At 39.3% G+C, this 53,783-nt stretch overlaps 2 pseudogenes; one reads left to right on the forward strand and one right to left on the reverse strand.

The window, feature by feature from the left end:
• Window positions 1–15,515: 15,515 nt before the first annotated feature.
• LOC137048093 (zinc finger protein 658B-like) lies at window positions 15,516–30,562 on the reverse strand (annotated as a pseudogene).
• Window positions 30,563–32,042: 1,480 nt separating this feature from the next.
• Window positions 32,043–51,265, forward strand: LOC137090329 (serine-rich adhesin for platelets-like; annotated as a pseudogene).
• Window positions 51,266–53,783: the final 2,518 nt, after the last annotated feature.

The following is a 53,783-nucleotide window of genomic DNA, read 5'->3' on the forward strand; positions in this document are numbered from 1 at the left end:
ATGAGTTGTATTAGTGACACAAAGTGAGAAAATACAATTTCCAACAGATCGCCATAACTTTTGAATTAATTAAAAAAAAAAAAAGCCTGAGGAAATCTTCTGAAAACTAGAACATTTAATTCAAACGCAAGTAATTTTCATACCCAATGACAGATATTTGTTCTAGTTTTAAATTACTTTTGTTCAATTTCTCAGAAATCAAGACTTCATTTGTTCATCTGGCATGTCAAGTAAATGTTACATCACAATCAAGGAAAACTGAGGTAAAGACTGATGTGTGGATAAATGAGGTGTTTCACCCCATGCGTGTCAAAGATCGCAGACGGCCTCAGATTACTATTATTCAACATTCACTGCTCATTAAATCATCATACTCTTACTTTATGGACAAACTCAGTATCATCAGACAGATAAAGACTCCAGCTTCGATATTTGAACACTGTATAAGATAAAACTGGGTTGCAGTGAGATTAATTTCTTAATTTATGTCAGGAGTGCATTATAATCGATCCGTTATGAACGATATTTTGAATGTAATATCACACACACATTAATTCTCTCTCATCTGCACTGGCTCATTTGTGTTCACACAGATCGCAAAGAACAGCGTTCAGTTTAGCTCTTAGTTCAAAAGTGCTCATATTTGGAGACATATTGATGTATTATCACATGTTTGCAAAATATTTCGTCATACAGAACACCATTTCTATTCATTTCTCCCTGCATTATGCGATCTGAAAGAATTATGCAAATTATGAAAATTATGAAAACGAATTATGAAAGACATGCACATAGCTCTCTCCGTGTCTCCTCTTTATGATATGCGTCAGATACGAGTCATCAGGCGTTCATTTGCTCACTGAGCTGTCAATAATCGGACGTGCTCAATACTGTAGCAGGGGTTCAGACTATAACGGCAGCTGTCTGCAGTAAGTGAGTTCGGAACAGCCAGACGGTAGGCGGGACCTGCCGTTTGGTGACAGCCAATCAGTATCGACCAACGTGGCAGCAACCAATCATATTTAACTACGACAGCAGCCAAATGCCAGTAATGACGGCGATTGTTGAAGTGGTAAGTTCAAAAGTTAGCGCTCATAGTAATGTATAATTGTCGCTTTGCAAGTTTGATCATTTTAACTTTTATGTTAGTTAACTTTGCCTACATTAGTTTAATTGGTCAATTTAATCTAATTAGTTGTAGTACCATGTTACATTTATAATAAAAGTTTGTTTTTAGTATGGTAGGGGGCTACCATTAACTTCAATTGTTAACTTTACAATTAAATATTAAAGTGTGTTAACGTGTTAATATAATCTATTGAATATTATCAAATGAATGCTTTTTGACTGGAGAAGGTACACATGCAGCACTAACCATATCTTTTTGTTAAATTTTTCAGGGGATTTTCTAATATCCATTAATTCGATTTCTTACTAGGGGTGTAACTATTCATTTTAACAACGATTCGGCTGAAATAAAACGGTCACACTGATAGAAATTTTTGGCTAAAAGTCACTGAATCTTTTCGGATCATATCGTTCTAAATGAACCAATATCGTCCTTTAATCGTATCGACAACCTCAAATCGTGATACGAATCGAATCGTTACACCCCTATTTCTTACCCTTACAATTTTGACCAAACAGTTCTTTTACAAACTACTACTCTTTCTCTAACACCGTCTTCACATGTTGTGTACCTGGCTATCAGTTACGGCAGGTAAAAAGCATTACACTTTAAAAATCTTTCAAATTCATTTGAACAGAACATGCAGAAACCTATCCATGGAAAAATATTATTCCGCTTCTGAAATGTTTTACCTTTTATATGTGAATGTGTTTGTTGCCATGTTGAGGGATGTTATTTCCTCATATAATGCATGTGCAGGTGTACCACTTTTGGAATAGATGATGTCTATTCTGGGACAGGCAGTTGTCCCTACTGTACAGCTGGGGTGACCTCAAGTCCTGAAACCTTTCACACTAAGCATTTAAAGAATGCCATACATATATTTTGACGATAATGGCATCTGTAAGCATTGTACAAACCATTGCATTGTACAAACGTTACATGTTTGTTCATGTTGACTGCGTAGTACCTATGTAACGAAAGGGCAAGTAGTACACTTACAATTTTAAGTAAGATTTTAGAGAAGGTTACTTTTAAGCAAATTTTACATAATTATATATAATCTGCATGCACAATAAACTACAGTAACATTTATTTGAATCTCAACAGAAAGGTTTTTGCAGGTTTTAATAAATGTATTTAATAACAGTAGTCATAATGAGCATATTTCCAGTACGTGCCTCAGGCTTGCGTCGCCAACTCAATCAGACTCCTCTGTAATCCTCGGCAAACTTTGACTGCTGGTTGAACCGGATCTTTACGGCCTTTTTTAGTCAGACATGCTACTTTGGCTTATGCGTCTTCTGTCATCAAACCGGAAATAAAGATCAATTCATGAACATTTTACTTACTGAGAACCGGCTCAAAAGAACGAATCGTTTAAGAACCGAACATCACTAGTGTTGAGAAGCAGCTCAGGAAGTCTTTTTTCTCCATCTTTTACTTTATCTCAAATGTGTTGCACAATGCACATGGGAAAGAAAGTGCACGAGATGAGACTGCTACTATTAAGACCACTGATTAAGAACACATTAATACAGTTAACCAAATCAAAATGTATTTTCATATTGAGCCGTTCATATTCAAAATCCTATTGGTTTTCATATTCAGCATTAAATCTGTTAAAGTTCCAGTGAACCGGAAGTAGCGAGTGAGTTTTCTTCAGTACGGTGACACATTTCCAAGTGAAAGGGAATACTGAAGAGAGGGCAGGGTTTGACTTCAGCGCTCCTCTCCATCTCTCGCTCACAGCAGACCAGGGCCGGCCCAAGGCATAAGCGAACCAAGCGGCTGCTTAGGGCCCCCTTTGCCACCGGAGGGCCCCAAGAGCACTTGAAATTACTTCTTGCTGCAGCTATGTTCCTTTATGTTTGAAATCGCAAAATGGCCTTAAAACAATTACTAGGCTAAATAAACTGCAAAAGGTTACGTTTTCTAATATATGCACGGATTGATTCAGACAGCGCTGTTCGAGCTCGCGGTGCCATCGACTGGACTAAAGCGTGTTTGTCAGGGTTCAAAGTCCACAGTGCGAAAAAAAAAACGCCGCTGAAACGGCGCTACTCGTCAGTTGCCTGGTAACATATTTAATGAATGGATGGATTTGAGAATGCGCTTTGGTTTAGTGCAAATATCTTATTTGACATGCTGCATGTTTTGGACGGAGTACAGCATAGCTTCCAGTTTCTACAGAGAAGCATCTCTAAATGCTTCTCTGCAAGTGCTATAGTTTGAGTCGCTCAAAATTATCTTTTTTTTTTTTTTTGGAATGCAAATTCGATCTTCCCCAAAAAACCTTCTCAAATTCGTAAAGAGAATCATTTATATGTTGTTGTCAACAACAAATAGAAGTACTAATGTCTTTCTGCGTGAATTTCCGCCAAAATAAAAGCTCTGCTTAATATTTGAAAGAAATCCACTAACATTTCTTGTTTTAATAGAAGTCTCTTATGCTCACCAAAGGCTGCATTTATTTGATCAAAACTACAGTGAAAACAGTTATATTGTGAAATATTGCAATATAAAATAGCTGATCGTTATGATATATATGTATGATATTCATATTTGATATGAATGTGATATGTATCAAGTAAATTGTAATGTGTTCCTCTGATCAAAGCTGAATTTTCACCATCATTACACCAGTCTTCACTGTCACATGATGATTGGCTGCTCAAGAAACATTTATTTTTTATTGTCATTTTAAAAAACATTTGTGTAAACGTCTTTATGATTCTTTGAAAGCTTTCTATTTTAGATAAATCCATTTTACAATTAATTACAGAAAATTACAATTAAAAACTGTATAAGGGTAAAAACATGACAGACAGACATGATGTAAGCAACACAGCTACAACTAATAAAATGTATAATGGGTGTGCAATTATTATCAAGAATTGACAATAGTCAATCGGTACAGAGGGGCCCCCAAATAAAATCCTGCTTAGGGCCCCATGAAGGCTTGGGCCGGCTCTGCAGCAGACTAACGGCTGGAGGAGAGAGGTGAAGCTTCTTCAAACCTAAGCCGTCAAACTGCCGTTTCCATTTCCAGACCGGAAGTAACTTTATAGATTTTGATTAAATATTACCGCAACAATGTTCTGTGTATTCATTTGCACAGATTAATTCTTCACCCTAAAACCTTTAATATGTGTAAAGTATTAAAGTAAATAGGGTTATCTTGATTTCATGAGGACTTTAATAGTCAATGAGCTACAAGTGTATCTAAACTAATAAACTAATATTTTTAGATACATACTGTGTTTTGCAAATGTGTATGCCTATTATATGGGTCAAACATTTGAAAATAAAATAAATTACAATTATATCAATCTACGTGACCTATGATTACATTGTAAGGCGTGTTATAAGCCATTTAAATTTTTTAACAGGGAGTAGGGAGCAGAGGACAACGCGTAAAGGGACCCTGTCGAATTGAAGGCACCCCAAGTTCACTGCGTTTGGGGATCTCGCGTTCACGGTGCAGGCCAAACTGTCCCCTGGCCACCGCTCGAACGACCACCTCGATACATTCCTTGTCATTGATTTACAATCATGTGAGGATCGATCGCAGGCCGTCTGCTCGAAGTCCGCAGACCCAGAGATTCATCATCACTCCCCGCGCGAGCCGGAGAAACGCCGGAGCGCGCTTCGGAATCACGTGAGGGAACGTGTAGATTTGATGAGCGAGCGAAAGGCACGGACCCGTCTCTCGCTCGTCAGCTGAACCCATTCTGGAGCCCCGTAACGCGGCTGCCATATGAAAGTAGCCAAGACGAGCACGAAGCATTTTAACTGTAAAGCTAGGAACACACCAAGCCAACGCCGATCAACTAGTGGCGACGAAAGCAAACTGCTGAGTGACCGCATGCGCTTCCCCAAACACACACACACACGTGTGTATCTGTTCTGTCATCTGGAAGAGAACGTGGAGACACCGCGTTTACCCTGCAGCCTCATTCTCAGCTGATTAGATTTCTTTCAGCGCTTTTCACTGATGTTTCTTTGGAGCAGAGATGGAAAGAGAGAAATCTGCACACTGCCAGTTGAAAACTAACTCCTAACAAAGATCTCAAGTCGAGTTTTGAAAGATAGAGAGAGATTTTTCAGAGAGCGCTTATTTTGCGCTCCATCACAGTATCGGTCTGAGAACACAAAGACCTGAAGGCTCACAGCTGGAGCTCATCTATTTATAACCTCGTGCAGCAGGCGCGCGTGTGACGTCATCGACCGAGGCTATAATTGACGGGTTTTTCTCAACAACAAAAAGAAAAACGCTTTTTTTTTTTTTTGTATTGTCATTGAAGTTATTTAAATATTATTATTATAATTAAAGTATTATCTCTTCAGTCAGACTGAACTATAACTTTTTTTATAGTTTTAATCATTAAAAAATAAGTTGTATTGTAAGTATGATGTAAGTATCATTTGTAGTGTTGGAAAAAAAAGAAAAACTGCCATACTTTTATGCCGTGATTATATTCCATTACTCGTATAACACATTTAATACATGACTATATTAATACAGCAACACTCGGTATGAATATATAGCCCATTTCTGCCAAACCGTAAATCCATGAGCTGTGGAGTGAATGTCCTCTAACTGGATCAATGTTTCTCCTGTTAATCGTGTCAATATGTGGTTTCGTGCCAGTGCTTTCATCTGGCTCTAAATCACAGTCATATGTGGATTTATAGTTTGCCATTTGAGGTTTCTCATATCAAAGCAAATACTCAACGATGGTTATGATGTTGGCATTATTTGTGTAGATGAAGTGTTTCCACTGGAGTGATTTTCACATAAATCAGACCGACTGCTCTGAGTGATTTGATCTGCTCAGATGTTTATATCTCACTCAGTACTGTCTGATCATCACTGAGCTTTAACACGTTTATACATGCACTTCAAACATGATCAATCTTATACCATATAATATACCTCAAGCATTCTGTGCTTTATCGATCAGGTATATGTTCAGAAATGTATTGTTTTAACTCTTGTGTGAGGAATCTTTCTTCTGGTGTGTTTGATGAAGATCTGCTCTGGTGAGGTGTCGATGAGCTCAGATTCTCCGATGAAGTCAGAGAATCCACCTACGTCACTACTCAATAGAACGCCGCCATATTTACGACCGGGGGCCGCCCGAACTTCCCATTTGAATGAGAGAGACTGAGATACCTGGAGAAAATTTCTATTTCAGGTTCTGTTCCTTATTTGTCACCCCCAGTTTTCTTTTGTCCGTTATTAAATATATCTTGTACTTAACACCTCCGCATACACTGGGCATTGCTTGAAGGCTTTCAAGTAGGGGTGTAACGATTCGTTTTAACAACGATTCGTTTCGACTGAAATAAAATAGTCACACTGATTTAAATTTTTGGCTAAAAAGTCACTGAATCGCTTTCAAGTTACTGAATCTTTTCGGACAATATTGTTCTTAATGAACCAATATTGTCCTTAAAGGACAACTCCGGCGAATTTTTAAGTTTATCTTGATCGTTATATCTGTGTGAGTACAGTCTATAGAAAAAAAACAAACCGGATTGGTGCTTTCAACACGGAGTTATTACAGTTAATGCCCAGAGCCCCCCCTCAGCTAAAACGGCAGCTTTGGGGGCATAAACGTAACGGGTGTCTTTGTGCCTCTTAACAGACACAAAATGCAATTAAAATGTCTGTTCAACATGAACAGGTCCCTCACACGACAACGAGATGCGTTTAGCCACTTAGCCATTGTTTAAATTCACCTGTTTTAGCCGGCTAGCTGTGTCTCGCGCTGAAGTCCCGTGGGGACGCAGCGGTAGACGGAGAATAGGCAGTCCAGTACGTAAGAGCATGTGTGTGCAAGATTATTTTAAATTATTGCACATCTTTCCTCAAGCCGAGTGTGCCCAAATGGAAGGATAAATAAAGTTTACATTACCTCCACAGTGGCTGCACCCGTCTTTACCCACGGAATGGCATTTTTCTTCCACCGGCCCGGCTGTGTTGTGTCTGTGTAAGTTAGTCAAGTGCTCGCTGCAAATATTTACAATTCGGAAAGGGACAAACGCAAACAATTTCTTCTTCATTCATGAGCCCGATCGGTTTATCACTCTAGTGATGTCCGGTCACGAACGAATTGTTCTTTTGAACCGGATCTTTTTAGTGAACCGGGCGAACCAGTTCACCGAATCGGACTGAATCGTTCTAAACGGTTCGCCTCTCAAATCAGCGCTGATCGCACACGCTACTTTAGTTACTCACATTCTGACATGAGTGACAGTCCCTCCAAGTATAAATAAACTAATGTCTTGAATTATATGTTGTAACTCCAACCGTTCACTGAACTGAGTCATGTTTTGCTGAGAGATCTGATGAACTCACGAGCCGCTGATACTGAGCATGAGCGAGTAACTGAACGAGCAGCGGTCCTCAGGATCAGCCGTACAGAATCGAAAACTATTTCTCTCGGGCACGTTCAATACTGAGGACCGACGAGCCGATGAGCGAGCCTCTTCATAAACACGATGCTCTTCTCGACTTTCCGGCTACCGCTGCGTTCCCACGGGACTTCAGCGCGAGACACAGCTAGAATTTAAACAATGGCTAAGTGGCTAAACGCATCTCGTTGTCGTGTGAGGGACCTGTTCATGTTGGACAGACATTTTAATTGCATTTTGTGTCTGTTAAGAGGCACAAAGACACCCGTTACGTTTATGCCCCCAGAGCTGGCGTTTTAGCTGAGGGGGGCTCTGGGCATTAACTGTAATAACTCGCTTGTTGAAAGCACCAATCCGGTTCGTTTTTTTTCTATAGACTGTACTCACAAAGATACAACGATCAAGATAAACTTAAAAATTCGCCAGAGTTGTCCTTTAAATCGTATCGACAACCTCAAATCGTGATACGAATTGAATCGTTGTTAAAACGAATTGTTACACCCCTACTTTCAAGAGTAGGCTACCGATGCATATCATTATGCTGTGGCTTGCACCATTTGATCCCACTGAGATCACAGCAGGAAATTTTTCAGCTCATATTATTCTCTCATGCAGTTACAAATGCAGCGTTTTGACTGAACCTCTTCTACTTCTGCTGCATGAGATGAGAACACATTTTTATACATTTTAAATCTGGGTCTTAAAAGAGTGCGTTTGTGATACATGTCCTTATTTCGTGCTAAACCCTCGCTGGATGCATCAGCTGTACGTTTGCATTTTTGTCACCTATCACACATGAGCACTTCAATAAACCGACAGAAAGCAGGTTAATGCGTTTACATGCCGCGCAAAATCAGGGTAAGAGGCAAAAAACTCCCTGTGTCGATCGGTTTATGCTTACACCGTGTAACGGGGTTCATAGATGGGAAGGAAGGAGGTGGGAACCGGCAAACATTCAACGACTTTTAATCAAATAAAACTAAACGATAGTAACGCGGGCAGCCCCTCACGGACGACTGAATGCATACACATAATAAAACATAACATAAATCCGGTCCTCTCTCGTCTTCCACGGTCCCTCGCCTCACTGCTTGCCACACGCCGTTTATGACTTCTACTCCGATAAAAGAAAACGGGTTACTGCATTTACATGACCATGTTCATTGTCGGCTTATTAGGCATCATCGGAACGTGCATGTAAACGCACTCACTGTCAGTGTAGTTAAATTAGCGGGCTTTTATCTCTAACTCCCGAACCGAATTCATCAAAACCGAATCTCCCTGACTTTTCCTGACCTATTTTTGATTAATTGAAACATCAAAGATCAGATCATCTCAATAAAACACTTGACCTCATAAACGCACAGCAGTAAAATAATAGCTATGCTATGAAACGTGATTTATTATTTAACAGTTTGTTCTTCATAAAATAATAGAATACCAGTTCGGGGTTCCTCCTTCGGCTGCTATTGCAGCCAACAGCACAACATATTGCAGGCGCTACTGAGACCGTCGGTCGTAAAGATGGCGGCGCAAAGCTACAGTGAGTTCATGTGACCCGAACGAATATCACAGAAACTCATTTCTGACTGTGATCTCAATCTGAGAGGAGACGCGAGAGTCTTTCTCCATTATTATTGATACAAACTCTCAAGAGTATCTTCTCCAGAGGGAGATGTGGATCCTTTACTTATGTGGTCCTCAAGATAAGAGAAAATCAGACTGAAGGGCACAGAAAGCTTCTAAAGTCATTTCAGGTGAATGAATTAAAAATGATCACAATACATCTATGACAAAGGGTTCTTAAAAAAATAGCTTCTAATAAAATAAAAATGTTCCTGCGGCTCAATTTACCCCAGGTTAGGGGTAAATTAATCCGACTCAGTGGGTAAATTGCACAATCTGGCTGGATGACCATGCGGATCCACGGCAGTATTTCTGGAAAATACTATAGCACTCTCTCTTCTTCTCAACATGAATTACAGGATCATTGGCTTCTCTCAACAGTCTGTGTTGGCCAGTGATCAACTCTTTGCTCTTTTACAGACATAAAGACCCAAATCCATGAAGAATTCATTCTTGAACACATATCGCTTTGTGTCTTGTGTCTCGTCTTTCCTCATGTTCTTCTACTGTTGTCTTGATGTAATCTCTATGTAATCTAAGTTTGTAGCTAATATATGATAGCCTGGCTCTGCCCTCCTACGTACTTCCGCTCAATTTTTATTTTCCTTCAGTACTACGTCTGGGACTGCTGTGTAGTCTTAGGTTTTCTCCGAACAAATTTTTACCGGTCCAATCAGCGAACAGAGGGAGTGGCTGAGAACGATGACATTGATGTCAAGCGTTAGTTTGAGTTGTAGTTCAGTAATGTCGGCGGAGAATGATGCAAACTAAACCATTCATTGCATTGTGGCACCGCTGCCGAATATCCAGAAGTCAAAGCCGGAGCAATAACAGTCTTTGCTGGGGTTTGTTGGTGGTCATGATGTGGCCCTCCAACAGGGTAAACTCGGGAAAAGTTTGATTTTCCAGATCGCTTCGTTAGTGATGAAGGAGTTGGCTTAAGCTATTCGGACGGTAACTGTTTCTCGTGGGGTCGGAAGGTATTGCCATCATTTAAGTTACAGGGACTGGTCTGTTATTTTATTGTCGTCCGTCTCTCACCACCCGTGTAAAAATCCCCGGCCGAGTTACCGACTGCTTTTGACAAACGCAAGGGCGTGTTGATGTAACAGCTGTCCGAATCCACATCTCTTGAGTTTTCAACAATATATCACTTCAAAATTCACTGTTTGTAATCTTTTTTGACCCCTGCAGAACACCATACGGTTGCTTTGCTGTTATTAGGATGCATTTATAGACTTGTATTTCCTTAAAATGCTGGCAAGTATTTAGAAGAGCAATATATTTCATCACTGCTCAAACAAATTAAAATAAAAGGACTTAAACATTTGAATTGGTCCGTTATTTATAGCAGCATTTATTATCATACCAAGCATATGACATTTTATTTACAGCATACAATCATGTTACGGACCACGTGAGCGCCGCGTTCCCGATCACAAAGCTCTCCTGTCCACCGTGGCGTGAATAAATCACAATCCAAAAACGAGTTTTAGGTTTTATCCTATAGTTTTATCACTGAGGTGGCATGCACATGTGCACTTTTATTTTGTCGGATATCCATGAGTGAAACAGGCGAAGGGCGCATGACATACGTCACGACCAAACGTTAGCGATTGGTTATGGCAGATCCAGAGTGGCTCAGGGCAGATCCAATAGTTTTAAACCTCAACAGGGTGCCCGCCTTCGCGGAAATAAACCCTTGTCAATGGAGAGTGGCCAGACTCTATGTACAAATGAAATGTACGAGAGTCTGGTAAAACCAGGCTAAATATATGATACAGTTTATATAGATTTTATATAGAACATTCTCCGCCTCTTTGCAACTCTTGACCCCAATGATATGAGCTTTAAGTGTGAATTTAGAGGAGATGTGAAGACATCATCATAATAAATGAGGTGAAAACAGGAACTATTGAGATGAAATAAAGAGTCTTTTCAGCAGCTCTGTTAATATTGATGAGCCTCAGACTATCAACACTCATTCAACAAGACATTCAGGATCATCAGCAGATCATCTCACTTTATTCTGACTGTTTGCTCTTACAAACATAGTATTACACTCAGGATATATGACAAAAGACTATTATAGTATGACAAAACATAAAACAAAAACAATCTTCGTCAATCACCACAGATACATAACAATACTCTAATAAAAGTAGCGCTGTGCCCGATGAGAACAATACAGAAGAGTCAATACAATACTGTTGAGCCGCTCTTCTTCTGTATTGGCAGCTTGTATTCTTAAGCCGGTGCACACTGTGCGATTTTGCCCATAATTTGGCCGGCTGAGACAAATTTTGTAAATCCTAAAAGATTCCTCTGATCCTAGGCTCAAATCTGACGTCTTTGGTCGTTAGTTTGATATGTTCACCAGCAGCCGATTAATGAGCGCTGCGATCATATTTTCCCTCAGACGAAATTCTGGCAGTGTCAGAAGATTTGTCGCACAATCCTGCAGTGTGACTTCTCCTACGACGACAGTCAAATATCTCGGTTTTTCAAGACAAACTATGACCAAAACGAGAGCTAGAGATTTCTTTGTAACCAGCATTTCAGTCCCGCGTGTAATGCAGCTCAACGTGTCATTGATTGATGATATAAAACCCCGGTCAAGTTTTCTTGCATACGTCCGTTTTTAGAGCGCCTTAACTATCGTACTGTCTGACATTAATGACAACTAAAATCTTACAGTGTGACGTGGCTTACAGCGGCGATTATGTTCTGACAAGCAACATTCCCAAAGGATTTTAAAAAATCAGGGTGCAGGACCCGTTAGGGGTCACACACCGGACGCAAAGCTCAGCGCCAACTCAGGTATAGAAGCGCAAGCTCCATTTTGAATCGACTTCTGACAAGAGCTGCACGATGGGTGTCAGTATGTACATTGACGAATTGAGGGAAATATAATAGAAATTTTATTTACACACAATTCACATGCAGAATTAGCGCCATCTATCACGATCTCCGATTAGAGGTACCCAAACACACAAGAGATATTACAGCTGAGCTGACAGTCAATGAGTTAGAAGCGCTGTGTGTCACGTGACTGTGATCTATTTTCACTTTTGGCTCTGTTTCCAGCGTAGCTGAAGTCACTCGATCAGAGAACTAACTGATCTTAACCAACAATCACATATGACAGTGACATATTAAACCTCTGGTATATGTTTGACATAAAAGGCAAACAATGATCAACTATTGAAATATCATCATAGCAACATCAATGACTGGAGCATCGGATCTGCTCTACAATACTCGATTTGCATATAATAATAATAATAATAATAATAATTCATTACATTTATATAGCGCTTTTCTAGACACCCAAAGCGCATTACATATTGAAGGGGGGAATCTCCTCAACCACCACCAATGTGCAGCATCCACCTGGATGATGCGACGGCAGCCATATTGCGCCAGAACGCCCACCACACACCAGCTGATTGGTGGAGAGGAGACTGAGTGATGAAGCCAATCAGGATATGGGGATTATTAGGAGGCCATGATGGACAGAGGCCAATGGGCAAATTTGGCCAGGATGCCGGGGTTACACCCCTACTCTTTATCGAAGGACATCCTGGGATTTTTAACGACCACAGATACCCCTTTTCCACCAAGGCAGTGCTGGTGCTAAATCGGAGCCAGAGCCTAATTTCAAATCGGTTCTTTGTGTTTCCACAGCCAAAGCACCAGCTCCGAGCCAGGAAAAGTGGTTCTTAAGTAACACCAAAACATTGCTGGGCTAGAAGTAAGAACCGCTTGCGTCACCGGCTGGGGGCGGCATTACCGTGACCAACAAGATGAACACAAACCTGTGACCGCCATTTTTTCAATAGCAGCTAATCAAGTTAACAGCTGCTGGATTGTAATCTCCGTCTATACAAATCATGGAGAGCTGCACGAATGCGTTGGATTTGCGGCGTTTTAATGCTGATGTAGGATCATAAAGCCATGAGCCACTGAGGGAAGGCTTGTTCGAGATGCATCGGCGCGCGCTGTGCAGACTAATTGCGTATGACATCAAAGTAGAGCGAGCGCCAACGACTCATTATGCTTTTGAATCGCTCACGCGGTATTTTGATATCATACACGGATCGGTCTGCGCAGCGCAGATGCATCTCGAACAAGCCTGGTGTGTTTGTATTTCCCGCTGCCTCGCTAGCATTGCTAAAACGCTAGCGAGAAAGATGAGACGTAAACAGTGACGTAAGACCTAGCTCTGTGGTGGCTCTCTTACATGTGGAAAGCCAAACCGGTTCATAAAGGCTCTCAAGTCGAACCAACTTAGAACTGACACTAGCACGGGCTCTGAACTAGCACTCGGTTCATTCTGGTGGAAAAGGGGTAAGAGAGTCAGGACCTCGGTTTAACGTCTCATCCGAAGGACGGAGCTCTTTTTCAGTATAGTGTCCCCATCACTATACTGGGGCGTTAGGACACACACAGACCACAGGGTGAGCACCCCCTGCTGACCTCACTAACACCATCACTATACTGGGGCGTTAGGACCCACACAGACCACAGGGTGAGCACCCCCTGCTGACCTCACTAACACCATCACTATACTGGGGCGTTAGGACCCACACAGACCACAGGGTGAGCACCCCCTGCTGACCTCACTAACACCATCACTATACTGGGGCGTTAGGACCCACACAGACCACAGGGTGAGCACCCCCTGCTGGCCTCACTAACACCATCACTATACTGGGGTGTTAGGACCCACACAGACCACAGGGTGAGCACCCCCTGCTGGCCTCACTAACACCATCACTATACTGGGGCGTTAGGACCCACACAGACCACAGGGTGAGCACCCCCTGCTGGCCTCACTAACACCTCTACCAGCAGCAACCTAGTTTTTCCCAGTTGGTCTCCCATCCAGTATACTGACCAGGCTCAGCCCTGCTTAGCTTCAGTGGGAAACCAGTCTTGGTCTACAGGGTGATATGCAGCTGTAAGCGTACAGTGACATTACAATTTATTTCATTATTCATCTATTTACATTAGAAGCAACTTTTTCCAGATTAAAAAAAAAACATCTTTCAGTTAAACTCCTAAAGCTGTGTGATTGTTCAATAAATTTCTTACAAACTTTGAATTACTTTTGCTTGAGGAAAATAAACTATACTACACTTTTAATGTAAATAAGTATAAAATGGTATTCAGTATGAAATTTAGTGCAGTAAAAAGTATTCTTCTTTTAGGTGTTGTGAAGTAAATGTTTTCCATAGAAAAAACACTGATAAAGTGCAGACACTTGATAAAAGTCCTTCAGCAGAGTAAAAATACTCCAGACTGTCCACCTCTGACATTGACCCATGAGGAAGCAAGCTGATCGATCATGCACAATTAGGCTTTTTTATGTAAAAATGCAGGAAGTTGTGTGTGTGATGGGTGGGTTAAGGTAAAACATGGAAACACAACATTGAAACCCTCGTCAGCTGAGGCTGAAAGATGTTTAGTGCTCTTAGGAGACTGAAAACATATTTCTGTTTCCAAAAGTATTACAGGGTCCATTATTTCCCAACCCAAAATTATTTTCGCCAAGAAATAATTAATCGGTTTATTATCATCTTTACCATCAATTTCCATGCATGTGCTGTCAATTGGTCTATAATACAAGCAGCAACATGGATACTTTCCCTGTTTCCTTATTTGAATTATACGCCTTTATCCAGTTTTTGGAAACTTTCCCTCCATCCAAATCTTCTCATGTATAGGATCACTTCCCATGATTTTATTGACACATTTTGTGTAACTGATACAATCTTGTGAATTTTTCTCAGAAGACTCGATGCTGACTGAATGAGGGAAGCGGTAGACACGCCAAATACTGTTCACAACCACAAAACATCCATAAACATCACCATAATCACACAAGATTACATGCAGCTTCTCTTTACCCCAGCGGATCTCTTTCTGCCGGGTGTGTAAAGCTGTGGTGAGATGGAGCACAAACCGCGTGTTGATAATAATTGTTCTGACTTCATGAAGCCTCATGGTGTGAATGAACATCAAACTGACTAGAACAAACTCTTTGAAATGTAAATGTCATACTGGATATCAAGAGTGAAACTGTTAATAATGCAGACAGACAGCAATCTCATTCAATGTCAGTCATGTGTGCGGGGAAATATCATTTATTAGGCATTTAAAAACATGGAAAGCTCAAAAGTTAAAAATTATGAAATTATTCCTGATAAACTTGTATTAGATAAAAATAAAAATGGACAACAAAGATGAGCTGTTGATCAAATGAGTAATGAGATAATCATCATTGTACTGTGAGATCTCAGAGGTTGTGAGTGTCGACAAGAGCCAGTTCAGGTCTGTGTTCATGTTCTTTTATTGTCACATGTGAAAAAGTTCATTTTCTGATGTATACATATATAATTATGACAATGTAGTTTGAGCAGACACTAATGTCTTTCTGCTAGTGTCTCGCACGCCTCTCCCACAACTAGAGCCATGTTTGTCCACTGGATTTCTGTCTGAGAACCTTTCACAAATACTCCTATTGCTGTCGGCATATCCTTAAGGTAAGGCAAGGAATCAAGACTTTGTAAAAGGATGTATTTTCTTCATCATCTTGGATGGAAGGTAGAAGTCCAGGTACTGTTAAAAAGGTTGAACATTTCATCTGGAGTCACACAAGATCATCTGGCAGAAGAAGAATTAACACATCTTGAACATTGTGAATGATAGGATTTAGTCCGAGTTAGTGTTGTCAAAAGTACCGACCATGATACCAAATCGGTACTGAAATTTAAAAAATGTGATGCTTCAAGTGCTGTTGATCTGTAATCGTACACACCTCTGACTGGTCATTGTGCTCACACGCTCATCGGATGTGCCTGTAATCGGCTACAATGATCAACGCACGCAGCGGTTTAAAAGAACACGGAAGTGTTTGTAAGGGTTTTGAAAGCAGGAGCAGGAGTGTTTGAAAGCACAAGCAGGTGTTAACCAGGTTGGCTGATAGACACCTACATCCAAACGCTCTATGTGTATCTGTGCAAGCGCTCCGTGAAAACCGTCATTGATTAATTTCTACAACATGTTTGTGAAGCGCTGATCGTAGTAGCCAATCACAGTCATATTTGATGAGCACAATGGCCAGTCAGAGGTGTTAACGATTCCACTCAGCAGCGCTCAAAGCGTCACATTTTTAAAATTTTAGTACCGATTTGGTATCGTGGTCAGTAATAATGAGAATCATAATAACGGCTCCATGTCTCGTAATAATGAGAAACTTTCTTGTTATGATGAGAAACTTTTCAAGCAGTTAAAAAAAAAATTCTGTCACAAACTTACTTGTTGCTCAGCACATAAAGATGAAGATTCTTATTTCAGACTGTAGTGATGTGGTTTCTACACCGCATGGATCTTTATGTGTTTCTTCAGGTAACTTTTAGTAGAGAAACTCTTCCCGCACTGATCACACGTGTGGCTTCTCTCTGCTGTGGATCTTTTCATGTGATTTAAGATATGATGACCGACTTAATCTCTTGTCACACTGTGAACACTTGTAAGGTTTTTCTCCAGTGTGGATCCTCTGGTGCTGTTTTAAATGTGTTGCTGTAGTAAAAGTCTTCTCACACTCAAAGCACATGAACTCTCTCACACCAGTGTGTATTTTCTCATGTCTATCTATATAAATGCTGCAGCAGGGAAAAACTCTTTCCACACACAGAGCATGAATATGGCTTCTCCTTCGTATGAACTCTCAGGTGTGTCGTCAGGTGTAATGGCAAAGTAAATGTTTTCCCACATTGATCATATGTGAACGGCTTCTCTCCAGTGTGGATTCTCATGTGTTTCTTAAGGGTGTCTGATTCTGTTAAGCTCTTCCCACATTGATCACATGAGAACAGCTTCTTTCCAGTGTGGATTCTCACGTGACGCTCAAGATGATGTTTGGTTGCGAAACTCTTCCCACACTGATCACATGAGTACGTCTTCTCCCCGGTGTGGATTCTCATGTGAAGTTTAAGATGATGTTTGGTTGAGAGACTCTTTCCACACTGAGTGCAGGTTGTAGATTTCTTGGCTCTTCTTTTCTTTATAAATGTCTTTTTAGTCTTTAAGCGATTTAGAGGTTTTTCTCCAGGTTTGAATTGATGTTCCTCCTCCACTTCACTCAGTTCTTCCATCACGTCTGAAACCAAAGAAAAATTAATAATTAGCTCCTCAACACTCGGTCCTGCTCTGCTTAACACTACAGTAACATTAATAACCAATCACTCCAGCGGCCGTGCTCAGCTCCTCAACACTCGCTCCTGCTCTGCTTCACTACAGTAACGTTAATAACCAATCGCTCCAGCGGCCGTGCTCAGCTCCTCAACACTCGGTCCTGCTCTGCTTCACTACAGTAACGTTAATAACCAATCGCTCCAGCGGCCGTGCTCAGCTCCTCAACACTCGGTCCTGCTCTGCTTCACTACAGTAATGTTAATAACCAATCGCTCCAGCGGCCGTGCTCAGCTCCTCAACACTCGGTCCTGCTCTGCTTCACTACAGTAACGTTAATAACCAATCGCTCCAGCGGCCGTGCTCAGCTCCTCAACACTCGCTCCTGCTCTGCTTCACTACAGTAACGTTAATAACCAATCGCTCCAGCGGCCGTGCTCAGCTCCTCAACACTCGCTCCTGCTCTGCTTCACTACAGTAACGTTAATAACCAATCGCTCCAGCGGCCGTGCTCAGCTCCTCAACACTCGCTCCTGCTCTGCTTCACTACAGTAACGTTAATAACCAATCGCTCCAGCGGCCGTGCTCAGCTCCTCAACACTTGGCCCTGCTCTGCTTTACACTACAGTAATGTTAATAACCACATTCATGAACGTGAATTCTGCCGGAGTCCTATTTCCCACCGGCTGTGAGGTGAAGACCACATGTCCATAGATGCTGCGCTCAAACTTTGCGTCATCAAACTACGCCTTTGTTTTAAATATGCGCTCTCTAGCAGACGGAAAGTTGCATAGTGCACCTATTACTGTTGCTTTAATGATGTGTGAGCTCATTTGTGATGAAGCCTCTATAGTTCAGTCAGAATTAACCTATAATTCAAGTTATGAAAGCAAAAAAACATCCTTGCATGGGTTTTTGTTTCTATATTTGTAAGACGTGATGTAGTTCAGTAATATCACACGCAAGAGAAATATAATATTAAATTCATACAACAGTTCCTCTCATGTAATTGTGATATATGCTCTTAATGTCTCTATGCACTAGAGGGCGCTCTAGCGCACCTCTTGTATGTTGTACCGATGCTTGAAGAAGTCTGAGTTCCTCAGTAAAAGACAAGTTATAATGACACCTGTCTCTGCAAACTATTCATGTTATATAAAGAGATAAGAATATAATTATCATAATAGAAAAAAATCCAAAAAAATAGAGATATAATTTTCTCTCAATATCAAGCCCTAATGACACAGCGTGTGAAGCAGAATTAAGAGGACTTTTGACTGACATGTAACAACCAATCACAGTTTGTTTTGTTCAGCGTCATGATTAGGATCATGAAAATGTAAAGTTGATGTCCCTGCAATAACAGACCGGCGTGCATTTATAAATTATTCATTCAAGTACGTTAACATGCAAATTTCCTGCAACAATGGAGCCGCGAACCTCACATACTTGTGTTAATCCAGCGTTTAGTTGATCCTAGTACACGCTCATCATTGAACACACGACGACATTCTTCTCCCACGAGGGAGTTTGGACTTTAGCTTTAACTAGCTTTAAATGAACACATTTTAAGAAATGAACTGTGTCCTTCATGTTTCACTCAACCTGTGACATCATCAGGGCTCTTTCTGAAGCATGATGGGAAGACAATAATCTCAGTCACTCGTCTCAAACTGTACAGTGTTGATCACATTCATCAACCCTCTTACCAAAGTTACTGTGAGAAGAATAATCTCTATAACTGTGAATAATTTATGAGAAATAAAACTTTATCAGTAACTATACATCAGATTTTGCTTAAAACCTGCAAGCCATTCTGGAAAGTTCATTTGTAATAATTGAAAATCGCAATGCTGTAAACTATATTGATAAATGTCCAATATTTTGATGACATGGTTGCAAAGAAATTGTGAATCATATAAAATAAATGTAAAATAAAAGCTAAAATAAGATTTCGTTTGACCTGATGTTGATGATCAATATGAACGTTTATCAAAGTACCTACTTGATAGTGTAACTGTATCTCTAAATGTGCTGAAGTGCTGAGTCTTCCTATCATGAATGTTCTCCAGCATCATGAATGAATGAAGAATAAACACCAACCTCTTTGTTCTTCAGGATCTTCAGTGTGTTTCATTCTGCAGGTTCTGGATCACTCGTGTTCTCACTGTCCTCTTTAATAAACTCAGTCTTTGCAGATTTCAGCTCTTCCTGATGCTTTGCTGCTCGTCTTCACTTGTAGACTGATGGAATTATTCCAGCATTTATTGATCAGCTGATGTGGGAGGAGCTTCACTGATGATGTGACTGCTGTGGGAGGAGCTTCACTGATGATGTGATTTGTTTGGGAGGAGCTTAGTTGGCTGTGACCTGCAGTGGGCGGAGCTTCACTGACTGAACTGCAGATTAGTTAAAGGAGCTGACCTGCCAAAAGAAAAAAAATTAGTTAATTATTTTTCTAGGGTCAAAGACCAGATGTCAAATTTTTACATATGCATAAAAGTACATTTAAAGCGATTTTATATAGAACTCCAATTAAATGCAAGTGTCTATTTTAATGTTTCAAATAACTTCTATATCAAATAATGGATACATTTGTATTAAGTTTTGAATTATTAATAACTTCTTGCTGTCACTGTCTATACCTATCAGTCAATATATCTCATTTAAATTTAGCCTAAATATAACTAAACAAAGCGCACTATAAATCTCACGTATATCACTGCTATCACAAAATGTATCTCCTCTCACAAAACCCAAGAGGTGAAGATGGATTAACTTCACTTTTAAACTGTGGGGAATGAGGTTCATTCAGATGTGTGACTGTGTGGTTTGTTCCCGCCCCTTTTAATCAAAGCAGTTTTGACAGGCGGACCTGATTAAACACTTAAAGCTTCATTTAGCTGTAGCATAGACCATAAAAAAATATGGACGGCTCGACATCATCCGTTTCCACTTGCCAGAGTTAAAGCTTTCAGATGGCCTGCATGGCGCTGACATCTTGGGACCGAGTCTGCGCAGTAGTGATTTCGGGACCGGAGTTGCGCAGTAGAGGGCAGGAAGTAGAGCAGGAATTACAGTCGCGATAACAAAAGCCCGCCCACACTCTCACAGATGCAGAACAATTAATTATGTTGGTGTAAAATAAAAAGCTAAAGCTCCAATCTGCTCCCAAAAATTCAGAAAAAAGTCTGTTAGTGCCTCAGTGAGCTTTTCTCTGAGAAAAAACAAAAAAGCTACTGGGTGGATATGAGTGGCCAGTGCCACCCCTCGGGTCACCCCTGCTGCACAAGCTTTTTAACAGCTTTAACAGCAAATTTTTCTCTATTAAAAAGAACTGACACTTGTACACACTCCAGCTGAACCAAGATGCCACTTCACCTATCACTATTGGAAAAATAACAAGGTTTTTCCTGTGTGAGTTTTCTGGTGCTCTTCTTCATAATGAAGGCAGATGTGATTTCAGAATTGAGGAACGAGTGCAACCCTTGGGCGGCAGAGGTTCATGTGGATTGTCTACAAACCAGATGGTTGGTGGTTTGATCCTCAGTTCCACCTGACCAAGTTTTTAGGAGTCCATGAGCAAGACACCTAACCCCAGCTGCCCCTGATGAGCCTGACATCGCTGTTGGTGTATGCATGGGTGAATGTGAGGCAATATGTAAAGCACTTTGGATAACCATAAGGTCTGTTGTAAGTGCTATATAAATGCAGTCCAAACTCTTCCCACATTGATCATGTGTGTGCTGTGGATCCTCATGTGAATCTCCAGCATTGATTACATGTGAAGTGTATTTTTTACACTGAGGGCAGAGACAGATTCTTTGGGCTCTGTTTTTCTTTTCTTTATTACGTTTATCAGGTCTACAAGAAACATTAAATCAAGTGAAATTTCAATTGAGAGACAAAAAGGGAAGCTCTTAGTCAAGATCACTGAATAGTTCAATAGTCATTTTAATGCCGTCAAATCTGGTCAACAATCATTAAGATGACTTGTATTATAAATCACTAGTTTTGTAAATCTAGTGAGCATCAGTATGTTGTTCAGTCTCATGACGAATGAATGAGGAATGAAGAATAAACACCAACCTCTTTGTTCTTCAATCTCATGATGTTTCATTCTGGAGGTTCTGGATCACTGGCATTTCCTTGGTCCTCTCCTTCCATATGCTTTCTTGGAGTTCTGACCGAAACAAACAAGTTTAATTTACAACATGAACCAACACAATGTCCTGTCGCTCACCGTGCTTTACTATGTACTACTGTGGACCCAAAGTGCTTTACCATCACACCAGGTGTCTCTCCTCACCATCACCAGCTACAGGTGGAGAGAAGAGATTTGGCTGTGACTAATTTATGCAGAAGAGATTTGGGCTCAATCCCATTTCTACTTGTCTGGCTATCACCAGACTAAACTCAATTTAAAATTGAACATTGGTCTGGGGAGTCTGCTCTGTATTTTCTGCTGCACAAGGGGTGTAATCAACTGGCATTGTTTGAATAACTGTACGCAATTGGATAGTCCTCAACCAATCAGACCACAAGAGGCGTGGTCAACAGGCAACGACCCATCGTTTCTCTGTCTGTCATCATGTTAAACCCGCCAATAGCACGCCAGGTGGATAAGCCAGTCTGTGATTGTTTCCCAGAAGCAGTAGAAATTAATGTACAGTATTTTGTAATTAATGTAGCTATTATGCCAGCCGCAGTTGGAACCAGCTTCCTGATCAAATTGCCGGCAGATCAGGCTGGGTTTATCTACATTTCTACCCCCTTAGCTCTTCCCTTTCCCCTACCCCTTCATTTTGTGCATTCTCGTGAAGGGGTAGGGGTGCCTTGATTCTCTTGGCTGTAGAGGTAGGGGTAAGCGGAGGGCCAGATAGCCCTTCAAACAAAGATTTTTCTGGACCACTCCTATGAACAAAACGAATGAATTTCCCTGCATACACTGACTACCACACAGCTAGAATGCTTGTAGTGATGTTGCCACGGGATCAATCCCCCGGGATCAATCATTTATGTGTTGCCTGGATGCCAGTTTCTCCGTAGACAACCATTTGAGTGATGTAAACTAATAATTAAAAAATAATAATACAGTCAAACGAAATATCTGGTCATCCTTCATAACGCAGTTGTTATTTATATCACGCATTGTCTGTAAACTCTTGCGTTATCAAGGCAGCAAATGTCTCGTTTGTATTACACTGCAAAGAGCTCCGTTATCGCAGCACTACAGTAGAAAACGAAACCATATCCATAAAGGCTGGCTCGGATCGGCATGGAACGGTTAATAAACAAGGAGAACAGTCAGGCCCAATAGAAAAATGGCTTCACAAGTCTTGTATGTCCTGTATCATTTTGTATAGTCTTAGGAAACTCTTTAATAATGCTGTTAATACTGGTAAAGAAACAGAGTATGATGACGTGTAATGGTCTAGTAGTGGTGTCCCATTTCTTAGTGGACAATTTTCACCCCTATGCCTTGTCAATCTCTTTTTAAAGGAGAATGGGTAGGCCTGGGGGTATAAAATAGAATTGGGATTGGGCCTTAGTTGCTACTAAACAATGAACTATTGACCATGACTATGGTGATGTGGTTTCTCCACTGCATGGATCCTCATGTGTCTCTTCAGGTTACTTTTAATAGTGAAATTCATCCCGCACTGATCACATATGTGTGGCTTCTCTCCGGTGTGGATCGTCTCATGTGATTTTAGATTTGATGACACACTGAATCTCTTGTCACAGTGTGAACACTTGTAAGGTTTTTCTCCAGTGTGGATGCTCATGTGTTTTTTCAGAGTTGGTGACTGACTAAATCTCTTGTCACAGTGTAAACACTTGTAAGGTTTTTCTCCAGTGTGGATCCTCATGTGTTTTTTCAGATTTGATGACACACTGAATCTCTTGTCACAATGTGAACACTTGTAAGGTTTTCCTCCAGTGTGAATCCTCTGGTGCTGTTTTAAACTGCTCCCTGTAATAAAAGTCTTCTCACACTCAAAGCACATGTACTCTCTCACACCAGTGTGTATTTTCTCATGTGTGTGTAAATGTTGTAGCAGTGAAAAACTTTTTCCACACACAGAACATGAATGTGGCTTCTCCTTCGTATGAACTCTCAGGTGAGTCTTTAGTTTTGATGCCCTAAGAAATGTTTTGCTGCATTGATCACATGAGAACGGCTTCTCTCCGCTGTGGATCTTCAAGTGAATCTCAAGACTACATTTCCATGAGAAACACTTCCCACACTGATCACATGTATGTGGCTTCTCTCCGGTGTGGATCCTCATGTGACGCTCAAGATTACATTTGGTTGATAAAGTCTTCCCACACTGATCACATGTAAACGGCTTCTCTCCGGTGTGGATCCTCATGTGAATCTCCCGACATTTTTTGCTTGTGAAACTCTTCCCACACTGAGTGCAGGTTGTAGATTTATTGGCTCTTGATTTCTTTATAAACGTCTTTTTAGTCTTAGAGCGACTCAAAGGTTTTTCTCCAGGTTTGACATGATGTTCCTCCTCCACTTCACTCAGTCCTTCACTCTTCTCGTTCTCTTCCATCACATCTGGCATGAGAGAAAAAAAAGTATTATTGCATTTCCCTATTCCTACTGCAATCTCTTCTGTTGATTTCATTTTGCTCCAGTCACAGCATTTAAAGGGTTAGTTCACCCAAAAATGAAATGTCTGTCATTAACTCCTCACCCTAATGTTGTTCCACACCCATAAGACCTCCGTTCATCTTCACACACACTTTAAGATATTTTATATTTAGTCCGAGAGCGTATCCAATGTACACACTATACTGTCCATGTCCAGAAAGGTAATAAAAACATCATTAAATAGTCCATATGTGACATCAGTTGGTTTATTATTTCTTGAAGCATCGAAAATATATTTGGGTCCAAAAATAACAAACACTACGACTTTATTCAGCATTGTCTTCTCTTCCTTGTTTGTGTTCAATCCTCAAATTAAGATTAAAACCGTTGTGAATCAGCGTATGATTCGGATAGCGTGACCAGCCGTCCCGGGTAGCGCGTGCACGCACAGCGTTTGAAGCCAAATTCATGCATCCCGCAAATTGAGACCGTGTCATGCATAATTAATGCTTGCTCAAAAAAAAGTTGGTCGCTCTATATCCTCGTGCCTCAGGAAGCCAACCCAACATTACTTGACAGTTCAGCACGCCACTGTTGCCACACCCACCCCTCAGTTGAACTGCTGTTGTCAACTTTTTCGATGTTGTCATGACAGCACACACACATGCATACTTTACACAACTTTCTAGATGCGCACTTTCCTATTCAAAAAATGGAGTCTGAGGCACCGCAATCATCAATTAAAAAGAGAAGGAGTGGGTACAAGAAGACTGGGAAAATGAATATTTGTGACTGAAAGATTTTTGAGGTGGATACCGAGAGAGCTTTTTGTGACCTTTGCAAAACATCTTTCTCAATCGGACATGGAGAGTAAAATAAGATGTCAAACGACAAATGCTTTTCTTACTTAGTATTTTTGTCTTGTTTCTTGCCAAAATATTTAAAAAAAATATCAAGCAAAGGTAATTGTCTTGTTTTGTGAACAAATAACTCAAAACTAAGAGAGTTTTTGCTTAAAATAAGACAAATAATCTGCCAATGGGGTAAGAAAAATAATCTTAATTCAAACAGAAAACAAGATTATTTTTCTTACCCCATCGGCATATTATTTTGCTTAATTTTGAGTTATTTTTTCCCAAAACAAGACAATCATTTTTACATGTCTAGTAAATGTTTCTTAAAGTAAGAATTTTTAGATATTTAGACTTGAAACAAGACAAAAATACTAAGTAAGATTACATTTTTTTGCAGTACAGACTTTACTAACATGGAAGTTCTTGGGCTTATTAGCAGGTGGTCCCCCTAGATTCAGATCACGTGCCAAACTGCTGAAATCACGTGACATTGATTTGACACTGATTCATAACCATTTGAAGTTGTATAGTACATAAAGTTGTAGTTTTTGTAATTTTTGGACCACAATGTTTTTTTCGTCAAAACATTGGATCAAATTTTTTTCGATGATTCATGAGATTCTAATTAACCAACTGATGTCACATATGGACTACTTCGATTATGTTTTTATTCCCTTTCTGCACATGGACAGTATAGTGTGTACACATTGGATATGCTCTTGGACTAAATATAAAATATCTTAAACTGTGTTCTGAAGATGAACGGAGGTGTGGAATGACATTGGGGTGAGCCTTTAATGACATCAATTTCCTTTTTGGGTGAACTAAAAAAAAACTAACAAAAATTCATAAACATTGGGACTTTAAAAGATCTCCAACAAAAATTGAAAAATATGTTATCAATATTATTGGACATGGATCTACCTACTAAAAATCATATAGCATATATTTATGTAAAGGTAATGCAAGATCAATCTTATGACATTTCATATAAAAAGAAACTGTGAACTAGAGTTAAATACTGTAATAGAAGATGAGATGTGGATAAATATAGGTGCTGGCTGACATAAGGATATCAGCAGCGTGGAATGTGGAAGGAATTTGATTGGAAAATGAAAATTAGGTTCTTCAGGTTCCACTTCAGGTTGGTTGCCAAATTTGACAGTACTTTGCCATCATCACAATACTGGAGAGATTGTGGGATGGAGGATTATGTTCATATATTCTGGGAATGTCTTGCATGTATTGCATTTATTTGTATTGCATATATTGTTAATGGCAGCTAGGAAGATAATCACTGTGAACTGGATGAAGGTTCACAAACCCACTATGACAGAATGGACACAAGACTGAAACAGACATATATGTGAGAATATGACAGTGGGCTTGCAGTTAAAATCTGACATCGTTTGACAGAAGTGGAACAACATAAACACTTAATTGAGAAAAAGATCTTCCATCATGAACATGAAAAAGGCATAATATGGCATAAAGTACTATCAGAGGCTATTTACTTTAACTTTGTGTTTTTTCTTTTTTTTAGTTTTTTTGTTTATTTATACACTTTACATGATTAATATTCTATTTAAATGTTATGTAACAGTGCTCTGTTTATAAGCAATGTCTACATTACAAGACAAATGCTTCACCCTATTTGAGCATTTCCACCCCGACCTGAAACAGGGAGCCATAAGCGGTAACATCCGTTCCAATCGCATGCTTTAATATCTCTCAGGATTCTACCTATAGTAGGGGTGTAAAAAAATATTGATACACGTGAGAATTGCGATATTTTGTTTGGCGATAGTGTATCGATTCTCAAAAACACTGTATCGATATATATTTATTTACATCCAAGATTCGTGGCTTTGTGTTCGAATAAAAACCACAGACTGTATACATCCAAACCGCTAGATGAAATCCACTTGGATGATGCGACGGCAGCCACAGTACAACGGCGCCAGTGCGCTCTCCACACACCAGCGATAGGTGGAGAGGAGAGAGGGTGTTAGAGCCAACTCAGTGGATGGGGATTATTAGGAGGCCATGATTGGTAAGGGCCAATCGAGGGAATTTGGCCAGGACACCGGGGTTACACCCCTACTCTTTTACGAGAAGTGCCATGGGATTTTTAATGACCACAGAGAGTCAGGACCTCGGTTTAACGTCTCATCCGAAGGAAGGTGCTCTTTGTCAGTATAGTGTCCCCATCACTACACTGGGGTGTTAGGACCCACACAGACCACAGGGTGCGCGCCCCCTGCTGGCCTCACTAACACCTCTACCAGCAGCAACCTGGTTTTCCCAGTTGGTCTCCCATCCAGGTACTGACCAGGCTCAGCCCTGCTTAGCTTCAGTTGGAAACCAGTCTTGGGCTACAGGGTGATATGGCTGCTGGCAGAGTTATCTCAGAACGTATCTGACGCGCGGAGAAGGAGAAGCGCTAGGTGATTATGTGTGTGAGCATTACTTTTAGCAAACCTCACAAGACGATAGAATTAATCTGCTCCCGCGGTTAACAGAGCTGAAGTAGGCCCACAGGAAACATTGAATCTGAGAGCTTGCTTAACATCCTGCATTCTGAGAAGCGTTTCGATAGAATATAGCACATTTTCCTCTCAGTAAAAAAATAAAGACACACCAAAACTGACAGCGGTGGCAGCAGAACGAAAGCATCTGATGATCATAGCGACGTGGATATGGATATACCAGCTCTGCAGTTCAGTAACCTACTTGAAATGGCACTTTATACAATAGACTGCGTTATGCCTGGTTCAGACTACAAGATATTTTTGTCTGTTACGATAGTTACTGTGTCAGATTAGGTGATTTTTACTCCTAAATCTTGTTAATTAAATAAATAAATAAACATATAAAATTAAAATTAAGGAGAATTTGTTTTACATTTTTTTATATTTATTGTGAAGTAAAACTTTGTTTATTTAAGAAAAAAATCCTGAAAAGAAGTGCACTAAAGAGGAGAACATTTTTTTGTTAACATGCTACTTGAAAAGAGAATTTGTTTTTACATTTTTTATATTTGTGAAGTAATCATTTTGTAACTTTGTTTATTTAAATAAAACAGAAGTAACCAAAAGTTGTTTCTGAACAAAAGCTTTTGTAGTACTGATTAATAACCCAAAATGCAAAAAGATGCATCCACCTTAATTATTAAAAAGTTTCGGTATTGGTATTGGTATCGGCGATACTGGCCCTGTATTTACTTGGTATCAGATCGATACCAAATCTAGCGGTATCGCACACCTCTACCCATTTTCGGAAATAATCAATTCCCTACAAATAATTCTATGATAAAAAGAAGGCTTCAAACAGGTCGGTATCTGTGATCAGATCGGCAGATACTGCTTCATGTGTTCGGCTCCAAAAATCCTGATCAGAGCACCCTTATTATTTAGGAAGGATGGCATTGGCATACAGTAGCTTACATTCTTTGATTTTTTGGATCTGATGTAGTTCGTTCCTCAACTACATCAGATGTTCATAATAATAACAGAAAAAAAAACTTGCCATAGTTTTGTCCTTTGTGACAGCAGCCAGTTTTGGTGTAACAAGTTTTACAAATAGCTGCCAATTATTAAATGTAATCAGTGTTGTAAGAGGCTCCATCCCATTAAGCCTATCTGATGTGTGTTGGTCTGCCTAACCCCTCTGTTTGGAATCATTTTATTTTACTCTGCTTAATTTGGGAAAGATGGCCTACAGTAGCCTTAAGTTATCTCATTTTTAATAAATACTTGGTGGTTCTTCAAGATCTTGACTCTAGCCTATTTCTTATTTTTCTTTTTTTTTTTCTCAATACAGTTAATTTAGAGTTAGTTTCATTTCTACAAATGGTGCAAACTCAGCAAGATTATATGGAATGTTTGGAATTACTCAGACGACAATTGAAAATGAACTTACAAAATGGAGTTACGTTTGATAAAATCAGTTAATGAAACTGAGTTATCATAATATCACCAGAACAACGAGAATCACATCCAAACACCAGCCGAATGAGGAAAAAGCAACACTGCGTTCACGAACAGGTAAGCATCTGTACCTCGAGTGTGGGCGAGATTATGATAGCAAATCGATCTCGTGACAAATGCTTGCTTTCAGTTTCGTCGAGGGTTTAAGAACGAAAATACAAAGTGCAGCTTCACTCAAACTTCACTTAACCCTAATCTTTGTCTCCTCAACATCTGTCAGCCGGGCGCGTTCTCATCCGATAATATCATCATCCAAAAATATTATTGTTTCTCTCTCAGCATGAAAATGAGAAACAATACAAACACGACAACCATATACCAACTTGTGTGTGTTTGTGTGTGTGTGTACGTTCTGCACAATAACATGGCACGCTTCTGATTTCTTAGTGTTTTTTCCAGCTCGTCCTGCTTGAGCTTATAATGCTTTTGTTCTTTAGGCATATATTTTTCACACATACTGTTTAATGTTTTAAAAGTTAAACAGATATAACATAAGTGTGTTGTGTACTTTGCCTAATCATAAGCTTGTTCAGAGATGACATGTTGATAATTTTTTTTTAAAATGTATAATTTTCTCAAAATACCTAATTTAAATAAACGAATAATTCGATTTTTATGAGCCCAAATATTCAAATACAATATTTTGGGCCTAACTCACACACATAACTGAATCATGCACTAATCTAATGGGACTTCTTAAATTTATACTTATTTTGTGTGCAATATGCTGTTCGTACTGCTTACTGTGCAATACCTGTTAGCAATATTTATTATTCGCCTACCTGCACTGTTTTTGTGTGTATTGTTTTATATCATGTATGCCATATAAATGTTTTAGTTGCACTAAATATAGGTGATTGCACTGAATGGATTGCACTAAATTTCGCTGTACTTGATATAGTGACAATAAAAAAAAATTGAATCTTGAAATAGCAGATCATCTCACTTTATTTTGACTGTTTGCTCTTACAAACACACTATTCCAGTCAGGATGTATGACAAAAGACTATTAAAACTGCTTGACTGAAAGATAATATAGTAATATCTCCCAATATGACAAAACAACTAAAACACTAATCTTCCTCAATCTCTACAGATAAATAATAAAGTAAATATTCTAATAAAATGTTATTGTATGTGTAGAAAATGACAATCATAAAGCGTTTATAAAGAGCACCAGCAACATTTAATGTTTACACTTTATTCGGAATTATCTAGCTAATATTATTAATCTATAATAAAACGTGTATAAATGTTAAATGTCTCATGTAGCTCCTTATAGGTTCGATATATTTAGCAGTAGCCTATGTGTTTTAGATGTGATAAGAGTAGAAATAAAATGTCACCTCAACACTTGAGATGATTCCCATCAAGTCCCCTCACAGATCTCCAACTCTGCCTTATGACTTAATATTCAATATCAATTTTCCCTCAAACATCGAAACAATAACACACGCACACACACTCGCTCAGGTCTGAATGAACTCAAGATATGTTCCTCTCATGCTCGCTGCTGCTGCACTAAATGTTTATTTTAGGAGGAAGACGCCAGAAAAGACGCTTAAGTAGCGCTGTCTCTTCATCAAACTGTATTTTGTGTGTGATGGTGTGTGAATATGAGGAGAAATACCGCGAAGGCGCGAACTGCTCGACTCACCTCAGAGACGCTGAAGCTCAATGGGGGAGGGGCTGCGCAGGCGGTGACGTCATCGGTCACAACGCACGCGCTTATGGGACACCCCAGGATTGCAGATTCGCGTTTTTACTAGTAGCCTATGTTAATGTTTTACAACTTAACTACAGTTACTAAAGTGATTCTAAATTAAGGCCAAAATAGATCTAATAAAAAATAATGGTAAATTATAATTTCTGAAGTGGATCCTAAAGATTAAAGTCTCATGGTGTGAATGAACATTAAACTGACTAGAACAATCTTTTATTTTTTTTTATTTTTTATTATTTATTTTTTTATTAATGCCATAACCAGAACAATACAACAAGACGTATACATTCAAATCAAAATTACAGAGTGATAAAGTAAAATAGAAATAAAAAAACAGTGCCAGAGGACAAGAACAAAATTATAATAAACAAAAGGACAAGGGTGCTATTTTATACAATGTCATACTTGCCAAGTTATGAGTTCTGATTGCCTTTTTACTTGTGCAATTACACAAAATCGAACAATAAAGCTTGAATTCATTTTTAAAACAAGAAAAGTTAGGTTTGGAGTCCGACCATTTCATTTTATGAATGTGAAATTTTCCCATTAATATTAATAATTGTATGAAGTATGCCTTATCTTTCTCAATCCCATAATCATTTAAGTATATTAATATGTCAAATCCACTCAGCTGCAAATTAACATTCAATTTTTTTTTTTAATTAAACGCTCCACATCAATCCAAAATATTTTTGTATATATGCAATGGAAAAAAGAAAAGAAAAATTGTTTCCTTTTCACCATTACAGAGTCACCCACTATCAGAGTCCTTGGCTCGGCTGCGCTCTGAGCAGAGCGCCGCTGTCTGCTCGACCTTGAGCACTTGTTAGCATTAGTGTTATGTGGGCTGATTTAATCACATTCATCACGTTTGGGGATTCCTCACCAACATTCATTAATAGTTAAAATCTGTTTTCGAGATGTATAGATGGTGGTCGGAAACTAGTGTTTGCAATCCTTGTGTCTGGGGTAGAGCATGCAACGGCAGCAATATATGAAGCTCGTGACAATCTGATGTCTCGAGTGCGTTTGGGTCTTGCCCCCTGTTTGTGCCATCGATTAGTGTGTCGATCAGTTTCTTGTTTCTCTATCTGTTGAGTAGCACTAAATTTATGGGACTCACCGGCTGTGTGCAGAGGGCGTTCGTGATGAAGCTCTGCTGTGTGATTCGTCCGGTTTGGTGGTTCCGCAAATAACTTTGTTTCAAGAACTGCAATCCTTTGTAAAAGTCTGTGGCAGTTTGTGCAGCAAGAAGATTCCTTCGCTAGAAGAGGCATTTTCTTATCCTTTCGATAGTAGGCAGCTGTGTTTTCCCTTCTGGAATGTAAGCTGATGGCAGCGAGAGGCTGGTCAGATTAAATGCTTCGGTATCATAGAGTCAGCACTAAACACTGGTCAGATAGGAAGAGGCTCACAACCACAGGAGGAGCTGATGATGATAAAGGAAGAGCTGTGACTATATAAAGAACAGAAAGACTGACAGAAACAGAAAATGGCTGATAAGTGTGATCTGTGTCTGCTGGGACTGATCGTTCTCTCTTCTCTTCTCTCAGGTAAACACATCTGTTTATCTATAAGATATCATAAAGATCTGTATGATGTGAACATATTCAAAAACTGATTGTGGCAAGTGTTTGGTAAAGAGTTTAAACTGTTGCTGAAAGTCATGTCATGGCGTTTGGTTGTGTTTTATTCCTGAATGCACTGATATTTGTTATAATGTGTGTCATAGTGTCATTCAGATCTGATGTAAAGCTCTTCATTTATTATCAATCATTCATTTACTCACAGAGAGATGTTTCAGCTATTTATACCTGATAATTAAACATTATATGAATTATAGAAATAATCACGACTGTTTAAAGATTGTATTAATTTGAATGACTTCTTAAGCTCTAGAAATCACACTTTTAAAGTTCCTCATATATCCAGCTTTTCAGAGATTGTGGGAATCATCACTCTTAAAATGACAATCATTTATAGAACGAGGTAAAATAAGAAATATAATATCAGTTTACATCTTGAGCTGTTTTATGAAGCACATTTAGTCTTGTTTTAAATCATTGTAACGATGTTGAGGCAGAAGCGCTAGTTTATCCCACAGTTGAGTCAGAGATTAGCAACGGCACTGCTCAAATACAGTAGCCAGCAAAAGTTTGGACACATTACTATTTGTAATGTTTTTGAAAGAAGTTTCTTCTGCTCATCAATCCTGCATTTATTTAGTCAAAAATACAGCATTTTTTTAATATTGTGATATATTAAAATTTAAAATATTTGGTTTTCAATGTATTATACTTTAAATGATGATTTATTTCTGTGATCAGAGCTGAACACAGTCTTCAGTGATCATGATCCTTCAGAAATCATTCTCAGATGAGGATTCATTTTCAAAGTTGGAAACAGTTCTGCTGCACTTTCTGAGTTTTTACGGCGCCCCTTTCTGCTTTCTAATTTGCGCTTCGGGGCCCCTAGAGCTGGAATCCCGAGTCCCGGGTCGCCACGACCTTTTGTCTCTGAACGGGAGCGGCACGTAAAAATAGCGGGTAATCGGTCAAATAACGGTTCCGTGGGATGGGGGCGTGGCCTGGGAGCGGTCAGGGAGGGTCACCTGATCATTTGACCAATATAGCGGGTAATCTGTAAAATAATGGGTCCGCGGGATGGGGGCGTGGCTTAGGAGTGGTCAGCAAAGTCCGGAGCAAAGGGGTAATCGAGAAACGTCTGAACCCGAAGGTAGGTTTAGGGGTAGGGGCTGTGTAGGGGAATAGAATGTACAAAGATAGTGAACCAGACGTGTGTGTGTGTGTGTGTGTGTGTGTGTGTTTGCGTGTGTGTGCATGTGTGTGTGATGGGTAGGTTTAGGGGCAGGGGCAGTGTGTGTGTGTGTGTGTGTGTGTGATGGGTAGGTTTAGGGGCAGGGGCAGTGTGTGTGTGTGTGTGTGTATGATGGGTAGGTTTAGTGGCAGTGCTCTTGTGTGTGTGTGTGTGTGTGTGTGTGTGTGTGTGTGTGTGTGTGTGTGTGTGTGATGGGTAGGTTTAGGGGCAAGGGCAGTGTGTGTGTGTGTGTGGGGGGGGGGCAGTGTGTGTGTGTGTGAGTGAGCCTGTTTATGTGGTTAATGAGGACACAAATTTGACTACATGGGTATTACACTGGTATTACACAATAAATGTGGTTTATGAGGAAATTTCAAATGTCCTCATATTTCAAATAAATTTAAAAACATACTAATTTATTTTTTATTTTTATGAAAGTAAAAATGCAGAATGTTTCCTGTGATGAGTAGGTTCAGGAGTAGCGGCAGGATAATGTGGTTTGTACGGTATAAAAACCATTACGCCTATGGAGAGTCCCTGTAAACCACATAGACCAACGTGTGTGTGAGTGTGTGTGTGTGTAATGGGTAGGTTTAGCACTAAATGGAAAATAACCCTCTTATTTGATTAAATCATGAACATTTTCCCAGATTCTGAAAGCGGTTCTCACCGTTTCTCTTGCGTCTGTATATTTGTCTGTCTCTTTCTCAGAGTGGCTTGGACCAGATCTTCTTTATTTCTAGAACTGAACTCTATTCTGGAAACTGCTCAAATAGAGAAGAGAAACTAACAGTAGTGGTCTTGTGTTGAGGCAGTGTTCAGATCTCACACTGAAGATCATGCTCCTCAACCGCTGTCCTGTCAAAGTCTGTTCCTCTGAGGTTAGTGGTCAGGGTTAGACAGTCAAACATTCAACACAACACTTGTGTGAAAGTCAGTCTCTCTAGAGCAGGAGTTTTCAAACCTGGGGTCGAGACCCTCGGGTGGATCGCAAGACTTAAAACACTTTACAGTTTTGAATAATGTCTTACTCTTTAAGGCAATGAAAATGAGAATACAGGGAACCTATGAGTCATTAAAAAAGAATTACCAAATAGTTCTCAAGGAATTACTTAGAACCTGGAACAGTATTCTAAAGTGAAAACATAAGGAACCCATTCATAATTATAATCCGTCCTTCGGATGAGACGTTAAACCGAGGTCCTGACTCATACATAATTACTGTGGTCATTAAAAATCCCAGGATGTCCTTCGATAAAGAGTAGGGGTGTAACCCGGCATCCTGGCCAAATTTGCCCACTGGCCTCTGTCCATCATGGCCTCCTAATAATCCCCCTCTCCTGATTGGCTTCATCACTCGGTCTCCTCTCCACCAATCAGCTGGTGTGTGGTGAGCGTTCTGGCGCAATATGGCTGCCGTCACATCATCCAGATGGATGCTGCACATTGGTGGTGGTTGAGGAGATTCCCCCCTTCAATGTAAAGCGCTTTGAGTGCCTTGAAAAGCGCTATATAAATCGAACACATTATTATTATTATTATTATTATTATTATAATTAATGAAGAATTACCAAATAGTTCTCAAGGAGTTACTTAGAACCTGGAACAGTATTCTAAAGTGAAAACGGTAACACTTTATTTTAAGGGTCCAGAATAATGCACTAGGTAAGCATTAAATAATGATTAACTTGTTCACAATTAAGCATTAGTTAAGCACGAACACACACATAATTAATTATTAATTTAACATTAATTATGCATTATTAAACTAGTAATTAATTATTTGTTTGTTCACAATTATGCACTAGTTAAGCATGGACACAATAGTAATTAATGATTAACTTAACATAATAGAAAGAGCATATTAGCCATTATTTACAACTTAATAAGCCATATATTATTGTTGTGTAGTGATGTAATTATATTTCTTTGCCATTATGTTAAGTTAACTGAACAATAATCTAGTAGTTATGTTTAATTACTGCTGATTTTGCCATTATACATGGCTAAAATAGTGTAATACAGCAAATGTGACCCTCTATTCTAAAGTGAAAGTTTTATCCTCATTAATTATGGCACTTATTGAGTGATATTTAAGTTTATTGACCAGAATAAGTCAATAATTAAGCCCAACTTCTTTTAATACAGTACTAATAAAGGCAATTTGACCCTCTATTCTAAAGTGAAATAAATTAATAGTAATGTATTTAAGTTAATAAGCAGCTTCTACAGACACACAACATATTTTTTTGTCTATTTGGATAAATGGTGAAAGGTACAACATGAACGTATTGGCAACATTTAAACAAAGGTGTTTTTACCTCAAAATACATAAAATATATTTTATATCATATAAAAAATTACAATTTTCTTTTTACCATTTTATAGATGCATGTTACTTCCCTAAACACAAACATAATTTTTCAGAAAATAAAAATGACAATACAACTTAATGGGCAAAAATTAAAATAAAATGCTATATTGCTGCTATAATTTGAGCCACTAATTATATATAATTATATTTTGAGCCACTAATCTCACTCAAACCTCTAAACCTACACATAACCATTTTTTTAAAAATGAAAATAAATAAAGAAAAACATAACTAACAAAAGTATAATCACAATCATTTCTTTATTGTGAAAATGTCGGTACCAATAGTAGTCCGAGTGACGATGTGTTGCAGTCGCAGTCCTCTCTGGCGATAGAGTTTTGTATGAGGTAACGTTACAGAGAACAAGTTAAGTTATTTAATTTAAACTTAATCCCACTATTTGAAGGTGCGTGTGTTTCTCATTCGCCACAGACTAAAAACTAAAACACGGCTTGTCGCAATCTGTGACGAAGCAGGCGAGAGTCAATGAGTTGAGAGCTTAATAGTTGTTCTTAAGGAGGCATGACTGAATTGAATAGTTACTGATTAACTAATTGATACTTAACACAATTAAAAAATGCTATTACATATTGATTAGTTAACACGCATTCCTTAGTAGTTAATATTAGTGCCTTGAGTGTTAATGAAGAATTAATCATTAGTACTGCAGTAACTCTTTATTAGTTATGCATTAAGTAAGAAACAGTATTCTACAGTGTTACTGAAATATGGAAACATTTGGATCTGTGCCGAATGAGAGAGTTCGGCTACATGAGCCCAACGCCACTTTAAATGAATTAGTTTGGGCTTGTTTATAGATACTCTTTCATTCTGGTTCTGTTCTGAATACCATTAAATGTTGGATATTAATAAGAGCGCTGTGAAGCAACACTTCTCCAGTGAGTTTGCATTACGTGAGGAGAAAACACTGCATTATTTCAATCCTCTGCTTTTTATGCTGGTATGTTTTCATTTATTAATATCATAATGATCAGTCAGATGTTCTGTGTTTCAGGTTCCAGTGGAGTGGATGATGGTGGTGATCATGTGTTCATCAGTTCTGGTGGAAATGTCCGTCTGTCCTGTAATAATACTCTTTCTAACTGCACATCAACTACATGGAACCACTATAACAGATTCAGACATTCAGCAGCCGTTGAACTGATTAATGGAGGGATGAAGAAGAAAGACACAGAGAGACATGAGAGTCTGAGTCTGGGGTCTGACTGCTCTCTGAACATCAACAACGTCACAATAGAAGATTATGGATCTTACACCTGCAGACAATATGTGAATGAACATCATCAAGGACCTGATGCTCGTGTTTATCTGCACGTTCTTCATGGTGAGTTTATGATTATGGGGTCAATTTAAAAAGGGCAGATTCTTTGTTTCAACTCCACAAATGATCTGTGTGTCTTGTGTTGTGTTTCAGTCTCTTCATCATCATCATCATCATCATCATCATCATCATCCTCTGAGACTGAGTTCAGTCCAGGCCGCTCTTTGACTCTCTCCTGTCAGTTGTATTCATATCCTGGATACTCCTGTGATGATTGGGTCCGTTCTGAGGATATTGAGCTGCTGTGGGTGAATCAGGCTGGTGTTGATCTTCAGACAGACTCCAGATATCAGATATCAGCTCCAGATCGCTGTATCATCACTCTGACTACAACACTCCTGAATGAAGATCACAACAGAGAGTGGAGATGTGAAGTTACTCAGAGAAAACAACTCAAGACCTCAGTCACACACACTGCCAAGAGTTCAGGTGAGAAAACACTCTTTATTTACAAAATACATTTAGGATTTGTGAAATATTAGTGATCAAAGCCAGAAAATGCACAAAATCCTGATAATTTGACCTCCTATATGGGTCATACATGAAATATTGCATAAATGAGAATAGTCATTAAAGCCCAGTGTGACCCGTGTAGGAGCGTCAGTTTATGATTAATAATCAGGCTTAATAATGTCATTGATTCAGGTCAAACTGAAGGTTTATGATTAATAATCAGGCTTAATAATGTCATTGATTCAGGATGAACTGAAGGTTTATGATTAATAATCAGGCTTAATAATGTCATTGATTCAGGACAAACTGAAGGTTTATGATTAATAATCAGGCTTAATAATGTCATTGATTCAAGACAGACTGAACGTTTATGATTAATAATCAGGCTTAATAATGTCATTGATTCAGGACAAACTGAAGGTTTTTGATTAATAATCAGGCTTAATAATGTCATTGATTCAGGTCAAACTGAAGGTTTATGATTAATAATCAGGCTTAATAATGTCATTGATTCAGGTCAAACTGAAGGTTTATGATTAATAATCAGGCTTAATAATGTCATTGATTCAGGTCAAACTGAAGGTTTATGATTAATAATCAGGCTTAATAATGTCATTGATTCAGGACAAACTGAAGGTTTATGATTAATAATCAGGCTTAATAATGTCATTGATTCAGGACAAACTGAAGGTTTATGATTAATAATCAGGCTTAATAATGTCATTGATTCAGGACAGACTGAAGGTTTATGATTAATAATCAGGCTTAATAATGTCATTGATTCAGGACAAACTGAAGGTTTATGATTAATAATCAGGCTTAATAATGTCATTGATTCAGGACGAACTGAAGGTTTATGATTAATAATCAGGCTTAATAATGTCATTGATTCAGGTCAAACTGAAGGTTTATGATTAATAATCAGGCTTAATAATGTCATTGATTCAGGACAAACTGAAGGTTTATGATTAATAATCAGGCTTAATAATGTCATTGATTCAGGACAAACTGAAGGTTTATGATTAATAATCAGGCTTAATAATGTCGTTGATTCAGGTCAAACTGAAGGTTTATGATTAATAATCAGGCTTAATAATGTCATTGATTCAGGACGAACTGAAGGTTTATGATTAATAATCAGGCTTAATAATGTCATTGATTCAGGTCAAACTGAAGGTTTATGATTAATAATCAGGCTTAATAATGTCATTGATTCAGGACAGACTGAAGGTTTATGATTAATAATCAGGCTTAATAATGTCATTGATTCAGGATGAACTGAAGGTTTATGATTAATAATCAGGCTTAATGATGTCATTGATTCAGGACAGACTGAAGGTTTATGATTAATAATCAGGCTTAATAATGTCATTGATTCAGGACAGACTGAAGGTTTATGATTAATAATCAGGCTTAATAATGTCATTGATTCAGGACAGACTGAAGGTTTATGATTAATAATCAGGCTTAATAATGTCATTGATTCAGGACAAACTGAAGGTTTATGATTAATAATCAGGCTTAATAATGTCATTGATTCAGGACAGACTGAAGGTTTATGATTAATAATCAGGCTTAATAATGTCATTGATTCAGAATAGACTGAAGGTTTATGATTAATAATCAGGCTTAATAATGTCACTGATTCAGGACACACTGAAGGTTTATGATTAATAATCAGGCTTAATAATGTCATTGATTCAGGACACACTGAAGGTTTATGATTAATAATCAGGCTTAATAATGTCATTGATTCAGGACAGACTGAAGGTTTATGATTAATAATCAGGCTTAATAATGTCATTGATTCAGGACAGACTGAAGGTTTATGATTAATAATCAGGCTTAATAATGTCATTGATTCAGGACAGACTGAAGGTTTATGATTAATAATCAGGCTTAATAATGTCATTGATTCAGGTCAAACTGAAGGTTTATGGGCAGCAGCTCACTGTGTTTCTCTCTCATATAAACAAGGCATAAATATCTTCATGTGGTTATTATAGTAACACATCTCTTCAATAACTGTCACTGTAAACTGTGATGATGGAACACCAAATCGTCCCAATGGAGGCTAACGATCGGCGGGTGAAGGTCGCTGCGCGTTCGGTCTTTTCAGCGGGGCAAAGGGGATTTTATTCCAATTCCTCGTTATCTGACTCCATTTAATTATAATTTAGGTTAGAATGCCAATTGGTTATTTGGTCATTCTTTAATAGTTTAACTACACATTTAATTATTCCGTTTAACCCTTTGTTGAAATTATACCCAACCTGAATAATTCCAGAGCAAGTCAGAATCAATCAAAGTGTAACAATTTATTTACAGTCAGGTAAATGTATAAAGCCAATTACATAGTCAATTCAAAGGTAATCCATATATAACATCAAATACTCTGAAGTAAAGAATGAAATATATACCTGACTTCTGAAAACTACATAATGCTGGCTATCTTGAGACATCCAACATTACGGGCTGACCGGTTTAAAGTGTCAAGCCCTGAGCTCTTTGCAACATTTCCTTAAATACCCAGAAACAAATGTACAAACTCTTTCAAATGTAAACACGAGTGCACAATGGGAATTTGCATTGATCAAGACTTGTATTGATGCAAAGGCCAAATGGCTGAAAGCCACACCCACCAAACTAAGACAAGATATCTTTAAACTCTTAAAACATTGATTATCTTTTGGTTAACTTCTGTGGGGATGAGATCTTTGTACCAGTCGCACTGAGACATTTCAAACGATATCAAACACATATAATACTGTATCGTGTGGATTGACATTGTAATATAGAGATTCTGGGGTATATTTTCAGTGATCTCCGCATGAGAGAGGGAAGGAATTGGGGGAGACGGGGTATATAGGGAAAGATGTACATTAGCTGATAGTGAGGTGAGACTTGCGTCTCCAGTGGTGTGTGAGGGACAGTTCAGATGTTAATTTCCCTGATTTTCTCAGAGAGTCCTTGTTCTTCATTCAGACATTTCGGCATATACTAGTTTTTTCAGTCTTACATCATGATCAAGTATGAAAATATGATGTTAATGTCCTACAGATGATGTGTCTGAACATTCATCTTCTGCAGTCGATTCATCAACACTGATTCCAGTCAGCAGCTCAAACTCTCAGAAGAAATCAAGCTCAACTACATCAGCAGCTCCTACACAAGGTTCATGATCACATGATCACGTCATCAGTCTCTCACTTCAGCGCTTTGAACTGACTCTCAGTTTATCATCACTAATATCATCTACTCAAAGTAGCTCTTAATCAGATCTGGCTGTGGGTTTAGGACATTGATACACAATAATCATAACTAGACTGTTATGAGCTGCTGTGAGAACTATTACACACACACACACACACACACACACACACACACACACACACACACACACACACACACACACACACACACACACACTAGTCAAAACAGGGCTAAGATCAATGTTTATCACTTAAATGCTTTATCCAGAATATGGTGTATCTGAACTAAAAATCCATCCTTTAATTTGTACAGAAAACCAGAAATCATTAACTACCCGAAGCTCTGAGAGGACGACAGCCACACACACACCTGTGTTTACTGCACAAGGTATTTCTGCATGTCTTTCTTATTTCTGAGGTTTACAGAGCCAATTACTGAGAAAGAGCTGATCAAACTATTGAATCTGCAGACCTCAATCATTCACTTTCCTCACACACACAGGAAGTCAACGTAAAGCTGATGTAAATATACTCTTTCATTGGTGGTGCTTGTGAAGCAACTATTGTTCTTCTCCATACTTATTATTAATATTCCACAAACATCTCGGCACATACTCCTCCCACAGCGTTTGTCACAGACCCATGAATGAGGAGTCAAAACATGCAGATTATTCAGGAATGGTGTGCTTTATCCATTCAAAGCGATCGGGCGTACGATGTTCGCCCAAGGGGTTAAAAAATATCAGAAAAAAATCCCATATGCTTAACATTGTGACAACATTTAACGAGTCATACTCAGTGTGAGGATTTCGTAGAAACTCGTGAGTTACCACATTTGAAGAGCCTGACAGTCATCGCAATGGTGAGGGTCGTCCCGTTAAACACATCTGTTTTTCCTTCTATGGTAACTCTCGTAGGGATTTTGTATTAACAAGGGGGTGGGCTCAATTTACTCAGGCAACCAATCACTATCTCAGGATCATTGTGAAGCTATTAAGCCACGCCCGAGCAGCCATTTTAAACTCCTTAGCCACAGATCCCATAGACTTCCATTGAAAGAGATCAAAGGGATATCTTTGGATAGAAGTGTCATAGAAACACGAAAGTGGGTTTGTTTGACTCAGGGCATCAACAGCCAATCACAAATCACCTTCAGCACTTCCTAGCAACGCCCTAGCAACCATTATCAAGCCCCCAGCAACCCAAATCCACAGTGGATATCTTCACATCTGAATGTCATAGAGGAATGGAGGTTGGTTTATATCATTCATACTGACAAGGAGCTTTTGGAGGATCATCATTGGATGCTTCCAAGCCACTCCATAGCAACCAAACAGAGTACCCTAGCAACTGTTTAGCTAGACCTTTATCTCTGTATCAGAACATCATAGAGACATGAGAGTTGGGTCTTTTGCTCATGCTACACATGTATAAAGGTAGCATTTCCTTCAAGTAAAAAACATTTACACTATAGCGCTGGGCATTATCACAAGTTTCAAAATTTGATTTGATATTGATTAACTTCCGGCCTATCAGGTAGAGTACAGAGCACATTGCATGTACTGTACAGTGTATGAGGGGATTTTGGGTGGTATAAATATATTGATTTTGAAGCAATATTCTCATCAGTGTTCTGTCAGCTTTTACATAGGCCTCTTAAATCTGCATATTTGTGATATTTACCCCAGAACGTTATTTAATTTTATAAGGGCCATTTGTTTAATCTTATTAAATGTATGCATCATCTTTCCTGTTAAATTCTTACATTTGATTAATAAATGCAGTTATAATAGTAAAACACTAGGGCTGTTACCAATCAAATTAATTAATTTAAACTACACAAATAAAACAGCAATAAATAATGTTATGAGGTTGATGTTCTTAATGTTTGAATATACAAATAATAAAATCCAATGATACTTTTAAACATGAAACTAAACCGTAAATAGGGACAGCAAGTGATCGTCTTAATGAGCGAGTCATTGAGTCGTTCATTCAAACAATTCAGATCATTTTGTCATATTTCTAGCTCCATATGTTAATATATAAACATAAAATGTAATACACACACTTTTCATTTGTAAAAAATATAAAAAACAACACATTTTAAATCGCAATCGCTAGATATTGGTCCCAAATCGTGCAGCCCTAGTCACGAGTTTTGCCACTGCAAGCACCACTCACATTTTCTTCAGGAAATGTACATTCTTGTATATGTGATTGAAAGAACTACGTTTTTTTAATCCTAAATGATTTAAATCAGCATTTATTAAACAAATCATCCCATGTAAGTGTGAGCAGTTTGCTCCAGAACTGACACACACACACACACACACACACACACAAACACACACGTCGTGTTTCCAAGTTTTATGGCGACTTTCCATAGGTGTAATGGATTTTATACTGTACAAACTGTACATCCTATCCCCCTACACTGCCCCTGCCCCTAAACCTACCCATCACACACACACACACACACACACACACACACACACACACACACACACACACACACACTGCCCCTAAACCTGCCCATCACAGGAAACATTCTGCATTTTTACTTTCTCCAGAAAACTCCTTCTGTGTGATTTATAAGATGTTTTCCTCATGGGGACCTAAACATGTCCCCACAAGGACAAGGATTTCGGATATTGCCATCTTTGTGGGAACATTTTGTCCCCATAACGTTAGGATTACCAGGCCACACACACACACACCCTGGACCGCAGCAGTTGTAATAAACCAGTCCCAGTTTGTAAAAGAAATGCCTTGATGTTCTGTTCATGTATCATTGAAATATTTTCTTTTCTTTTTCCATTTTCTTTTTAATATTTTTTTTTTATCATTAATTACAGCACCATCACTGCCACCAAACTCTCTGAATCAAGGTGTGTATGAACATCATCCTCATTCCAGTGGTTAAATTTACTCTAGAATCAGTATCTGAATGTCCTGAATCCTCTCTGGAGTTGTTATAGAGCAGCTAAACACACACTCTGAATCAAGCCATGTTTAATTGGTAATCTACATCACTTTCTTAATTAATTCTCTTGTTCATAAATTCTGAGAGAAACAAGTACAGTGTATCCGGAAAGTATTCACAGCGCTTCATTTTTTCACATTATTTCACAAAATAAATAAATAGATAAAAAAATTACATTCAGCAAAGGCTGTGAATACTTTTGAAGGTTTATATATATAATCCATTTTGGAATTAGGCAACATAAAATGTGAAAAAGCTGTGAGTACCTTCAGGATGCACTGTACCTCGCAAGTATAAATTTACTTCATGAGGAACATGGATAATTATGCTTTTAATGCGACATTTATGACTTTATTTGTATTTCATGTATTTATGGTAAAACAGTAATGCTGAACGTGTCTCTCTTTATAGGCTCTCTCTCTGTGATTGTGATCGTTGCCGTTTTATTCGTCCTTCTCCTTCCTGCTCTTATTCTCTGGCTGATTCGGAAAAAAAGAGCCGGTGAGTTTTTACAGTTCCTCATATTTGGTAACAACAGCCAAAAAGACATCTTAACTATTTACAGATAAAATAAATGTGTAATATAGAGAGAATTCCTCTCAGTAAAGAGAAATCAATGAGTTAAAAATAATATTTCTATTCTATAGCACTAGAAATGTTCTTTTACAAACTGACAGTCATATGCATTAGAGGCTGTGTGTCTGATAAATATTCCCATGACATTATTTTTCAGGGAACAGAAGCGGCACAGATGACTCTGTGGTGAGTACTGCAGGTCGATCCATGAGTTATTAATGTGCATAAGTCTTATTATTCAGATCAATGACAAGTTAGTAAATGTGTACTCTTTCTGGTCTAAAGTAACAGATAAAAATACATATGATTGAAATAATGACACAATAAACATTTCATTTCATACTCACTGCAGTAAACAATATGATCATCTCAAGTAATTTGTTGATGTTTTGATATTTGTATATTTCTGAAGAGTTAATTTAAGACCACACTCAAGAGTGTTAAAGTGTTAATAAACACTGAATAGTGTTAAAGGGATAGTTCACTCCAAAATTAATTTTGATGTTTATCTGATTACCCCCAGGGCATACAGAATGTAGTTCTACCTAACAGTATTTATGGTATTTGTTTACCTCATATCAGACAGACCTCATCCAGTATTTCCAATGCCATTTCTCCTGCCGGAGAAGGTCAAAATAACTGTGCGATCATAGATATGTGTACATAGATTCCTCATTCAACCAATCCGTGCAGGCACTAATGAGGATTTTATATATATATATATATATATATATATATATATATATATATATATATATATGTGTGTGTGTGTGTGTGTGTGTGTGTGTGTGTACCGAGGACCTGCACCTATCTATGTTCAGCTGGCTGAGTTTCCTCGACTCCGGATAGCTTTGGAGAACCTGCTTCCTCCAGATGGGACTGAACTTTTCAAATACCAGATCTTAGTGTATCATCTTAAGCTCGAGGAGGCAAGAATGATTGCGGATGCTTATCTGAACCGCATCAGTTAGCCTTAAGGAGGATTGCCATGGTCCTTGAGAGTCCTGACATCAAGCGAGGTGACATCTCCCCCTTCCAAAGGTTTGCTCTCCAGGTGCAGTCACTTGTGGGCCTTCTAAGAACCCTGGGACATGACGGTGAACTGGAGTTGAGTTGCGGGTCCCACATTGCGTGCCTTCTGTGTAAGCTTCCACCGGAGCAGCAGGCTGACTTTCGTCTGCATATATTCCGCCAACCTGGCACACCACTAATCTAGTTGACCTTTCGAACTGGCTTCGTTATGAAACCTGGTGCCACAGCTACGATGCAGAGCCAAGTTTTCACATGCCAAGTCAGACTCAGCGAAAATAACTGCAACACCATACTACATGGTGTTGGAGAATCCCAGGGTAAGACTCCTGTCCCTCAGAAAGGTCCTGTTTCACAAACCAAGCCTGTTAAATCAAAATTTTATTGTCCTTTCTGTGATAAGACTGAGCCCTACCTTCGATAAGCTTACCTCCGATCAGGTCAGGACATGGATTTGTAGTAACAACCATTGTTGGTGCAGCGCCAGGGCACACCACGCTGCTCAGTGCGACCTTAAGAAGCCTTGCAACATCTGTCAAGGTACTCATCTCCACCCTCTTCATGAGGTGAATGTTAGTCCATCCCAGAAGGAAGATTCAGCTAATGTGGAGAAGAGCTGCCTGACAAATTCCTCTCCAAATCGGCAGTTCCTGAATAAACCCTCTGTCGGGGATCAAGTTGTGCTCAAGGTGGTTCCTGTAAAACTACATTATAAAGATCGTCACATTCGCTCTTCTGGACGATGGCTCGGAGAGGACCTATTTTGCTTTCTACTGCAGTTAAAACCTTGGCCATCCTGTATCCTTTTAGATCTCTTCTCGCTGTAAGCCCCAAACCTACTATGAGATCAGTCATGCCTTTACTCCAGATCATCTTAACCTGTCATGCCAGTCTTACCCAGTCAAGCAGCTACAGCAGAAGTACAGGCATTTACTTCTCATTGGTTCCGATCAGCCCCATCTCATACAGGGTATCTGCAGGTTTCACCAAGTCAAATTTAAGACTTTTAAAGACCTTTTTAAGACCATTATAAATTACATTTAAGACCTAGGCTATATCGCACAATAAAAAAAACATGCAAAGGAAATGAAGAATCACTAAATTACTTGCAAAGCAAATTAATTAATTTAAATTGAATCCAGAGTTCGCTTTTGCTTTCACCTTGAGAACTTACTAATGCACAGATCCAGTACTAACTGACACGTCCCAAACTTTTTTAATCATTTTAAAATTTGTATATTTGATCATTCAAGAGTAGGCTAATGAGCCTAGAAATAACACATTCAATACGCTTGCGCGAGCGCTGACAGGTGGCAAACACGTGCAGTCTGACATCGGAGTTCGGAGTTTACATCACTGTTATTAACTATTTTTAGTGCAATCGGGTATATTATACTTTTATTTGGTCATTATGCAAGATGGTGAGAAAGATTAGCCTTTGCTTTCACGATCTCAGAACTGAAAGAACCATCAGCTGAAGAACAAAATCTGTTTTATGCGTCTGTGGGGTACGATCAGAGAGACTCAGGTACGACAACACCCCCAGACAGATGAGGCGATCCGGTTTTCAGTGGAGAGATGTTTTTATGTCGATAACTGCCTGCATAGCCTGCCTTCTGGTGGTGCAGCACGAAACTTGATTGATCGACTAAGGAATATTCTTCCTGGCACTGGATTTGATATTCGCCAGTGGGCCTGCAATGATTCGGGTGTAGTGAATCACCTACCAACCAATGCCCGAGCTGCGAGTGTGGAACTCTGTCAAACATCCCTGAGTCAACACTGGGTCTGAGCTGGAACTAGCAGATAGACACGTTGTCCTACAAACACCGACCTGTGGTATATAACACTTCCACTTTGAGAAACATCTATAAGGTCCTAGCTACCCAATACAACCCTCTGGGATGGCTTCTACCTTATACGACCCGAGCGAAGGTCATCATTAAGCAACTGTGGAACAAAGAGAGGGTGGGACGACCCCAACCTACCACCTGAGCTCCTCCAGTCTTGGAATGCATGGGAGGAGGAACTCCGATACCTTCCTTGTGTCACCTTTCCCCGGCCTTATGTACCTCCTGAAGTTGGGATGGATGGTGCTACTCATGAGGTACATATCTTTTCAGATGCTTCTGAGCGAGCATATGGAGCGGTGGCTTACCTCCGGATGACCAAGCAGGACGGTCGGACCTACCTGTCCTCCCATGTCACTCCTAAACGGGTTCATTCTATTCCTAGCCTGGAACTCTGTGGAAGTCTAATCACAGCACAGTTGGCGAAGTTACTGGAGAACGAGTTGACCCTATGTATCAAGTCTATTTCCTTGTGGACAAGTCCTGTCGATACAAGATCTTCGGGGCAAAACTGAATTGCAGAGATGCAGAAGATGCAAGAGCTGTACAATAAGTGTTCTTGTCATTATGTCAGCTCTGCAGACAACCCTGCTGATGACCTTATAAACGGGAAACCTCTCCAATACCTTACTGAACCAAATCGATGGTCTCAAGGACCCTCTTTTCTTCTCCAGGATCCCATAGAGTGGCCAGTAATACCAAAGAGTAAAACCCTGGCAGATGACGACAAACTGTGGAAATCTGCCTTCTGTGGAATTAATACATTACCTCCCAACACTGGATGGAACTACAACACCTGGCAGGAACTATTGGACATGGCGGCCCAAGAAATTTGTGCTACCCTTGCTCCAGGGACTTTTCCACAGGCTGAGGGCAACTGCCAGGCTGAGCTCCATATCCTCAAATGGGTGCAGCAGGAATCCTTTTCTGAGGATTATAAACTGTTAGGGACAGGAAAGTCGGTTCGGTCCGGAAGTCAGCTGGTAACTCTAGCCCCTGAAATGGATACATCCACTGGTCTGATCAGGATAGGAGGTCGTTTGAGGAGGCTTGCATGCATCGATGACTCGGTTTTACATCCTCTGGTCCTGGATCCTAATCATCCGGTCACCCGTTTGAAAATTCACCATTATGACCACCAGTTACATCACTCTGGGTCGGAACGGCTGTTTGCGGAATTACGACAACACCACTGGGTTCTCCGTGGCCGTGAAGCTGTTCGCAGATTCCAGCATAGCTGCCCAGAATGTCAACGGTGGAGGGCCCAGTCAACAATCCCTAAGATGGTGGATCTACCCTCTGCTCGCCTTCGACTCTACAAACCTGCCTTCCATTATTGTGGAGTGGACTACTTTGGACCCCTACTGGTCAAGATTGGATGGCGTACAGAGAAGCATTGGGGTATTCTCTTTAAATGTTTGACCACAGAGCAATCCATTTATACTTACTCCCTATCATGAGTACAGACTCCTTCTTCATGGCTTTTAGAAGGTTTGTCGCAAGGAGAGGAACATCAGTAGAGTTATGGTCAGATCAGGGTACTAACTTCCGTGGGGATGAAAGGGAGTTACGGGAAGCTTATGCCGCATTGGCTTCTGACATACAGCATCAACTAGCCTGCCAGAGGATCAAATTTCACTTTAATCCCCCATCAGCCCCCCACTTCAGTGGAGTTTGGGAGAGAGAGGTGAGATCCGTTAAGTCAAGCCTGTAAACAGTTTTGAGTCCACAGTCAGTTCCAGAGGAAGTCTTAATGACAGTATTGCAGGATGTGAAGCCCATCCTGAACTCAAAACCCTTGAGGTATGTGTCAACAGATGTGGCAGACACTGACCCGGTGACACCAAATAGTCTCCTCATGGGGTGGCCTGATGGATCTCTGCCTCAAATTATTTACCCTGAATCAGAGATGTTAAGTTGGCGGCCCTGGAGACATTCTCAGGTCCTAGCGGATCAATTCTGGTCCAGGTTCATAAGGGACTATCTTCCAAACCTCCAAACTCGGCAGAAATGGTAAGCCTCCACCTGACTCGAAGGAGAAAACATTTGTTCTGATTGTAGACCCCCCAACTACCTTGGAACTTATGGCCTATGGGACAGGTCATCAAGACTCACCTAAGCCCGGATGGTCATATCCGGTCAGCTGATGTGAAGATAAAGGGTCAAGTCTACACTAGACCGGTTGCCCGCCTGGTCATCCTCCCAGCCTTACCCAATGATGAACCAAATGCCCCCAACCCTAATTAGTTGAGTTGTGTTTCATGGACGCAAAGATGCTCCACATCTTTGGGGGTGGCTGTATTGAAGGCTCTTTCAGTTGGGACTTTTATTTTGAAACCAGAGTTGCAGTAATATTCCGGTAGTAAGTAAACAGTGTAATCAGTTGTGCTGCCGCTGTCCGCTGTTTCTGTGTGATCGGTGCGAGCTGTCAGCTGTAAAGAGGTTCAGTCCTTTTAGTTTGTGGTAATTTCTGCTGATGTCACATCAAGATGTTAGTCACTGACCTTAAAGTAAGTTTATTCACTTATATTTATATTGACAGTGATTTGAACAGTCTTACATGCGTCAGTGCATGCCCAGACATGTCCTGTAGCGATTGTTCTGTGTCATTCAGATAGGTAGTATTATTTCACGAGAGTTTTCAGTTTATGATGATGCAGATCAGTGTTACAAGTTATTAATTAAGTCTTGATTAGGCGATATTGATCTGTTAAGCTGTTATGATCCTAAACGAACGTTATGTTTATTTGAGTGCTGCTCATATGTGCCAAAAGGATGTCCTTATATGGTCACTGTATGGTGTTCATTACAAATGATCGCTTATGGCTTTCATTTCCTGTAAAGATACCGTGTTTCTGTTTATTTAACTGGATATTTAGTAAAGAAATGTCACTGATGTGAATAAGGAATACTTATTTTCCACTATGTAACAGTGAACGCTTATAATTGTTTATATATTTGGTTTATTCATTATCTTTATTGTACTTATTATTTTCCAGACTACATGCATAATTGGTTGTGCATCTGTGGTTCATCCCTCTCCCACCAATACAAAGTTGATCTGATCACCTGTCTCCTCATTATTTGTGCTCTGACCGGCACCTAGGGGGGTTTACTCATACATTACCAAATCACAACCTTACAGTCCAAAGCCTCTCCAACAGATTCATTGAGTGAGGATTGACCATGATTAAGATAACTGATGTTAACGAGCAGATTTTTACAAAACTTGATGAAATTGCCCAAACACTATTTTACCTGAAATATTTGCAGCATCTGTGTAAAACAGTACTGATGGTACATATTTCTGATGTGCCATATTTCTATTGATGTTTAGGGGCAGACAGATGATGTGACTTATACTGAGGTCACTGGGTACAGTAAAAACCCAGACAAAAAGAACAAGGTGAGCATGCACATGGCCTATAACGGTTTTATTCTTGTTTGCATTTTTTCAAAAGTCTTAATTTGAGCTCAAACAACATGCTGTAATAATTGTGTGTTGAAACTGTTTTAGCTTTGAAAACTTATTTGACAATAACTGTGATGTTGATTCAGGTTCGCTGTGATGATAAAGTGACGTATGCTTCCATCAAAGGAGCGAATGCTGGAGTTCAGGAGAACTAAAGTCAACTTTGTGCCTCTGTGAACAAGAACCATCACAAATCAGTCCAATAATTATACAAAAACCACACGAGCTCAGGAATATGATTCTTATGGGTTTCATTCAGTGTAAATACTTTCACTGTCTTTTACATGTTAACAAACAAACCCAAGTGATGCTCTGATTGATTTGTAGTTATTGCTTATTTTGGTCAGTTTGACATGTTTTTTATAGTTTCTGTCTGTTTGTTGATCAGTTAATGCTAGTGTGTATTATTAATTCAGGGTCTGCCAGTTTAAAGTCTAGAGATTAGAGGACAGTTTTCCTCTCTTAGATCGTTCTCATTAAATCATCTATTCCTGCAGATGAATTAACTCTCAGCTTGCACTAGTTATGAGAACAGCCAAAGCTACTCGATGATGAAAGTGTTTATCACTGTATGACAGGAATGATAATTTGGTGTTTGAGTCATTTGAGCAGCAGCTTTCAGCAATGATTGAAATATTATATTCTATTTGTCAATAATAAAATAGCCTATATGTCAAAGATGTTTATGGTGAAATATATTTTCCATTATTATGAATATTTTCTTGTGTAGACTTTGCAGATGTGACACAAAAAACCTCGGGGCCTAACATACACCCGGCACAATATGGTGCAAAGTGTTTTTTGCTAGTTTCAGCCTGACGCAGTTCTCATGTTGAGTTCAGTTCTCAAATGCACTGGCGCATCTGTTCACCCATGGGCGTCTGGCACAGGTAGGCTTTCGTGCCACTCGAGACATCTGGGGGAAACGCCCGGCAGCATTTTTCCACCAGAGAAGTGGGTCCTCGTCTCCTTGAGATGAGTAACTGGCTCCGAACAGTATGCTGTTATTTCAGCTCCGACTCGGTCCTCACGGGTGCCGATGCCGGGACCTGCCATTGCATCTGCTTTTTTTTTGCAGCAGCAGCAGCAAAAAAACTATGTTTGCTTAGGCTTATTTATTAATTCGTTCGTCTAACGAATTAATGAATGAATAGGCCTAAATAAACGAATGAATGCATAGCCTAAATTAATAAGTCCATCAATGTATATTATTCCATTTGGTCAAATTTGCATGCACATTTTTTAAATAAGTCCCTTGTGCGTATAAAGCCTGCATTTATTTGATTACAAAATACAGAAAAAGGTTTTCTATTTTAATATAGCTTATGTTTAAATATAATTTATTTATTTTTTACATTTGAGCCGCTGCCCCTGAGGGAACTCTCTCTGCACGTTTTATGCTTACCGTTAAGAGACTATGTTTTGTGAGTCCCAAGTCCACTTGCTTCTTGTAGAGTTCATGCTTTTTTTCATGCATTACATTGCCAACTGTGTGAAAAGGCCCCGACATTATTACGGCGTAGTCCGAGGGCGCGCTCGGTTTCTCATCCTCGCAGCAGTGAGTGGATGGTGGTTTCGTAATTGCGACCTTAGGTTCGAGGTATTTCCATCTCTCACGGTCATCTTTTTGTTGCAAAATTTGCAAATTGCCTCATCTGTATTTACCGCTTCTCCCTTCTTGTTCGGTCGAAACCCGAATGCTGCCAAACTGCAGAAGTTGTGTTCTGTTGTAAGGGTGGATCGCCTACAGTGGTTCTGACTGCAGGGTTGCCGAACGACTAAAGAAACGTTATCAGCATGATGGTAGAAAACTGTACATTTCTTGTCTATAACCACCCACTGCAACTTATACCAACGACGGAAATAAGCGCAGTTACAATAGCAGAATATGTGGGAGAGCGTTGCTTTAACGTGACTATATTGTATTGCAATAGGGAGCACTTCAAAGTCAATACCAAACCAAAACTAGTTAGCAAATCATTTCTAATTGAAAGAATTTAATGACAAAATCTGGTTATGGTTACACTTAAAATAGTTACAAAATAGATGAATGAGATGATAAAACTTATACCATTAATCGTACCCAGCATGTGTAGAATGTTACCTGAGATATAGGGAGAGATAGAGAGATAGAAAGATAGAAAGAGAGAGAAAAAGAGAGAGCAAAGAGGAGAGCCAAAGAAGGCCCCTAGAAGAGCCAGCCAGAGCAAAAGACAGCGTCAGAGGAAAGAGACCCCCAGAGAAAAAGAGACCCAGAGCAACAGTTGCAATCTTCTTTTATCCCTCCCGTGACCATGTGACTGAAACCCTGAGACATTCAAACTGACCAATCAGACCAAACTTCCCCCACTGGACTACAGGTGTGGCACCATTTGGCTTACAGGCCCTCAACATCTCTTTGTCTTTAGGAATCCCAAACAGCCCCACTGATAAGAGAGAGGGGGGTGGAACACAGTAAAACAAATGTCTTTGTTCAAAGAAAAATATCAAATATCTTTGATTATTTTGGATTCTTTCACTTTTTCGAGACCGAATCACTCTTTCCCCCTCTCTCTCTCATCCACGCTGTCACGACAACCACGCATACAAATGTTTAAGCATTAAATAAATTATATTTAATATTTAATCCTTATCTCCTATATAAGTGCATTGTTTTTTTATGACGGTTTGATGGTACTGAAACTGATACCGTTGCTATTTTTAGATCCCGCGGTATACCATATTACGGTATTCCCGCCCAAGCCTAAATGACAGCATCAAAAAAGTACAAAACTTTACTTATGAAAACAAAAAAAAAAACTTTTAAATAAGATAAAACCACAAAAAAGTAAAGATATCTCTTATTTTTTAATTCAGCCTACGGGCTTGGAAAGCCTGGATATATGAGGCCTTATGTGGATTTTTCTAGACCCAACAAGTCATGCAAATTAAAAATCTTACTAGTTATGTCAAGCTATAAAATATTTTAGTGGAAAAAATTGTGTTTGTGTAAAATTAAATTACAAAAAATATAATTTAAAAAATCCAAAACCAGTGTGATTAAACTAAGACACTTTTTTTGCCTAATTGTTGCTCTTTGTCCTCTTTGTCTTCTGGCTTTGAGTTCTGGGGTTTTCAGAGCT

This window comes from Pseudorasbora parva, chromosome 2 (assembly GCF_024679245.1).
Source record: "Pseudorasbora parva isolate DD20220531a chromosome 2, ASM2467924v1, whole genome shotgun sequence".
Classification (NCBI taxonomy): Eukaryota; Metazoa; Chordata; class Actinopteri; order Cypriniformes; family Gobionidae; genus Pseudorasbora; species Pseudorasbora parva.